Genomic DNA, 70,315 nt, shown 5'->3' on the forward strand with positions numbered 1-70,315 from the left:
CTCCCCCTCGTAAATTTGAACACACCCCCTAAGTTCAATTTCTGGGGAAAACACTAGTCTTTTGGCACTCTGTACCTCAAAGCAACACCCTGGAATCAGACCCCCATATTCATCTCTGTCATATAATTATGAGATATTTCATAAGAAGTATGCTATGTGAGCTACATATGAAAAGTCATGAACTGCTAACATCAATTGTTCAGTCCAACTATGTGTATAATTAGTGTGTGTGAAGTTACAGGATTTTGCTGTGCGGTTGTCACTAAAATCTGAGAGTTTCTAATGCTAATTCTGCAGTGACAATGATGAAGGAGGTAACCAGCACCTATGAGGGTGTGGAATAATTATCACGACCCAGTTCCCAGCAGGGAAAGCACCACACAATGGGGACTGCTCAACTCTATGTCTCCATTGCACAAGGCCACACCAGAGGAATCACTCAACCCTATGACTCATTAAGGCTCACCAGGCATGTCTGAGCTAGTATCTTCCAGCCACATGGATTGAGGATATGAAACAGGAGAGTGGTAGCCTGCTAGGGCCTTTCTCTGCTCCCATTTACACTGAAAGCAACAAACATGCTGGCAAGACAATGACTTCAGCTGAGGAGACCAAGCCCAGGCTTAAAAGGGCAGGCCTGTTGTGAGGGGGGGCACTCACCACCGTAACCCCCCTGCCATCTGTCCTCAGGAATTGGCTCCCTCGGCGGGTAGGGTGCCTTCTCTGGGGTGATGTCTCCCCTCTTTACTCCCAGCTGCGGCATCCTCTTCGCCACACTGCCCTCCGGCAGTGCCCAAGTCTGTCTCTGAGCCCCCCTTCCGGGGGTCAATGTTCCTTCATCGGGCCTTCTTTCAAGCCCTGCAGTCTGAGGATTTGCTGGCCAGAGCTCCCCTAGCCCTGCCTGGCCTCCCCCCAGCCCTGCCCTGCCCTGCCCTGCCCTAGCTCCAGGGAGCCGCAGCCTGGTGTGGTGGAAATATGCTGATTTCTGACATCTATTTTGTATTTTAAATAAATGTTACATATTATCTTGCCCCCGGAAAAAGGTTCTGTGTGCTTTTATAAGTATAACAGATGAAGGCTTATAAATTTATGCTAGTCAGCAGTGTTACCTGTAAGTTGTGAATTTGGGTGGTCATCCAGGAGAGATTCACATGTTGCCCAGCTGATTAGCAGAGCACCCACAGCCAGCAACAGCCAGCAGCGTGTGTTTCTATTGTTGGTGCACATCTGTATATGTCTTGGTGCACATAACAAAACTTATTCTGCATGTAGATGGAAAAAAAATTAGAAGGAATGTTGCTTCTCAGGTTTCTGACCACCACAAAATAATATTGTATGGAGTGCAGGGCTGGGAGTTTGTCCTCCTCTGTGTGATTCATGAGTTTCTGGGAGCATTTATGCTATTGAGCTGGGTCTGGAGTTTCCACATGCAGTTGTGCTGAGTGATCAAAATGCCTGGAAGGGTTTCCTGCTTGTCACTAGCAAAGCATTGTGAGAGACAGCCCAGGCTACAGAGTTAAGGGAGCACAATGCCCCAGTGTCCAGTTATTCCTTGGGGAGGTCTCATCACAAGTACTGTTAGCTAAAAATGTATATTTTACTATTGGACATCTGCGCAAATTCCAATGCTAGATCAATTGTTTTCATGCCTCAGACATTTTACTTACAGTACCGATCATAGCTTACACTTCAAAAAGAAGCTCTCTTTGAAAAAAAAAAATGGCTACACGTACTACTATATTTTGCAAAACCTCTGTAGCATAGGTTCCCAAACTGGGGGGGCGTGCACCCCTGGGGGAGGGCCTGAAGAAACTCCAGAGGGGGCCCAAGGCGACCCAGCCCCCCTGTCAATTTCTCTCCCCCCCCAAATTTTGCTGCTATTTTTGTTTTTCTGCCCCAGTCAGTTCCTTTTTTTTTTTTTTTTTTTTGCTCAACAAGTTTTGCTGATGGGTGGGCGGGCATGAGGGTTTCTCAAAAATCAAAAAGGGAGCGTGATGCCAAAAAGTTTGGGAACCACTGCTCTACAGTATATGTCTTACCATCAAGCATCAAAGACTACTTCAGCCTGTGTTCATTCTGATCAAACCTATAGGCTGTGTCTACATTGGCATCCCTTTCCGGAAAAGGGATGCTAATGAGACACTTCGGAATTGCAAATCCGCGGGGGATTTAAATATCCCCCGCGGCATTTGCATTTACATGGCTGCCGCTTTTTTCCGGCGCGGGGTTTTTGCCGGAGAAAAGCGCCAGTCTAGACGCGATTTTCCGGAAAATAAGCCCTTTTCCGGAAGATCCCTTATTCCTACTTTCAAGGGCTTATTTTCCGGAAAATCGCGTCTAGACTGGCGCTTTTCTCCGGCAAAAACCCCGCGCCGGAAAAAAGCGGCAGCCATGTAAATGCAAATGCCGTGGGGGATATTTAAATCCCCCGCGGATTTGCAATTCCGAAGTGTCTCATTAGCATCCCTTTTCCGGAAAGGGATGCCAATGTAGACATAGCCATATTGTCTTAGTATGTATAGCTGAGTCATTTAGATTGTGTATCTACTGGTTCAAAGTGTTAGTACTTGTGTAGTTTTGATAGAAACCATCAATAATTATTTAAACTAAGCTTTAAAGGCTCTGAACAGTGCTATGCAATACTTACAAATACAAATAGATAAGAGCACATTAATGCACTTGCACAATACTCCCATGTCTGTTGTCTATCTAGTTTGGCATTTGTGGTAGGCACACCACTATAGTATTTTAATAGTTATATATTATGTGGGGACTGCCCAAGATAATGACACTTAATGCATTATTTTGAGTGCTAGAGAAGTCAGCATTACCTGTTCAAAAGCTCCAACCACAGCAGCTAGCTGAATGACTCCCTAATTTCTTCAACTAGATATTTCACTAAATAGATATAACTCACTACAGCAAGTGCACTGCAAATATATTTTTAAAACCAAGTTTTCAACTTGTGCCAGAAACCCTTCTGGATACCTATCCTTATTATCTGTTCACATGCCTACCACACATGCACCCCCTTTCTCTGGTCTGGTGTTCTGTTTTTTTCACTTTCAAATCTGATCACTCTTTTGATGGCCTTCATTTGATACTTTGACATTTAAAGGGCAAAATGACTATGGAACTGAAAAATTCACAGGTGTTTCATGCAAAAAACATATATTTGGAACCTGTGCCTGTTGGACAGGAATATAATATAATGATTTCTAGCTGACAAGTAGCCTTGGACAGAGCAGGGGTTTTTTGGGGGGAAGGGGGAAGATTGGTTGATTGATTTTTTTTTACCTCCATCATACCCTACATCTTATTATTTCTTCTGGCAGAGCGCTTCTAATTCAGAAAGGCAAATTTATAGACACTTTTGTATCTTTGAGAGGAGTCTTTACAACAGTGTTTCTCAATATTTTTTTTGTATAAAGTACCCCTTTTAAAAAAAATGATAAGTACCCCCAGTACCTACAGTTTTCAGATACACACAATTTTTTTTTCTACCATTGCAACACATTTGTTTAAACAACTTAATTGTAGCCGGGCGGGCGATGAAATTTTTGGGTGTAAAAAGTACAAACATAATAAAGCGCTGTAAAACTTAAAACAAAAATTCAGTTTTCTCCAAATTTCAGTTGTGTTGATGTACCCCACCAGACTTCTCTTGAGTACCCATAAGAGCACTCATACCACTGGTTGAGAAACACTGCTTTATATTACACCCTAGCATTGTTACTATGCTGCAATGAGTTAAAAAAGATGACTAATTATTGCTCATCAGGCAGACTTGGAACTAGTCGGGTGTGCTTCCCTGGATGGAATAGGTAAAATGTAAGGTTAAAGCAGCAATAAGAACTTCTTTGTGTTTGTTTTGTTTATTGTTAATAAGAACTAAAAAGGACTGAAGTCTACATTAGTGTTAGACTTGCTTGTTAAATACATTTTCAGAGTGTCAGCCTATGAGATCCAAATTTAGATTGGAGCCCAATAATCATTCATAGGATGAGAGGAAAACAAATAATTTTTGTTTCTGTTTAGCAGATGACAGAAGGTATGTGAGATTGTCTCTCACTGATGTCCTGGCATGTGGAAACCCTGAAACTGTGTCTACACTGCAAAGAAAAGTCAGAAAAAGACACGCAAATTGCAAACCGTATCTTTTTCTGCTTTTCTTCTGAAAGAGGCTTTTCCGACATTTGGCTCATCTACAAGGGACCAAATGTCGGGGGGAAAGCCTCTTTCGGAACATCTCTTCTTCCTCATAAAATGAGATTTACAGGGATGCTGAAAAAATACGTTTGCTTTTCCGAATTTTTTTTTTTTTGGAAAAGCAGATGCATTCCTTGGATGTAGCAGAGTTTTTCAAAGCTCTGTAGTCTAGACATACTCTTAGTGGGGTTAAAGAGGGTGGCTCACATTTTGTGACTGACTATATTTGCATTGATCATAGTAAACAGGATATTTTCCAGGCTTGGAGCCGTACTGTATGGATTCTATCAATCTACAGCTAAAGCCCTGGCCATACGTGACAGATCTGTGCTGCTAGTTATAAAGAAGTCATTTTAAACATCATGATTGCTAGCACAATTCCAGTGTTATTTTTCTAACCAGCTTGGACAGGAAGGATCCAAATTCAAGTAAGAAGTTAAAAGGAGAGTTGGATGGCCAAACCCAGCATACTTGCATGGCACAGAGCCAAAATAACCCCACTTTTGAAATCCTGTGTTGAGAACATTACTCCAAACTGCCCTTGGCATAGACTAATCAGCAACCTCCCACCGTCTGGACCAGTTTATCTGCATAGTGCTTTGTTTCCCAAGTGCAAATACAGCATAAATAGCAAGGCATGGGAGTGTTTGATAACTCCCTTTCCTTTGAATGAAAAATCCCTGTAAACTGTGCACTTGTGCAGCCTTTGAGGGGAAATTCAAATGCCACCCCGCTGATTAGCAAAGCATCCAGAGCTGGGTTTGCTTCTACTGGCGGTGCACATTTACACATGCCTTGGTGCATGTAAAAATGTATTCTGCACATGGATGGAAAAGATTAGAGAAGACATAGGTGATAGTAAAGTTGCCTTTTCTGCCTGGGTACTCCTGGGACTGTGCCAAGGCAATGGGAGAAAGTTGAGATAGAAGGATCATACAATTTCTCAGAGCGTAGGTTTAGGGAGGAAGACAGCAGCAAAATGTGTTCACACAGATGGCCAGTGTTCCTTCAATTTTTTCCCAACCCTGAGCGGAATGAATTATTTTCTGTGAACCCATGTGGGAGTGATGTGTGACAGGGAGGTGACATGTGACACATCACCTTCATATTGCTGCACATAACACAATTCATGCGGTGGGCTAAGGGGTTCTGAGTGTGGGAGGGGACTCAGGACTGGGAAGAGGGTTGGGGTGCAAGGGTTCTGATTGGGGGTGCAAGCTCTGCACTGGGGCTGGATATGAGGAGGAGCTAAGGGGTGGGGGAATGGGATGCAGGAGGGGGTACAGGCACTGGGCTGGGGGTTGTGAGCTTTGGGATGGGACAAGGCTGGGGATGAGGTGGTTGGGGCACAGGAAGGTGTTCAGGGCTCGGGAGGCTCAGGCTTACAGTGGAAGATGGTCCCCTCTCTCCTGGCTGCAACAGCTTGGTGCTGGGGCTAGCATGGAGGGATGTGCCCCCACTAGCCCCAGAGCTTGGGGAGAGGTATCACTCCCCCGCTGCAGTCCTGAGCCCCTGTGTGGGACTTAAGGAGGAACGGCACAGCCATGCAGATTAGAGGGAATTTAGGATGGAAGTGATGCTGACTGTCCGTGCCCCTATTTGGGGGCAGGTGCTCTCGTACAAAGGATTCAGTTCCATCCGTGTGTACCCAAAATCATGTTATCATAGCACATATAGTCTTAACCAGTCCTCTCTAAGAAACCAGCTTGGGACTGGTTGCATCATGGAGGAGTGCTGCTTGGTTAATATTTCTTGACTTGTGGGGATTATTTTTATGCTGATGCAAGCAGCCTGCATTTTCTTCTCAGAAAACTCCTCCCTCATTCCACTCTCCTTGGGTAACACCAGCACAGCAACTGACTCCACCTCCCTGTTCCTTCCAGGTGTATTGTTTTTAATTGGTGAAACTTTACCCTGCTAAGAGTCACTTTCCTATCTGTCTTTGAGGCTCCTGACTGAGCTCTGAAGTATATCAAGGAAAAGGAAAACTCTTTGGGGAAGCTCTCTGAAATACAACAGGCAGCTTTAAGAAGGTATTTTTCTTTTGTTTAAATTAAAAGGTGATTCTTCTGCTGCCTAGCAAACTATCTCTCTCAAGGGCATGGTGGGTGTTGCAGCCCTTTCTTTCACTATCATTTCTGCTGTTGCTGTCTTATGAGGAAAAACTTAGTTGTGAGGTATGTCAGCATGTAGACTACTAAACAATTAACTGATAAGCCGGGGCTTACCCATTAATCCTATTGACTGCATGCACTCCCCCGACTTGCTGCCTCTAATACAGAGGCAGCAAGATGGGGGAAACGGGGAGCCAGTCCCCCTAGAATAGGATTGCCAGATGTCCAGTTTTGAACCGGACAGTCCAGTATTTGAGCTTTCTGTTCGGGAAACAAATCGAGAAAATATAAATGACTGGTATTTTCTAAATAAGATGTAATGTAGATTGTGATGTAATGTCAAGTGTGTCCGGTATTTTTGTTGAAACCATCTGGCAACCCTACCCTGGAAAGCTTTTAATCTGGCTCCCCACAAGCACCAGATCCTACAGAGCCCCCTGCCCCTCTGATAGCGAGGCAGCAGCATGGAGGGTGAGGAGGGTGGGCAGGAGCTGGCAGGCCCGGCCAAAGAGCTTGCAGGGCCCAAGGCAGCACGCTGCATGGCTCCCAGTCAGGGTGGTGAGTGAGTGGCTGAATGGGAGGGGCCGGGAGCTGGGCAGCATGGGGCCCTAAATGTGAAGGGGCCCAAGGCAATGGCCTTGCTCGCCTTGCCCAAAGGCCAGGCCTGGGAGCCAGTACAGGTGGGAAGCTGGCTTTCAAGCTAGCTGCCCAGGAATATTGGCCCCTGCAGAGCCATTTCCCTCCACCCGCCAGCTGCATGGGTGGGGGGAGAGCAGGAAAGGCTGTAGTAGAGCAACCTCTGTTTGCAACAGTGTGGGGGGTGGGGCAGGGAAGGCGGCTCTGTGGGATGCTGATGCAGCATCCGTCCATGGAGAGCTGCCCCTCCCAAAACAGGGGCTGTTGTCTTTCTGCACTGCTGCCTCTGTATCAGAGGCAGTAATGCAGGGTGGCAGGCAGGAACCAGTCTGGGAGGGGAGCTGGTTTAAAAACTGGTTCTCCATGCAGATCAGCTTCCACCTGTTGCCCCTGTTAGAATATGCAGCTGCCCAGGCTCCCCAGAAGTGGGGCTGGGAGTGCACTGGCAGCCGACCCTGCCCCCAGGACCTATTGAATAGTCATGTAACCATTAATTTTAATACGGTTACATAATTATTAATCTAACATCCTGAACTGAGGGGTAGATTTGTCATAAGAAGCAAATTTTGTAATCCCTGTTGTTGAGTCACTTCAACCACTGAGACTGTAATATTTTGCGAGTGATGACTTATCTTGATTGTCATAATCCCATTCCATTTTAAAGAGAAAAAAACCTTAATTCTTCCACCTACATACTAAGTGAAGGATAACCCTGTTGAACTGCTGTTTAGCACATGGAAGGGGACAGAAAATATTACTAAGGGAAATACTGATTTTGTTTCCTTTTGCAGGGCATGGAAGAGCAAGAGCTGCCTTATGTGTTGATAGACACTATAGGAGGGACACATGGAGTGTACGAGGACCATGTAGAGTTTCTAAAAAAACATTTTAATCTTATTACCATGAAGCAATTTCATGAACACAAAAGTCATCTGAGTGAAAAGATCAAAGCTATTTATATGTGGTGGAACAAACCAGTTGCTAACCAGGAGCTTCTCTCTAGTTTGCCTAACTTAAAGGTGATTGCAACTGGTGGGGCAGGAGTGGATCATTTGGACTTGAAACTGATCTCCAGCTTTGGAGTGAAAGTCGCCAACACTCCTTTTGCTGTTTCCAATGCCACAGCAGATATGGGGATGGCTTTAATGTTGGCATCTGCAAGGAGAATAGTGGAAGGTAACCATTTAATGTTTTTTAATAAAGGTCAGCATTTCAAAATAGACCATGTTAAGTGTATGTTGACACAAAGTTAAAATATAAATACACAAAATCAAGAAAAGGGGAAAAGTGACAATAAATGTCTCATGGGAACATTAGCTTGCCCACGTGGCATATATAATTTCCAAACTAAAATGTCAGTAGAATCGATATGCCTCCCCAGATACTTCTAGTTTTAGAGCTTCCTTCTTTTAACACCACCCCAAACTATTTCTTCCCTCTGCTTCTGCTTTTCCAGACCCAACAATAGGCTGAGGCCCACTGTAGTCTACCTATTTGAGGCTGATGCAAAATCCCCATAAAAACCTTTATTCCCACTCCCGTACCTCATCTCTCTGTTCACAATATGCATGGGAAACACAACAGCAGCCAGGTGTCCTGCAGCCTCCAGGGGTTGGAGGAGATCTGACCCCACTAAAAGCTGCCCACCTGGGGATGGTACAGTCACCTGTAGCACAGCAAGTCCATTATCCAGAGTCTTCACTGTGGCTGGCCCAGGTATAGCATTATTAGTAGGACCTGGATGGCTCAGACACTGGTTGAAGGGCTGACAATGTCTACTGCTTTCAGAGACACAAAAGACAAGAGTAGGTTTGTGATGGAAATAGAATGGAGGTTTTATAATATTCCCCACTCTCTCACAAGAGAAGGGAGCTAGAGAAGGTGAAAGGGGCATTTAATTCAACAAACAAGAAATCACATCAAGAGGTTTGATTGCCAGTGTCAACATTACCCATCACATGTTTGATTAAAAGATAAAGTAAATATCGGTGCTCCATTGCCTTGTGATCCAATAAAATCTAATGAGTATCTGAATGCCTGGCAGTATTCCATTCCTTATGTGCTATTTCCCTTTTTTTTTTAGGTTGTCAGATTGCAGTTTCCCCAAACACTGAATATTTTGCTGCTGACTGGCTGGGAGATGAAGTTACCGGGGCTACTCTTGGTATCATTGGAATGGGCAGGATTGGGTATAAGGTGGCCCAAAGGGCCAAAGCTTTTGAAATGAAAATTCTTTATCACAACAGGAGCCAAAGGTAAAAATATGTCTGATCCCAGATAGAAAATCAATTGTGTAGCTGATTGTTGGAAATAATCCAGGACACTCTGGATGCAGGTGAAAACAAGCAGAGGATTTATTATACACCAGCTGATGGAGTGACACGCAGGGGTTACCCTGGTGAACACTAGTTAATTAACACAATACAATAGGTTATATAGTCAGCAGGTGCATGGAGGAAAAATTATTTGATAGGTCTAGCAGCAAGACGAAATGAGCACATAAGCCAATAGAGCTACTAAAGATTCCATAATATCTCCGCCCATTGCAAAGTAACAACTCATTAATTAATATACAGGTGGTTATTGTTTAAATGCCAAAACATGTCGGCAAAACAGTAATAACAGTTTAGTTTGCATAGATGATGATGTTTCTATAGCAGGCGGGTATGGCCTTGAGTTGGTGCAGCGCTTGGTTCTCAGGCTTATTATCTAGGAGTGAAGCAAGACAGTTTAAGCAAATTTTATGAATGTTATCTTAAGCAAAATGTGTTACGTTACCAACTGGGACCCTGTCTGAGTGTTTTAGAATATGGTTGCTATGGTGTCCAGGGTCTTTTACTGCCTGCAGCTCTTATCCTGACTGTGGTGTTCCCAGGCTTGATCCCAGGATGGAGTCATGCTGTTTAGAGGCCTACTAGCACATTTAGGGCTGCCTCAGTTTACCCTACACTGATTATAGAGATGAATTGTAGCTGTCATTGTCTCAAACTAGTCATATTCAGTTGTTCATTTCATCTCAGTTTCAGGTTGAGGAATTAGGGAAATAATGGTGTGATACCTGCAGCATTATTCTTAATTGACTTTTTTATTATTGCTATTCTATTTTTAAATGATGAAATACTTAGAACTGTCCTGAAGTTTGTTTTAAAAATGTGCAAAAAATATTGGAAATTTGCCTACAATACCAGTGGTTGTATACATCAGTACTTGTCCTTTTGATAGTGTGAACTGCATCTAAATAGACTATGGAAATTAAAAAGTGTCAAATCAAAGAGTATTCCTGTAGCAATTTTATAGAGCAGTTGCCCCAAACAGATGTAGCTAATCTATCTCCTGATTTCATTGATTGAGAAATGCAGAAGGAGTCTTAAAAGACTGGGTTTCTTTAACAGAGTTTAGTTACAGAAAATCCCACAAGGAGGAAAAACAGTCTAATCAATACATTTAATATTTGATCTCCTTTATATTCGTTCTCTCTGCTCTTGTTCCCTGACTCCTCTGGCACTTCAGCCTGCGTTATTCTGCTTCATGGCACCAGCATTTCTCATTAAGGAGCCCTCCAATAGGTTCCCCTCCATTCTTCTTTTTGTGCCACTATTACATGTATTATATATATTTGAATCTCTTTCCATCCTGTTATTTAACCGGCAGCTGTCCCTATTTCCAGCTTGGATGAGAGAAGGAAAGTAAGCAGGTTCCTCCAAAACTGGCAGCAGTGCTATTGCCTAAATAGGAAGACACTTAACTTTCCAATCAGTAGCGGACGCAGTATTAATCATATCTGCACGGTGTTTCTGATGCTTCCTCCTGGAAAGCAGATGCCCTTCAAATACTGGCCTCCTGCATGGCCACATGCACTGAGTTGCGAACAAGTAACTAGCCAAACTGAATCTCATGGATGTGGCAGTAGGGAAGTGAGAGGGTGAAATCCATTTCTGTAATAGGGATTTGAACCTCCTCTAATACTTTCTACTTAAAAATTCAATTGATTTGTGCCCTTTTTCAGAAAAGAGGAAGAGGAGCAGGCTGTTGGTGCCATTTATTGTAAAAACATAGATGACTTGCTCCTGCAGTCAGATTTTGTGATGCTGTGTGTGAACCTGACGCCTCAGACAGAAAAACTGATTGGGAAGAAGGAGTTAGAAATGATGAAACCCACTGCTACCCTCATTAACATCAGCAGAGGTAGGATGCAGAATAACTGATTACAAACCGCAATGCAATTTACCTTTGGTGGAAGAGTCTCTAGAAAAAATCAACTCCTAATACTAGTGCCTACATTGGACTTTTCATGGGAACTTTGATTGCAGGGTGGTCAAGATTCTAAAAGTTTGTGCACCTGATTCAGCAAAACATTTACATGTATGCATAAGTTTAAAATGTGAGGAAGCCTATTAAACTTCAGAGGATGTTCCCATGCTTAAAATTAAGTACATGTTTAAAAGCTTTGCTGAATAAGTATTGGATTGACTCAAGTATCTAAAATTTTTGCAGATACTCAAATGCTCTCTTGAATCAGGGTCAATTGCAGGAGATTGTCTCCTATTAGTTTAGGGTGATAGGTCACAGTAGCAAATTAAACTCTCTTGTTGCCTTTATGCAAACAGGAAAAAGTAGTCCCTTCCCCTGCCCCTTCACAACAAGGGTAGGTAGTATAAAAACCCCACTGCAGATAGTCCATGTCGATTTCCCAGCATTCTGGTGCCTAATTAATCAAACAGGCAAAACTTAGGATATGGCTTCTATATGGAGGACATTTTAAAAATCCAGATCAGCAGTATTTTATAATAAAACCCTTAGTTATACATTTCTGGTTAAATGTAAGACTTCACACTCATGATTAAAGAGTTGGAAATCCATTTTCATCTTAAAATTATTGCAGAGGCATTTTTTCTTGAGTTAGTGGAGATGGCAATAAGAATATTTTTGTTCTGACCCAAGGTCTAGTAGTTGATCAGGATGCATTGGTGGAAGCACTTCAAAATGGAGTTATTAAAGCTGCTGCTTTGGATGTGACCTACCCTGAACCTCTGCCGAGGTAAAAAATGATTAAACGTTATATATAAAAGAGTTTGTGTATGTAGTTTAATAAGTGTACGCATGTGACTATATTAATAAGGATAGATGCATCACATTTTATGTCTCTCTCTATATATATATATTACCATAGTAATCAATGGTTCTATTTGAGTGTTAATATCTAAAGCAGGACTGAGGCCTTACTGCCCAATCATGCTGTTCTTAGACAAATAAAATTTACACCAACTTCTTTGGGAGTTTTGCTGATAAAAACTCTATGCAGCTGCTTGAATTCCATTCTGTATATGCTGGACTCACGCAATTATTTCAAATCCTCATTAGCGCTCTTGTTTGTTTTCCCTCAGATCTTTAATAAAAAGAATCAGTAAAATAGCTCTGAACCACATCTCCACTTTTTCTATTCTCCCCAGGAACCATCCTTTGTTAACACTAAAGAACATCATTATTACTCCTCACGTTGGAGGTTCTACTACAAAGTCTTGTCGCCTCGTGATGGAGAATATGGTTGAAAGCATCTTGGCTGCTCTTAATGGTCTTCCTATCCCTAATGAAGTAAATCCCCCAAAATGACTTGCATTTGGCAAAACGTAATGTTTGTGATAGCAAAAATAAACTGTACTTTGACACATATTTACTTTGTAATTATTTCATCTCTGTCACAGACACGAAGTAGAAGTAACAGGTTCAGTTTACATTTATTTTAACTTAATCACAACAGAAATTCTTCCTGAAAATTTATGGAGTATATCAGCCTGAGCCTAATGAGCAAAAATGTATGATTCAGGTATAGGTTGATCTACTTTTGGTGTACTTTATTTTGATTGCAGCCTTAAAGTTGTTCCGCAGCACTGTGCTCCAACAAAGAAAGGAAAACGTCAATAAAATTACATTGTATTCTACAGCCTTTCAGCTGATGAACTGCATTCCAAAGCAAAATGTAGACTATATATTTTAATAACGGGCCAGACTGATTGTTGCTTGTAAGTTATTAAACGGACAGAACTTACGATGTGCCACCCCAGGAACAAATTACAGATGCAGTTTCTCCTTTGACACAATAACGGTTTCCTTTCTTCATTGGTTATGCTCTGCTGTTTGATACTGTACTTGTAAGGAAGTGCAGGAGAGGCTTTACATATTTCCTCCCCATCCATCAGTAGAGCCCTGCAAATCTGGGAATATTCATTTTATATTTGCGGGTATCTATATTTGCAGATGTGGATGCAGATATACATAGCTCTTTTTTGTGTATGTGCATACAAACTCTGTATCTGTGCAAGGCTCTATCCATCATCACAACAGTTAAGGAGAAGCAAATCCACACTGCTTGCTGCCTCTGACCCCCAGAGTGCCTGCACCAAGTTATAAGAGGTAAATTACATCCATGTTTCCCTTTATTCCAATGCATGTGTGTGTAAGCAAAGTGAGAGGGATCCCTACACTTTCTAAATCTAATTAGCTAAAGTGAAGGAACGATGATCCCTCCACCAGGTGCAGAAATGCAGCCATGTACAGGATTCTGCTGTATGGTTGGCACTGAAATGTGTTGTAAATCTGAGAATTGCTAATGTTAGTTCTGAAAGGACAATCATAAAGGAAGTAACCAACAGCCATGCAGGTGTGGAACAATTATCACCAGTGAGTTTCCAGCAGGAAAGCACCACACAATGGCAACTGCTCAACTCTATTATCTCCATTACACGAGGCCACACCAGAGGAATCACTCAACTCCATGACTCATTAAGGCTCACCAGCCATGTCTGAGCTAGTGTCTTCCAGACACATGGCTGAGTATATGAAACAGGGGACAGTGGTGTCTCGCTGGCGCCTTTCTCCTTCCCTTCCCCTCCTTTCTCCTACACTGGAAGCAACAAAAATGCTGGAAAGACAAAGATTTCAGCTGAGGAGACCGAGCCCAGGCTTAAAAGGGCAGGCCTGTATATTAAGAACTGTAGCACCCAGTGAAGTGACAAAATGCTAAATCTAACATGGCCTAGTGTAACAGGTTTTCATATTTCCTGCAAGTCCCATTCGCCGGAAATGGTGAACAGCAACCAACAGGATCTGTGAGCAGTGGTGCTCCCAGAATCTCAGGTGAACAAAGCATCTGGCAGCCCACCATGGGTTAACCTTGGCAAACTGCATCCAGCCACTTATCGCCCACCCCTGGTGTGGTGTGAATGTATACATATGCTGATTTCTGATATCTATTTTGTATTTTAAATAAATGTTACATATTGTCTTGTTCCCTGAAAAAGGTTCTGTGTGCTTTTATAAGCATAACAGAGGGAGGATTATAAACTTATGCTGGTCAGCTGTGTTATCTGAAGGTGTGTATTAGGGTGGCCATCCATGAGAGAGTCAAATGCTGTCCAGCTGATTCACAGAGCCCTTGCTGGCAATAGCCAGCAGCATATGTTTCTATTGGTAGTGCACATCTGTACATGCCTCAGTGAACTTAACACAATTTATTACACACACAGATGGAAAAAAATTAGAGGGAACGTTGCTTCTCAGGCTTCTGACCATCACAAAATGGTATTGTTTGGAGTGCAGTGCTAGGAGTTTGTGTTCCTCTGTGTGATTCATAAGTGGCTCCAGGAGCATTCATGCTATTGAGCTGGGTGAGGGGTTGCCACATGGGTTTGTGCTGAGTGATCAAAATGCCTGGAAGGGTTTCCTGCTTGTCACTAGCAAAGCATTATCAGAGATAGCCCAGGCTACAGAGTTAAGGGAGCACAATGCCCCTGATCCAGGTTGGCCCTTGGGAGGTTTCATCACAAATACTGTTAACTAAAAATGTACATTATTACTATGAGTGCAAAATGCAATGCTAGATCAATGGTTTTCATTCCTCAGACATTTCACTTATAATACAGATCATGGTTTACACTTAAAAAAAAGAAGCTTTCTGAAAAAAAAAGGCTACACATTCTACTATATTTAGCAAAAACTCGATCTATAGTATACGTCTTACCATCAAGCAGCAGACTACTTCAGCCTGTGTTCATTCTGATCAAACCTATATTGTCTTAGCTGAATCATTTAGATTATGTATACATACTATCTACTTGTTCAAAGTGTTAGTACTTGTGTATTTTTGATAAAAACCAGCAATATTTAAACTAAACTTAAAGGCTCTGAACAGTGCTATGCAATACTTACAAATACAAATAGATAAGAGCATGTTAATGCACTTGTGCAATACTCTCATGTCTTGTCTGTCTAGCTAGGCATTTGCGTTAGGCACACCATTATTGTATTTGAATGGCATATATTATGTGGGGACTGCTCAAGATAATGACACTTAATGCATTGTTCTTCATCGAGAGGCGTCCCTGGGGGTGCTCCACATCAGGTGTTGAGCGCCCCAGCGCTTCTCAGTGAATTTTTCTCAGTAATGTATCAGGGGCTGCGTATGCGCGCGAGTCTCCCTTAGTACTATCGCGCGTGTGCGGCCTCCCTCCCTTCAGTTCCTTTCTACCGTCCCCCCCCTCCCGGCTTCAGATGGAACCCTCCTGCTCTCGCAAAGATTTCTCCTCATACATCACTTTCTTTAAATAGTTCTTTAGCATTACCTGTTCTCCACAAAAGCCAGAACTATGCAGCACTTTAAAGACTAACAAGATGGTTTATTAGGTGATGAGCTTTTGTGGGCCAGACCCACTTCCTCAGATCCACGAAAGCTCATCGCTTAATAAACCATCTTGTTAGTCTTTAAAGTGCTGCATAGTCCTGTCTTTTGTTTCAGCTAGACCAGACTAACATGGCTGCATCTCTATCACTGTTCTCCAGGGATGCTCATCTCGAAGAATGTCAGTTACAGGAAGGTGAGTAACCTCCTTTTCTGAGTGCTAGAGAAGTCAGCATTAGCTGTTCAAAAGCTCCAACCACAGCAGCTAGCTGAATGGCTCCCTAATTTCTTCAACTAGGTATTTCACTAAATAGATATAACTCACTACAGCAAGTGCACTGCAAACATTTTTTAAGTCAAGTTTTCAAGTTGTGCCAGAAATCCTTCTGGATACCTATCCTTATTATCTGTTCACGTGTCTATCGCACATTCACCCCCTTTCCTTGATCTGGTGTTCTGTTTTTTTCCACTTTCAAATCTGATCACTCTTTCGATGGCCTTCATTTGATACTTTGACATTTAAAGAGCAAAAAGACTATGTAGCTGAAAAGTGCACAGGTATTCCAGCAAAAAGCCGAGACTTGGAACCTGTCTCTGTTGGTCAGAATAGAATAAATTTGCATAGTTTTCAGAGAGGGGGTGCAAAGGGAAGGTTTGTTGATTTATTGTTTGATCATACTCTACTACATCTTATTATTTCTATTTGTCAAGCCCTTATTTCTAATTCAGAAAGACAAATTTATAGACACCCTTGTATCTTTGAGCAGCACCTTTACAATAGGCCCTAGCACTGTAGTTAAGCTACAATGAGTTAAAAGATCATTAATTATTGCTCATCAGACAGTCTTGAAAACAATCTGTTAGGATTAGGAACAGGTAAAATGTGAAGATAAAGCAGCAATAAGCACTTTTTTGTGTTTGACTTATTTTTTAATAAGGACTAAAGGGACTGAAGTCTAAATTATCTTTAGTCTTTCTTGTTAAATATATTTTCAAAGTTTCAGCTTATGAGATCTAAATTTAGTTTAAGGGATCCTGAAAAATCACTCACAGGATTGAATCATTTTTGTTTCTGTTTACAGCTCACAGAAGATATGTGAGACTGGATCATGCTGGTGTCCTCACATGTCGAAACCCTTAGTGGGGTTAAATAGTGTGCATCACATTTTGTTACTGACTATATTTCAATTGATCATAATCATGTGTAATTTCTCTGTGTAGCTCTTTGTTTTCCAAGTGCAAACACAACATCAATTGCAAGTCATGGGAGAGTTTGATAACTCCCTTTCCTTTGAATGGGAAATCCCTGTAAACTGCACCTTTTGGGAGGAAATTCAAATGCCACCTGCTGATTAGCAAGGCATCCAGAGCTGGGATTATTTCTACTGCTAGTGCACATTTACACTTGCCTCTGTGCACATAACATTTTATTCTGAACAGGGATGAAATGATTAGAAATGAGGGAGAACATAGGGTGAGAGTGACACTGATTCTATGTGCCCTGTTTGAGAGCAGGTGCTCTCGAGAATGCAAATATATAAAAATGCAAAGCATTCAGTTCCACCCATGTGTACCCAAAATGATGTTATGACACATAGGCTATGTCTAGACTGGCATGATTTTCCGCAAATGCTTTTAATGGAAAAGTTTTTCCATTAAAAGCATTTGCTGAAAAGAGCATCTAGATTGGCACGGACGCTTTTCTGCAAAAGCACTTTTGCGGAAAAGCGTCTGTGCCAATCTAGAAGCGGTTTTGCGCAAGAAAGCCCCGATCGCCATTTTCACCATTGGAGCTTTTTTGCGCAAAACAGTTTTCAGCTGTCTACACTGGCTCTTTTGTGCAAAAGCATTTCTGGAAAAGGGCTTTTGCCCAAATGGGTACGTCAAAGCATTTGCGCAAGAAGCACTGATTTTGGACAGTAGAACGTCAGTGCTTTTGTGCAAAATCAAGAGGCCAGTCTAGACACAGCCATATAGTTTTAACCAGTCCTCTCTAAGAGACCAGTATGGAACTGGCTGTGTCCTGGAGGACAATTGTTTTGTTATCATGTCTTGACTTATGGAAAATATTTACTCTGAAAATGTTCATGACTCTCTTAGCTAAGAAGTTCTTATCCTTCTAGTAATATAGTTGAGATATTGATTCTTCTTTTTGTGAAGCGACCATTGACTCAAGGTTTATGTCCTTTAACTTCCTGAGATAGACAGGCAGCAATGAGCCCTGTCAGGACCCTCAGAAGGAATGCACTCTCAAACTCTGTTAGCAAGCAGCTTGCATTTTCTCCTCCCTCATGCCACTCCCCTTGTGTAACACCAGCACAGCAACTGATTCCGCCTCCCGGTTCCTTCCAGATGCATTTTTTTAATTAGTGAAACTTTACCCTGCTAAGATTCACTTTCCTATCTATCTTTGAGGCTCCTGACTCTGAGCTCTGGAGTGGATCAAGGAAAAGGAAAACTCTCTGAAATACAGGAAGGCGGCTTTAAGAAGGTACTTTTCTTTTCTTTAAAAGGCGATCCTTCTGCAGCCTAGTAATCTCTCACTGGCTGATAGCCTAGTTGAACGGCATGGTGGGTGCTGCAGCCCTTTCTTTCACTGTCACTTCTGCTGTTGCTGTGCTATGATGAACAATTTATGCCGAGAGGCAGACTTCGTCACCAGAGCAGGGATGGGCAAGAGGCGGCTAGTGGGCCAGATCCGGCCTGCGGGCGCCCGGCTAACACGCTCATTAGAGAGAAGCTGCAGCCACTTTAAACAGCAGGCTGCTAATTGCTGTGCAGTCTGGGCAGTTTCCGGCCAATAGGAGCTGAGAAATTTTGCTGAAGGCAGGGGCAGCGAATGAAGCCTCCTCACCCCCCCCCCCACCTTTCCCCGCCCTCCCTGTGTTGAAGCAGAACCACGTGGAACAGCCCGCCCAGCACATAGGCAGGGATCCCGTCTCAGCTTCCGGGAGAGCGGCTGGCTGAGAGGCACCTAGGTAAGCATCTCCCAGCCAGAGCCTGCTCTGGAACCCCACCCCATCTATTCCCCCAACTGCTTGGCCCAAGCCACCGCCCAAACCCTCCGTAGCCCTTTCCCCTGGTCACAACTCCCTTCTAGACCCTGCATCCCCTTCTGCACCCTTCCCCCAGCTAGATTCCTGTCCTGCACCCATAACCCTGCCTGCACCCTGCACCCTAAGTACCTGCCCCAGGTCATAGCCCCCTCCAAACTCCCTCTCAGACCCCACACCTACTCTTGCACCCCAGTCCACTGTCCCAAGCACTCCACCCACCCTCCCAGATCTTGAATCCCCCCCCCCCTTGACCACTTACCAAAAAAATGGAGTGATCCCTCCTCCCCCACCCCCCGCCCGCCCGCCCGCCATTAAAAATTATTGACCAGCCCTGATTTAGTGAGTGGTGACTTGTCTTGATTGATTGTTATAATTCCACTGCATTTTAAAGGGGGGAAACCCCCAATTCCTCCTCTGCATACCAAGCCCTCATCATCCTGATTTTCCCTCCTAAGTCTCCTGCCTCACTAGTGCTGAAATTGGGTAATTTGCTAAGGGAGGGAGTAGTCCTAATGAGGAAAGTCCTTGTAGTGTCAAACTAGGGTATTGCAAGGAGAACATGTCTGGGGAATGCTAGAGGGGACTCCATCCTGTGACAGTCACACTTCCCCAGTAGAGTGGGTTTGCGTTCTGAGCTCTTGGTGGTAGCTTAAGATCTCTTGAAAATACCTGCCACTTGGTGCATTCCTGAGCAAAAATATTAAAGGCAGAGATAGTTCAGCAGTCCCTGCCCAACCCCAAGCTTTGCTTCCCAAGCCCAATGAGACTCTTCTTTAACCCCAGGGAACATTAAAAGGCCATCTCTGTCTCTGAACTGGTCAGTGTCCTGTCAGTGTTAGCACTCACCGCTGGCCCCAGTTTGCAACTGCTATGGATTCCATGCAGCATTGCTGCACTTGGCCCATAAAAAGCTTGAGATCAGTTTTGCATAAACACGTGTATTCTTGTAGACCAGTGGTCCCCAACCATTTGAGGTTGCCGGGCGCCAGGGGTGTGTGGCTGCTCGGGTGCCGGGATGGGGGAACACTTGTGTGCCCGGAGCCGGCGCTCTTCGCCCCCCCCCAAGCGCCGCGTGCCCGAGGCCGGCGCCTCCCCCCCCCAAGCGCCGTGCGCCCAGAGCACGGGCGGCCAATCCGCGGCGCTCCCGGGGCCGGCGCTCACCGTGCGCCATGTGCCCGGGGCTGGCTCCGGCATCATGCATGCGCCATGTGCCCGGGGCCAGGCCAGCCCCAAGCACTTGGCGGGCGCACACAAATGCCCCTGCGGGTGCCATGGTGCCCGTGGGCACCGTGTTGGGGACCATGGTTGTAGACTTTTTGAGGAGACAGTATTGTTTAATTTCTCCATAATCAGATCCAGACTGGTTAATTAAAGAAAAAGAAAAAGACCACCAAACTTCACTGTGGTTCTATGACTCATTGGCTTTGGAATACCCCCAGGAGAAATACTGGAGTGTTTTGTTAGAAATTATTAAATTAATTTGTTGAGTCAAAAAGGCTTAGGAAATTATAGTAAGAGAGATGCTGTGGAGGCAACTGCAAGAAATGGGTATATAACTCCTTCTGCCTGATCCAAAGCTCAGTTATGTCAGTGAAAGTTTTCCCACTAATTCCAATGGGCTTTGAATAAAGCCCCTGTAGAAATTACCATTTTTCAGCTGACTAAAACCTAGGAAAATAGCTGCTTACTAGTAGTTCTGGAATAAAGAAGAGGGTGGTTTAGGACTTTGGCCGGGTGACTCAGCTCCCACTTTCTGACTGCTGGAAACCATTCCCAGAGTCTGCCCACAGAGTTGGGTCACAATCTCATCCTTAAGCCTGAAACTGTTAAAGGGGTAGACAGTCACTTCAGGAGCCTGGTGGCTCTGGGGAGGGGTCATGGAACTCACATGAATTAGCGAGATCAGAGGGAATGTGTTCAAGCACAAGTGACTGACAGTAGACTGGGGCAATGCAGGAAGAATGAAGCAGAATAAGAGGATTTTTGGGACTGACATTCAGTTTCAGAAGATATGTGGAGTTTGCGGGGTTCCAAGTCTTTGTTCTCTGTGGAACAAGTCAATCAACACCTTTTCCTCCCTTGCACATGTATGCACGCACACACTCATGTTAAAATAAAATAAAATAAATGTAGTCTGTTGGTATTTACACCCAACCCCAAAGAATAAAAAGTGTGAACTAAGCAATGGTCTATACTTTAAATTGGTATTTTAATCTCTCCAGCCCTATCTGCTGGGTGATTGAGAAAATTGCCTGTGCTTTTAAAACTGATTTTCCAAGGTACGAAAACTACCCACCAGAAAATCTAGTAATTAAAGCTTGAAGTGTACATTTCAAGAAGGCATGGGATTTGGGTGAAGAGGATTGTTAGGTTTTTGGTGGTTTTGGTTTTGGTTTTTGCAGCAGTTATGAATGCAGTGATACTTTTGAAAAGCTCAGGAGCAGTTTTTCTTGTTTATGTGTTTAACCAGTTTTGGAAAAAAAAACCCTAATCTCAGTAAAATATACAGTCTACAAAATGTTAAATGAATATTTTATTTTTGTTGTTTGTTTTTGGCCTGGAACATAGTTCCTTTTTACTCCATAAATGGAAGTTTTAATTCTGTTCTCTCTTTCTTTAATAAGACAACAATTGGGCTTGAATTTCAAACTATGGGTTTGATATTTCCAGAGTCAACAGTGCATGCACTTCAAAATCCTGCAATGTTTTCCTGTTGAGCAATCAAAATTAGTGACCTAAGTTACAAAGTGAAGTAGAGACTGCATGCAGCACATTAGTCCATAAATAGCATTCTAGATTAGATGAAATCATGTCCTTAAATACTCTGATGAAAATTCACTGACTTAAGTAGGGTTGCATAAGTGGAAGTGAATACAGAGTTTGACCCTATGAACAGAGAGATGTCCTTTGGCCCACAAAGCCTTGAACTGTATACACATTGACCCTTGAACTGATACTGTTTTACTTAATTATTTCTGTTAAATTTTATCTTAACTTTCCATATGTAGGTATTTGTTAGGACACCTATGCCATGCTATAACAACAGGGCTGGCCCAACCATATAAGCAAACTAGGTGGTCATGTAGGGTGCCAGGCTTTAAGGGGCACCTAATTAGACAGAAGTGATTTTTTTCTCTATTTAAAAAATAGATTTATATATTATCTCTCATAAACAAAAGTATCAAATATTGTATTTGTAAAACAGTGAATGATTGCCATGTCAGAAGTTGTGGTGCATAGCTGTGTACGTGAATACAGTTAAACTGTGTCACAGCATAACTTCAAAAGAGTGCCACTTGGGTTTGCTGCCTAGGGCAGTGTCTGGGAATTCAGTTATTCTCAGTACTGTCGCCCAGTGTTGGCCAGTCATACAGTTGAGTTGGTGTTGCTTGCCACTTCGTGAAGCCTGGTCAGCAACCCCAAACAGCTGTTTTGCTGTGTTACAAGGTGTGATCCCAAAGACACTGTGCCCTCAAAGAATTTATATTGTGTTGGTAAGAGGTTTTTATAAGATTGTAAAATCAGAATCATAAGTACTTGTAAGATTAAGATTGTGTATTTATTGTAGACTACAGGCAGTCCCCGGGTTACATGGATCCGACTTACATCGGATCCCTACTTACAAACAGGGTGAGGCAACCCCGCACTAGCTGCTTCCCCCCAGCAGGCCAGGGAGACGTGAAGCTAGCGCCTTCCCCTCCCCCCCCCCCCAGCAGACCAGGGAGACACGGAGTGGCTTTTCTCAGCAGACACCTCAGCTTGAGAATAAAGGACTGAGGGAAGTGAGGTGTGGGAGAATAAAACTGAGCTCTGGAGAAATGTTTGGCTAGAGTTTCCCCTACAATATGTACCTGTTCCGACTTACATACAAATTCAACTTAAGAACAAACCTACAGTCCCTATCTTGTACGTAACCTGGGGACTGCCTGTATTACTATTAAAGAAATAGTAAAGCTCTGATTTTCGAACACCTGACTCCTAATGTTTACAAATACCACTTAACATATACATTCATTTCCATTCTAATTGCAATACAAATATTTATTTTTACACTTTTCATTTTGAATGACAAAGGTAAAATTTCATTCTAGACATCTAATTCTTCTCTATATTGAATATGAGGGGGTAAAGTCATAGTTCACTGAGGGTGCCAAAAACTTTTGGTATCGTCCTGGTATAACAGCAACCATTGCTTCCAAACTGGACTATCCTCTGACTAGTGTAGCAACAGTTTTTCACAATAAATAGACAGGAAACTTTGGACATGACTTTGCTGTCTCTTTCTACCGTAACTGGGAAAGTGAAGTAAAACCCAGCTGAACTGTTGTTTAAAACATGGAAGGGGGCAGGAACTACTAAGGGAAACACTGATTTTGTTTCCTTTTCTAGGGCATGGAAGAGCAAGAGCTGCCTTATGTGTTGATAGACACTATAGGAGGGACACATGGAGTGTACGAGGACCATGTAGACTTTCTGAGGAAACATTTTAATCTTATTACCATGAAGCAATTTCTTGAAAACAAAAGTCATCTGAGTGAAAAGATCAAAGCTATTTATATGTGGTGGTACAAACCAGTTGCTAACCAGGAGCTTCTCTCTAGTTTGCCTAACTTAAAGGTGATTGCAACTGGTGGGGCAGGAGTGGATCATTTGGACTTGAAACTGATCTCCAGCTTTGGAGTGAAAGTCGCCAACACTCCTTTTGCTGTTTCCAATGCCACAGCAGATCTGGGGATGGCTTTAATGTTGGCATCTGCAAGGAGAATAGTGGAAGGTAACCATTTAATGTTTCTAAGTAAAGGTCAGCATTTCAAATTAGACCATGTTAAAGTGTATGTTGATGCTAAGGTAAAAATATAAATACACAAAATCAAGAAAAGGGGAATGTGATGTTTGGGAGTGGTACTACTCTTTTCTATACATCCCAGAATTCTGTTACTGTCCAAAAAATGGGTAACCAAGACTTACTGGCAGGGAGCCAGGAGAACCAATGGGAAGCAAGTGTTGAGATTTGAACTGAAAGAGAATATGCCTGCTGCAGTTCTTTTGTGAGAGTTTAAACCAGGAGCTCAGGGGAAAAGTTAAATTGAACCAGGCACAAATATCCATGCCTAGGAAAGGACTGGACCTTGAAGCTACCATACAGGTATGTAAGTGATAGGGAATGTTTAATTAAACACTAAGTTATTTTCTGTATTTTGTAATTTGGTTAAATTCCTCTGCTGAGTCCATCTGCCCTTCTCCCCTCCCACACACACTGTGATTAACTCAGTCCCAGGAAAGTAATTCTTTGTGCTTTAATCTGTTTTTTCTCAGTTGCTTTATAACACCTAGCAACCAAGATTGTTTTACCATGTATATTTTTTGTTTTGTTAATAAAATTACCTTTTTAAAGAATATGATTTGATTCCTGTGTTCTGGAAGGTAATAGACATTCTGTATATGCATGCCTAAGACTGAGAAGTCAACTATCAAAGATTACAGTTTGTTTTGTTCAAGCTCCGTGGGACAAAGGATCTTGGGATACCCCATGGGAAGAAGTTCCCAAGTGAATCTTCCTGGGTTGAAAAATAGACGTGTGGGGGGTTTTTTTGTTTTTTTTTCACTTGGGTAATGGTCTTGGGTGGTATGCTGCCAGGGAATCTGTGACCTTGGGGAGTTTTAAGCAGAAGCCTATGGAAGGTATCTTTAAAGTCTCTTGCAGGCCCACATCTTCTGCACTCAAAGTGCCAGAGTGGGGAACAGCCTTGACAGGGAAAAGTGACAATAAATATCTCATGGTAACATTAGCTTGCCCATGTGGCACATCATTTCCAAACTAAAATGTCAGTACAATAGATATGCCTCCCCAGATACTTCTAGTTTTAGAGCTTCCCTTCTTTACCCTGGGTCATAAACAGCACCTCAAACTATTTCTTCCCTCTGCTCCTGTTTTTCCAGGCCCAACAAGAGAGAGCACTGTACTCTGCCTGTTTTAGGCTGATGCAAAACCTTCAATCCCATCTCCATACCTCATCTCTCTGCCTGCAGTATGTGTGGGAAACACAATGGCAGCCAGGTGTCCTGCAGCCTCCAGAGGCCTGGAGGAGATCTGACCCCCACTAAAAGCCGCCCACCTGGGGATGGTACTGCCACTTGTGGCACATCAACTCCATTATCTAGTCTTTACTGTAGTTGGCATAGCTATAGCATTATTAGTGGGACCTCTCTCCATTACTCCTAGGCTATGTGTACACTGCAGGCTTCTTGTGGAGAGTCTATACTGCACACGTGTTCTTGTGCAAGTAAATTTACAGTAAAGCATTGGAACAGAGGGCTTCTTGTGCGGGAGTTATTCCTCTTCCCACAAGGAATAAGCCCTCTTGCGCAAAGAGGCAGTGTGCATGGGCAACAGGGGTTTCTTGCGCAAGAAACCGCTATAGCTAAAATGGCCATCAAAGATTTCTTGTACAAGAGAGCATCCACACTGCTGTGGATGCTCTTGCGCAAAAGCACATGGCAGCATGGACGCACTCTTGTGCAAGAACTCTTGCGCAAAACAGTTCTTACGCAAGAAGCCTGCAGAGTAGACATAGCCCTAGTGACAAGCCATCCCAAGATGGTTGAAGGGCTGACAATGTTTACTGCTGCCAGAGCCACAGAAGTCGAGAGCAGGTTTGTGATGGAAATAAAACGGAAGTTAAGAGTCTCATCTTATTACCCATTCTCTCACAAGAGGAGCGGGGTAGGAAAGGTGAAGGGGAAATTTACTGCAATGAGCAAGAAATCACATCAAGAGGTTTGGTTGCCAGTGTCAATATTAACCATCACGTTTGATTAAAAGATGAAGTAAATATTGGTGCTCCATTGCCTTGTTGGCTTGTGATCCAATTAAAATTGATGAGTAGCTGAATGCCTGACAGTGTTCCATTCCTTATGTCAGGGCTACTCTACACGTGGCCTATGGGCCACATGCGGCCCGCGGCCCATTTGTTTGTGGCCCGTGGTGCAGTTTGGCTTTATGCAGGACTCAACACGCGGCCTGCGGGTGAGAGCCCAAACAAAAAAGTACCGTATATACTCGAGTATAAGCCGAGTTTTTCAGCACAGTTTTTGTGCTGAAAAATGCCCCCCTCGGCTTATACTCGAGTCAGCATCTCGAGAACTGAGGCGGGCAAAGCCTCAGAGGCGCGGGACCCCCCCGCGGCTGCGGCTTCAGTCCGGGAGCCTGTGGTCTGCTGGGGACGGTCCCCAGCAGACCACAGGCTCCCAGATTGAAGCCGCAGCAGCAGCGGTTCCCCGCGCCTCTGAGGCTTTGCCAGAGCAAAGCCTCAGAGGCGCGGGGAACCGCCGCTGCTGCCGCTTCAATCTGGGTGCCTGTGGTCTGCTGGGGACCGTCCCCAGCAGACCACAGGCTCCCGGACTGAAGCCGCAGCCGTGGGGGGTCCCGCGCCTCTGAGGCTTTGCTCTGGCAAAGCCTCAGAAGCGCGGGAACCCGCCCGGTGCCCCTGGTCTGCTGGAGACGGTCTCCAGCAGACCAGGGGCACCGGAGCAGCTTTCGCCCCGACTTCCGGGGCTAGACCCGGTATCTATCTTCATTTTTTACATTTACCAGTAGCTGCCTCATTTCCTACCCTAGGCTTATACTCGAGTCAATACTTTTTCCCAGTTTTTTGGGGTAAAATTAGGTGCCTCGGCTTATATTCGGGTCGACTTATACTCGAGTATATACGGTAATCAATACAATGGTATTTTGTTGATATGCGTTTTAGTAGTTACATTCCTGGACTGTCATTGTTCATTAAAAGTGCTGCTGTCATATGGGTGGAAATCAGGTGAGTATTGGATTTTATTTATATCTATAGAACTGACTTAAAGCGTGTTATGTAGTCTTGTCTTAATCTTTGTATTCATGCCCATCAGTGTGAAAGAAATAATCTATTTGAATATATATTTGCATGTATATGCAATCACACTTAAGTTGCAGCCCTTGGCATGTACTGTATCATTTTGGCCCCCAGAGCTTCCAAAGTTGAGTAGCCCTTCCTTACATGCTATTTTCCTTTTTTTTTTTTAAAAAGGTTGTCAGATTGCAGTTTCCCCAAACTCTGAATATTTTGCTGGTGACTGGCTGGGAGATGAAGTCACTGGGGCTACTCTTGGTATCATTGGAATGGGCAGGATTGGGTATAAGGTGGCCCAAAGGGCCAAAGCTTTTGAAATGAAAATTCTTTATCACAACAGGAACCAAAGGTAAAAATATCTGATTACACAATTAATTTTCTAACTGGGAACTAAATATGAAGATGACTTGTAGCTGTCATTGTCTCAAACTTGTTCACCGCATCTTAGTTTCAGATTGATGAATTAGATATATAATGGTGTGATACCTGCAGCATTATTCTTAAATGACTTATTATTATTGCTATTCTATTTTTAAATTATGAAATACTTAGAACTGCCCTGAGGTTTGTTTTAAAATGTGCAGAAAATATTGGAAATTTGCCTACAATACCAGTGGTTGTATACATCATACTTGTCCTCTTTATAGTGTGGACCGCATCATAAAAGATAGCCAAATCAAAGAGTATTCCTGAAGCAGTAGCCCCAAACAGATGTAGCTTAACTAGCTCCTTCACCTCCTCTTAGAAGCAGCTGAATATGAAAAGTGTTGCACCATGTGAACTGCCAGCTCTGTGCAGACCAAAACTAGTTCACAGACCACAGAATAATTTAACTCCTGGCATCATGTCTACTGCCATGTTACCGACACAGAAAGCAAGTGAAAATCATGCGGTGTTGGGAGGGAATCCATGTTGGAACCAGAAAGCGTGATCATATACATCATTATTTTTACACTTTAATATCCAGGCCCCATTATGGTAGGCCCTATACAAACATATAGTAAATATATCCTAGCTTTACCAAGAAGTTTGGACCATAGACCTCAGATAGATCAACTACTGATGCTCTGAGGCTAACATCCTTTGCTCTGGATCAAGTACAGATTCCACTATTTTAGTTACAGAAAATCCCACAAGGAGGAATAACAGTCTACTCAATATATTTAATATTTATTCTCATTTATATTCGTTCTCTCTGCTCTTGTTCCCTGACTCCTTTGGCACTTCAAACTGCGTTGTTCTGCTTCATGGCACCAGCATTTCTCATTAAGGAGCCCACCAATAGGTTCCCCTCCATTCTCCTTTTTGTGCCACTATTACATGTACAGGCAGTCCCCGGGTTACGTACAAGATAGGGACTGTAGGTTGGTTCTTAAGTTGAATCTCTATGTAAGTCGGAACTGGCGTCAGCCGCTGCTGAAACTGATCAGTTTCAACCGCAGCTGAATCTGGGCGCCAGTTCTGACTTATATACAGATTCAACTTAAGAAACCCAGGCGTCCCCAAGTCAGCTGCTGCTGAAACTGTTCAGTGGCTGATTCCAGGAAGCCTGGGGCAGAGCAACTCTGCCTCAGGCTTCCTGTAGTCAGCCGCTGGTCAGTTTCAGCAGCGGCTGACTTGGGGACGCCTGGGGCAGAGCAGCTGGGGTGCTGCTGGGTTGGTCCGGAGCGGCGCTGCGGGACCAACCCGGCAGCCCCCAGCTGCTCTACCCCAGGGGTAGGCAAGAAAAGCCTGGTCTGCTGGGGAGAGGGCACTAGCTGCACCTCCCCCCCCCCCCAACAGACCAGGGAGACGGGGGTGGCAGGACCGCCCAAGTCCTCCACGGCTTTGCTCCATCTCCCTGGTCTGCTGACCTGGGAGACGCGGAGCAAAGCCGCAGAGCACGCGGGCAGCGGGACAGTCCAGGCGCGCCGCGGCTGTCCCACTGCTGGCGTGCTCCGAGGCTTTGCTCCCCATCTCCCTGGTCTGCTGGTCGGGAGACGGGGAGCAAAGCCGCGGAGCACGCCCGCAAGGGGACAGCTCAAGCGTGCCCGAGCTGTCCCGCTGTGGGCGTGCTCCAAGGCTTTGCTCCCTGTCTCCCTGCAGACCAGGGAGACGGGGAGCAGCTTTTCTCGCCCTGGAGGACAGGGGCGGCAGACCGCGGCGCATCTGGGCGTCCCGCCGCTCCTGTCCTCCGGGGCGAGAAAAGCCCCGTTCGTAACTGCGGATCTGACAGATGTCATTATTCCCCTTTATTCGGCTCTGGTGAGGCCACATCTGGAGTATTGTGTCCAGTTCTGGGCCCCCCACTACAAAAAGGATGTGGACGCATTGGAGAGGGTCCAGCAGAGGGCAACCAAAATGAATAGGGAGCTAGACCATATGACACATGAGGAGAGGCTGAGGGACTTGGGTCTGTTTAGTCTGCAGAAGCGAAGAGTGAGGGGAGATTTGATAGCAGATATCTCTGGAGATATTTAAGAACAGGTTAGATAGACATCTGTCAGGGATGGTGTAGACGGAGCTTGATCCTGCCTTGAGGGCGGGGGGCTGGACTCGATGACCTCTCGAGGTCCCTTCCAGTCCTATTATTCTATGATTCTATGATTCCTGAAGGGAGGTTCCAAAGAGGATGGAGAGAGGCTGTTCTCAGTAGTGACAGATGGCAGAACAAGGAGTAATGGTCTCAAGCTGTGATGGGAGAGGTCCAGGTTGGATGTTAGGAAAAACTATTTCACTAGGAGGGTGGTGAAGCACTGGAATGTATTACCTAGGGAAGTAGTGGAGTCTCCATCCCAAGAAGTGTTTGACAAAGCCATGGCTGGGTTGATTTAGTTGGAATTGGTCCTGCCTAGAGCAGGGGGCTGGACTTGATGACCTTCTTCTGAGGTCTCTCAGTTCTATGATTCTATGATAAATAGGAAGACACTTGACTTTCCAATCGGCAGCGGATGCAGTATTAATCGTATCTGCACAGTGTTTCTGATGCTTCCTCCTGGAAAGCAGATGCCCTTCAAATACAGGCCTCCTGCATGGCCACATGCACTGAATTGTGAACAAGTAACTAACCAACCAAATCTCAGGATGTGGCAGCCAGGGAGTGAGAGGGTGAAATCCATTTCTGTAATAGGAATTTGAACCTCCTCTAATATTTTCTACTTACAAATGCAGTTGAATTTTGTTTTCTTTCAGAAAGGAGGAAGAGGAGAAGGCTGTTGGTGCCATTTATTGTAAAAAGATAGACGACTTGCTCCTGCAGTCAGATTTTGTGATGCTGTGTGTGAACCTGATGCCTCAGACAGAAAAACTGATTGGGAAGAAGGAGTTAGAAATGATGAAACCCACTGCTACCCTCATTAACATCAGCAGAGGTAGGGTGCAGAATAACTGATTACAAACCGCAATGCAATTTACCTTAGGTGGAAGAGTCTCTAGAAAAAATCAACTTCTGATACTAGTGCCTACATTGGAATTTTCATGGGAACTTTGATTGCAGGATGGTCAAGAATCTAAAAGTTTGTGCACCTGATTCAGCAAAACACTTACGTGTATGCATAAGTTTAAAATGTGAGGAAGCCTATTAAACTTTAGAGGCTGCTCCCATGCTTAAAATTAAGTACTGTACATGTTGTTTAAAAGCTTTTCTAAATAAGTATTGGATTGATTCAAGTATCTAAAATTTTGCAGATACTCAAATGCTCTCTTGAATCAGGGTCAATTGCAGGAGATTGTCTCCCATTAGTTTAGGGTGATAGGTTACAGTAGCAAATTAAACTCTCTTGTTGCCTTTATGCAAAAAGGAAAAAGTAGTCCCTTCCCCTGCCCCTTCACAACAAGGGTAGGCAGTATTAAAAACCCCACTGCAGATAGTCCATGTTGATTTCCCAGCATTCTGGTGCCAGACAGGCAAAACTTAGGATATGGCTTCTATATGGAGGACATTTTAAAAATCCAGATCAGCAGTATTTTATAATAAAACCCTTAGTTATACATTTCTGGTTAAATGTAAGACTTCACACTCATGATTAAAGAGTTGGAAATCCATTTTCATCTTAAAATTATTGCAGAGGCATTTTTTTCTTGAGTTAGTGGAGATGGCAATAAGAATATTTTTGTTCTGACCCAAGGTCTAGTAGTTGATCAGGATGCATTGGTGGAAGCACTTCAAAATGGAGTTATTAAGGCTGCTGCTTTGGATGTGACCTACCCTGAACCTCTGCCAAGGTAAAAAAAAAAAAAACAATTGAAAATTAAATTGCGTGATTACATATTTAAAATAACTGTATGCATGTGATTATATGAATAAGGATAATTGCATCATGTTTTATATCTGTATATATTTCCATAGTAATCTGAGACTGAGGCCTTAAGTGCTCAATCATGCAGTCCTTAGACAAATACAACTCACACTGACTTCTTTGGGAGTTTTGCTGATACAAACTGTATGCAATTACTTGAATTCCATTCTGAATATGCTGGAATCAAGCGATTATTTCAAATCATATTAACACTCTTGTTTGTTTTCCCCTCATATCTTTTATAATAAAAAGAATAAATAAAGTAACTCTGAACTACATCTCCATTTTTTTCTTCTCCCTAGGCACCATCCTTTGTTAACATTAAAAAACATTATTATATCATGTCACCTTGGAAGTGCTACTACCCATACTCGTCGCCGCATGATGAAGAATGCAGTTGAAAACATACTGGCTGCTCTTAATGGTCTCCCCGTCCCTAATGAAGTTATTCCCTAAATTGACTTGCATTTGGCAAAGCTTAATGCTCCTGATGATAAAAATAAATTGTAACTTGACGCATATTTACTCTAATTATTTCATTAGAGTCAAGACACAATGTATAAGTAACAGGTTAAGTTTACATTTATTTTTAATTAATCAACAAATTCTGCCTCAAAAATTAGTGTTTGAATGAGCAAAAATGAAGGAACAGGCTGATCTACTTTTGTTGTGCTTTATTTTGATTGCATCCTTAAAGTTGTTCTGCAGCACTGTGCTCCAACAGAGAAATGAAAAGATCAATAAAATGACACTATTCTAGAGCCTTTTTTCTGATTAACTACATTCCAAAGCAAAATGTAGACTATATAATAAACGGCCAGACTGAATGTTCCTCATAGGTTCTAATAAGGGACGGCACTTATGATGTGCCACCTGAGGAGTAGTTCAGTTTCTCCCTTGCTACAACAACAGTTTCCTTTCTGCAGTGGTTGAGCTCTGCTGTTTGATGCGTGGAAGGAAGTGTGGGAATGGGATTGCCAGGTTTCCGGTTTTGAACCAGACAGTCCAATATTTGAGCTTTCTGCTCAGGAAACAAATTGAGAAAATATAAATGTCTGGTATTTTCTAAATAAGATGTAAAGTAGATTGTGAGGTAATGTCAAGTGTGTCTGGTATTTTTGTTGAAACCTTCTGGCACCCCTATGCAGGAAAGGCTTTCCATATTTCACATACCTTCTCCCCATCAAGCTGTAGGGCACTGCAAATCCCTGGATATCCACAGCTCTCTTTTGTGGCTATGAATACAAATGCTATACCTGTGCAAGGCTCACTCCTTGACTGCTATGCTGATGGATAAACAGACCCACAGTGCCTACTTCCCTTGACTCAGAGTATCTGCACTAAGGAATAAGGGGCATTTTATGGCCATGTTCCCCTTTATGCCTATGCATGTGTATAAGAAAAGTGACAGATTGATCCTGCACTTTCTAAATCTAATTAGTTCAACAGGAATGCAGCCAGCTCTGGGGGAGGGGGGGAGATCTAGGTTCACACTGCCCCAGTGCTCAGCAGGCTAGGTCTCTCCAGGGCTATATTTCGTTTTGAGCTCAGGAGCCTGGGCTGAGAGCGCCAGGCCCAAGGCTCCTTTCTGAGGGGTGGAGGGCAGAGGCCAGGCCTGCTGGGGGGAACTTGGGACCCGGCTGGAGCTGAGAGCAACTGCGAGGGGAGCAGCGGCTCCTCCTCCCGCTTGGGCGGGCGCAGCTGCGTCTCCGCCAGCGGCTGGCCTAGCGCCTCCTTTACAGTGTTTCAGGCCGGGCAGGCCGTAGCTCCCCGCCCGGCTGCAGTGTCCCAGGCGCGGCGCGCTCGCTGCAGCATGTGGGGGGCAGGCGGGGGGCCCCTATGGCGCCAGCTGCGAGCGCTCGCACCCGGCGGGGCCCAGCGGCGCAACCCAGCGAGCGGCGGCGGGGCGGAGGCCGGCGCGGGCGCTTTGCTGGCGGGCGGATTTCGGGCTCTGCACGGGTCCGCCGGGCTCTGCGGCTCCAAGAACCTGCTCAAAAAATTCGCTTCCAAAACCAAGTAAGTGCCCGGGCTGCCCGCGGGATCCCCTTTCCCCCGGAGCTGCGCCTGCCTTTGCCTCAGCGCCCCCTTCCCGCGGCGTGCAGGGACACTTGGGAAGGGACCTCACGAGGCCGTCTCGTCTAGTGGTCCCACCTCAAAAGTCTCCTGTGAACCCTTCTCGGTTGATATTAAACCGTGTCCTGAATTCCCTCCCCCTGCTTTCTTGTTGTTTACACTTAAGCCGTTTTGCGGGGCGGCTTCTCCTGGTTTGCGCCCACTGCCCCAGGGAGGTGCCTTTCAAAACTTCAGGAGAGAAGCCAGTGCTGCGTCCTACCCCTATGTTTTTTTGCAGTCCGAGTGACTTAATCTACAGCGTGTGCTGACTGCTAAACTCCTAAACTAAAAGGATTTGCGGACACAAATTATACTAACGTGGGGTTAAGGTTGAGGGACGTGGTAATTTAGGGCACGTGCATTATAGATGTTTTGTCAGGGCTATTCCTACTGATACACTAACTACTTAGCTGTGTGGGTCACAGTGAAATCTGGAGCACCAAATTGCAGTGGTGGCCAGTGGTGTGAGCCTGTGGACCCGAGGGCTCAGGAGGAGCCGCTGGCTGGAGAGAAGTGGCATTTCCCCCTTTTGTGGTGCAAGGGGCAACTGCTGCATCTCTCCAGTCACCTGTTGCTTTGCCTGAATCCTCAGGCCTGTCGGCATATGCCTCTTCTTATTGCCTATACCTGCCACCTGCTCCTGAGACTGCAGGTGAGCATCCCTGCCCTGTAGTGATCCTGTGCCTTACAGTTTCTGCCTCAGTAACCCCTTCCTCTGCAGAGTGACCCCACTCCCATGGGGAGCAGTGCAGGTGCTGGTCTGCGTAGGGCACCAGCATTGCTATGGACAGCCCTGTGTTTTGTAATTATCCCAAAGCCATATGAATGGTAGTACACATGGGCTGCGTCTAGACTGGCATGAGTTCGCGCAAATACTTTTAACGGAAAAGTTTTTCTGTTAAAAGTATTTCCGCAAAAGAGCGTCTAGATTGGCACAGATGCTTTTGCAGAAAAAGTGCTTTTGCGCAAAAGCATCCATGCCCTGTATAGACGTGCTTTTGCACATTACAAAGTCAGTGCTCTTGCACAAATTCAAGCGGCCAGTGTAGACAGCTGGCAAGTTTTTGCGCAGTGTAGACACACCCGTGGAGGTAAGTCTAATCACCTTAAATCTAATGATCCTGCAATAACCACAGTAAGGCATTTTAATAGTTGCGGTCCCTGATTAAATTTATTTGTAAAGACACGTTAGGACTCAACATTTCTCAAATGTGGCCACGTGGCCAGAAAGGCCTTTTTTTTTTGGGTGGCCACAATCTCTTGAGCTATGATTTGGAAGGGAGGCAAAGACGAATCTGCTTCCCCAGAGCCACCAACATGGATTGGGCCTTACCACTCTGGAGCCCACTAGTATGAGTGACCCACTTTCTCCAGGAGCAGTGAGGTCCAGGCCTCTGGCTTTAACCCTGGTGTGGCAGGCTTCAACTGTGGGGCTCCAGGCTTCCACTGCTCAGAGATGGGAGTTGTCCCCAAGCCACAGGGCTTTGGACTCTGGTGCTGGTCCTGAGCTCACCAACACCATCATTCCTGGCCTCTCCCTCATCTGGCTCATCCCTCACTGCTGCCCTACTTACCTCTCCATCCAAGGCTTAATTCTCCCCACTCCTCCTCTCTCCTGGCTTGCCAGGGTTAAGTAATATTTGTATGTTTATTAATATAACTTTTCACTACCTCCCTGCTAACTAACATGTCTGTTGCTGAGAAAAGTAATATTAACAAACATGCAAATATCACTTTTCACAGATGCAGACTTAGTAGCTAATAAGTCTAAAAAGAAAACTCAACCAAAGCAAGAAACAACAAAAAGGACAAGACTATGCAAAGCGCTTTGTGTTTCTATTCTGTTGGGTTCAAAAAGGAAATAGAGACAACTGTAGTCATTTTTATTACTGAGTCTACAAAAAAAAACCTACATAGATAAATTACGATTTGGACCTGTACATTTATTTCCTTTTCCTAAAGTTAACCAGATATTTTAAGAAAAATGGTCAGAGTGGCCACCAGCAAGAGTTGATGATGGCTGCAGTCTGAGGTCACCAACAAAATTGTTTTGAGAACCCCTGTGTTAGGTTCTTTCAGTTTCTTCGGCCAGGTCTATAGTACAGGGAGAGGTCAGCGTAAGTTACACAATTCTGGCTACATAAATAACATAGCTGGAGTTGACATACTTTAAGCCAAACTTTGCTGCCGTTCCCACAGCTGGAAGTCACTTCCCTTACTCCTCATGACAAGGAGTACCATGGTCGACGTTCAATTTTAACAGCGTTCAGTTTAGTGGGTCATTTTATTTATGAAGCTATTTCTCCAGAGGAGAATGGCACTTAAGTATACATGTATGTCTAATTTTTTTTCTCTTTTGAAAAGAAAGAAGTTTTGGTATGACAGCCCTACATTGGGGTCTCATCTGGTAAGTGCAAATTTTGAGAGTTTAAAGAAGTGCCATCTTTGTGTCAAGTGGGGCAAATGTATGCTTTTATAAGCATATGCAACTTTTAAAATGCATTTATTTACTACCAAGAAACATCAGAATTTTAGAAATAAAGACTAGCAATCTCTTTATCTATGGAATAGATAGAGCAGTATTGTTCTGTTACAATGCTGTAAATGTGCCCAGTCTTCTACAAACCTAGGAAGACAAATATCTGTCCTAAGGAGTTTAGTTTTAGGTTCTAATCCTGGAAACACTTATGCACATCAGTATTTTTACACACATAATGCCATTAAATTGAAGCTCTGACAACAGAAACTGAGACCTAAATCAGGCATGTTATAAGAGAGTAGAAGAAAGATTGCTGCAGAAAATATTGGTTTGATTTAAGCTTCACACACATTTTGTTAGTTTCAAGTTTTTGGTGTTTATCATCTTGTTTGTTTTGTGGGGTGTAGGTTTTTTGTTTTGTAATGCTAGTCACAGAAGCTACAAGCATTTTTGTTGCACTTCTTCAGACCTGCTGAGGAATAAACCTGGACAAAGAGTAAGCTGGAGCGGTATTTCTTTTGGGGTTGGTTATTGGTACAAATTCTTAAGAATAAGGATGCACACACATGCTGGCAATTTGGAGGCAGGCTGCAAGTGCAATGTAGATTACTTTTGATTTCGTTGGTGGCTGGCGTGCTGGCCAGGCATCAGTTTCCCGGAAACTTGACCATGATGTTCCTTGGGAGATCCCTTTGAATCTGTAGGAGGCTTTACTTTCTCTGGGCCTGTCCCAGGTTTCTGCTGTGATATTACATTTTGTCCGAGAGAGGGATTTTCTGGCCTCTTCTCAGTTAATTTATCTGCTTGCAGGGTCTTTGTCTACCTTAAAAGGTCACGGATCCTAAACTGCCGTTCTGGCTGGGTATTTCTCACTCACACCTCGCACACATTCCACAGGTTACATCCATATTCATATAAGCAATATGGTTTCTAGGTAAGTAACCAGAAACCTACCATAAATTGAATTACGTGACATACTAAACGGACGGCCCTAATGTAAATATTATGGGCTAACAAGGGGAAAGCAGAGGAGTATGCCCAGTTAGACGCCAGAGGTGGGGGGAGGGTCATGTCCAACTGGTTACAATTTTCACAAAGTTTCTAGAATTTTCTTGTCTGAGGCTCACTGGAAAAGCTCACATTTTAGCCTTGCAGTTATTATTTAAAAAATGGTTGTATGTGACCTCCTGTTCTGTCTAAGGTGGCGCTATCCTGGCCATTCTTTCATGCCTGATCTCTATTAGGGATGTAAAAGGTTAACCGGTAAGCCTCACGCTTAAAGGGTGAGACTTACCGGTTCTGGATAATGGGTAGGGACTGGAGCAGCTGCTGCCTGCCCTGGGCAGGGGCGCTTCTTCAGCCCCGTGGGGCCCACTGCAGGCAGGTGCTGCTCCGGCTGATTGGCTGAAACAGTCCCTATCTGTGGCGGAGTCGGCCTGACCCGGCCACGTCGCTGCAGGTTATGTGCTGTGGCTTCCTGGAGAGGTTTTGCTGCAGCTTAGCCACTAAGATGTTTAGTGATTGCATAGTTACCTTTTTAAACAACTTTTTACATCCCTAATCTTTATACATATTCAATTCTAAGCGGCAGTCTTGCAGAGGTGTATGAACGGTGTTACTAAATCAATGGGGACTTTTCAAATTGCATTGAGTTAAGCATGTGAAGAGTTTACTAGAACTGTGGTGCTGGTTTTCAGCACATAGGCTTATAAACATAGCTCAGACATTCCCTTCATCTTCAGGTCTGGGGAAGAAAGTACTCTGTAGTTCAAAAGCTTTCACCAATAAAAGTAGCTCCAAGAAAAGATATTACTTCATGCACAGCCATTCTTTCCATAGGACGGTTCTGGGCAACTGCCATGGGTCTGGGTTTTGGGGGCTCCAGGCAGCCTGAAGGTTTATCGGGGAGCCTGGCAGCAAGGTTGGGCCCATCCCAGAAATCACAGGTGTTGGCAGGAAGAGGAGTGACTTGGCCCCAGCCCACTTTACTCCCCTGGCGCCCAGCCATGTTGTACTCCGGTGAGAGGGCTTGAGGGAGGGATGGACCCAACCTGCGCTTCCACCCCGCACTCAACCGGGGTGATGGAAAGCGGAGCAACATGGCAGGTAGCTAGCAGAGTAGAGCGGACTAGGGTCAGTCGCTTTGCTTTGCCCTGCTGCCGGTGAGGCTGGGCCTGACCCTGCTGCCAGTGCCAGGCCCTCTACTAATCTCCCAGGCGGTGTCACTTGGGGAAGACTTTGGGTGAAGGTTGGGATGGGAGCAGGGCAGAGCAGGGCCAGGAAGATGTGGGGCAGAGCAGGGGCACGGGCTTGGGAGAAGAGGTGGAGCAGGGAAGCAGCAGGATCAGACCTGGGGCAGAGGAGAGGGCTGACACAGGCCCTGTACCTCCCTAGGGATGGTCCTGACCTCCCCTACCCAGTCTCCCTTACAAACAAGCATAAGTTTTCCATCTAGACTCTTGGGCTGTGGTAAGGGATGTTAAATTTAGATTAATCAGCTAATCGAATAGTCTCCCCAGCGTTGTTGCTACACTTCAAAGCACTGCGGGGAGCACGGGGCCAGCAGGGGACTCAAGCTGACCCCGGACTCCATGCGGCGCAGCCGCTTTGAAACACTGCATGCAGCCCAGGGCCAGCTGAGGATTCCCCTCTGGCCCTGGGCTCCATGTAGAGCTGCCACTTTGAAGCACTTCCTCCTCTCCCCCTCATTGCTGCCTCTTTCTGATAGGGGCAGGGCGGGGGGGGAGGGTGCGGGAGGTGGAAATATCTAGTCGACTAGTCGTTCACATCCCTAGGCTGTGGATAACTATCCACAAGAAAGTTAACCATGATAATCCTTCTTTAGCAACCTTCTGATTGTAATTGTTTTAATTTCCTACTGATAGGCTCCAAATTAAAATCAGTGGCCTATAGAGGAGAATCATTAACAAGTTTTTCAGTCACTGGAAAGTTCATGTTCAAATTATTCTACGAAAAGCATGTTATGCACTTATTTTCCTGGATACTGCAAAATCTAACCTATTAGGTTTTATCTAAAGTGCAATTTGAAAAGCAAACTTTAAAAAATTCTGATTATATTCACTCCATTTTAGAACACAGATTTGCTGAACATGGCTACATTAAAGAAGCTGCAAAATAAATCTTGAATAGAATACTTTTTAAGATCACACGTATTTACTGATAAAATTGAAAAGTAGTAGAATTACAAAAAGTTTTGTACATTTATCTAGACTATTTCTTAGCTAATATTTTTGTTTTTAAAAGGTGTACAAATCATCCCGGTTGGCCACTATACTAAAGACTACTCAGCAGAAAACTAGGAAAGAAGACACAATACGCAAAAGGGTCTTAAACTCCCTCCTGTATAAAGCTGTGACGGACTTGATGAGCACCTGTGAAATCAGTCAAGAGGTTTATGACCTCAGGTTGGAACTCACCAAGGCAAGTACAAAAGCTATAGCTCATGCAAAGCCATTTTGATTAAGGTGTGCGACAAGGTAATACAATACAGTAATTCCTCATTTAACACAGTAGATACATTTCAGGAAATGATCGTGCTAAGTGAAAATGTGTTATGTGGGGTCAATTTTCCCATTGAAAATAATGGAAAAGGTGGGGATTGCGTTTCAAGCGCACGTGCGCTCGCAGCTCCAGCCTGCACTTGTTAGCAGCTAGGACCGGGACGTAAGGTTGGGGGAGAAAGAGGACTGGGTTATGGCTCGGAGGGGAGGTGTTTGGCTCTGGAGAAGGGAAGGGAAGGACAGGGGAGGAGGCTTGCGGCCGGCAGTTGGGTTTCCCCAGCTGGCCGGTCACCAGCAGTTGCCTGGGGCTTCCTCTGCCTCCTTACAAAGTTGGTTGGTTTGCTGCTTGCAGTGCAGTTCCTGGCCAAAGGGGGTCACCGGGGAACTGCACGGTGAGCGGCAAACCTCCACTTGTTTTGTAAGGAGGCAGGGGAAGCCTCGCACAGCTGCTGGCCACCGGCCAGACCTAGGGGAAATCGTGTTATTGCAGGGACGGGGTCATGTTGTTTGAAAAATGTTCCCTAAAAAAAAAATGGTGCTATCGCGGGAACGTGTTAAGTGGGCACATGTTAAGTGAGGAATTACTGTATTCAAAAACAACTTTTAGGCCCCAGTCCTGCATTCTGATCTAAGCGGATAAATTGCTGCACCATGTAGATGTCACTGTCTTCCATGATGCTCAGTGAGGGAACAGCAGTTTGCCTGGCAGGATTACAGCACATGGTCAGAGACTTAGGCTGTGTTTACATTAGGAATGCTTGCCAGTATGGCTATGCGCATATACTATGCCTGCAAACGGCTCCCTGTGGGACAGTTTATACTGGCAAAAATGCAGTTGGTTGGTATAACTGCTGTGACATATTCTTTATGGAAATATTCTTATGAATAGGAATATGACATAACTCAAATATACTTTATGCAAAAATCTCATGTAACATATTTTAATTTATAATTTGCTGAATGTGTATATTCTGTTTGTGTGCATATATCATTCCTGTATTTGAAGTTAGAAATATGAAGTATAAAGCTTTTTACTAATCTAGACGGGCTAAGTGAGGGCCATTAGTAGTACAGGCAGTCCCCGACTTACGCGGATCCGACTTATGTCGGATCCGCACTTACGAACGGAGCTTTCTCGCCCCGGAAGTCGGGGCGAGAAAGCCCGGTTCGTAAGCTGCTCCGGTGCCCCTGGTCTGCTGGAGACCGTCTCCAGCAGACCAGGGGCACCGGGCGGGTTCCCGCGCTTCTGAGGCTTTGCCAGAGCAAAGCCTCGGAAGCGCGGGAACCGCTGCTGCTGCCACTTGGGTGCCGGTGCCTGTGGTCTGCTGGGGACCGTCCCCAGCAGACCACAGGCACCGGGACCCAAGCGGCAGCAGCGGGCAGGTTCCCGCGCTTCTGAGGCTTTGCCAGAGCGGCTGCGGCTTCAGTCAGGGTGCCTGTGGTCTGCTGGGGACCGTCCCCAGCAGACCACAGGCACCCAGACTGGAGCGGCAGCAGCGGCGGTTCCCCGCGCCTCTGAGGCTTTGCTCTGGCAAAGCCTCAGAGGCGCGGGACCCCCCGCGGCTGCGGCTTCAGTCCGGGTGCCTGTGGTCTGCTGGGGGCCGTCCCCAGCAGACCACAGGCACCCAGACTGAAGCCGCAGCCGTGGCGGGGTCCCTCGCCTCTGAGGCTTTGCCAGAGCAAAGCCTCAGAGGCGCGGCACCCCGCTGCCGCTGCGGCTCTGCTCCCCGTGTCCCTGGTCTGCTGGGGGGGGGCGCAGCTAGTGTGCCCCCCCCCTGCAGACCAGGCTTTTGTTTTGGACTCTGGGGCAGAGCAGCTGGGGGCTGCCGATTGGTCCTGCAGCGCCCGTGGGCACTACTGGACCAACCCGGCAGCACCCCAGCTGCTCTGCCCCAAGTCCTGATTCAGCCGCTGCTGGTCAGTTTCAGTAGCGGCTGAATCAGGACGTCTGGGGCAGAGCAGATGGGGTGCTGCTGGGTTGGTCCAGTAGCACCCCAGCTGCTCTGCCCCAGGCGTCCCCAAGTCAGCTTCTGCTGAAACTGACCAGCGCTGACTACAGGAAGCCCGAGGCAGAGTTGCTCTGCCCCGGGCTTCCTGGAATCAGCTGCTGATCAGTTTCAGCAGCAGCTGACTTGGGGACGCCTGGGGTTCTTAAGTTGATTCTCTATGTAAGTCAGAACTGGCGGTCAGTTTCAGCAGTGTCTGAATCTGGACGCCAGTTCCGACTTACATACAGATTCAACTTAAGAACAAACCTACAGTCCCTATCTTGTACGTAACCCGGGGACTGCCTGTACTCAAAGAGCTTAATGGTCTGGTACTCGGGACAATGATCTATGGATAGTCTTGCTTTTCCTGTGGCCAGGTCATCTGATGGATGCTGTTGTGACGGGGCGCCTCCGCCCTGCATTGGAAGCAACCCCGAACCCCGAGGCATGGAGCCCGGGGGGGCGGGGTTCAGTGGGGACGGGAATGCGCTGGGAAGCCCTAGTCAGGGAGCAGCTGGGGGGAGCGCAGGTGTCAAAGCAGGAAACGCGGCCCGCCCGCAGATGACGTCGCCCGTGACGTCACGCTGGGGGCGCCGAAGGGTGGGGGTGGGGACGCTGGGGGAGGGCCGTCCCCGGATGCCACGGCGGGGAATTTAAAAGGGCGTGGGGAAGCGGAAGAGGGGGAGGAAGGAAGGAGAGGCAGAGAGACCAGCAGACAGGAAGGAGTAGAGACCAGAGCACGGAGCGGTTTGCGGGGAGACATGGGACGGGATGGCAGTGGTGAGTCCTGGCCCCGACCCAACAGGCCAGAACTAAACACAGGACGGGGAAAGAAGTGGCCCAGGGCAGGGCCGTGGAACCCATGAGTGGAGGGGTTTAGAGGCTACGGCCCCCTCCACTGAGCAGGGACTATGGTCCCCGCCTTAGGGCCCTGGGCTGGGGCTCGGAGAGAGGGAGGGCCCGAATCCCCTTTCCCCGTCCCTGGGGCGAACCAAGCAAACGCGCCGAGGGTGAGGCCACCAGGCGTTTTGACCGTCAGACCAGTTTGGAAACATATATTGGTGAACATTGACATAAGAGGGTAGAGACCGATTAGAATGGAGCCGTGGCCAGCGGTGTGTGGAAGCAGTTATGACTTTGGGTGTGGGGGACATAACCCCAAGGGGAGAACTTGTAACAGCTGTATTTTTTTTCACTGGAAGTATGAAAAAGTTTAAACTGGAATACAAGGAATTCTCACCTTGGGCAAAAACTCTATAGGTGGGGAACCAGATAGCAGGTACTACTGTCAGACATCAGGGCACCCCTGTTTTAACATCTAAGATGTCTACTGCAACCACCTGGAACTGAATATTAAGAAGGATCAGGCCCAAGTAGGGAGGCATCCCACTTTGTGAGAGATTATTATTCAAACTACTGTTAAGATAAGGAATTACATGTAACAAGTTTCTTAGGGTATGTCTACACTAGCCCCCTAGTTCGAACTAGAGAGGCTAATGTAGGCATTCGAAGTTGCAAATCAAGCCCGCGATTTAAATATCCCGCGCTTGATTTGTATCTTCCCGGCTGGTCGCCATTTTTTGAAATTTACAAGTCCGGACAAACTGCCCGCGTCTACACGTGGCAGGGACCCGGTATTTCGAATTAAAGCCCTAAATCGAACTACCTGTTATTCCTCCTTATATCTTCTTTGTTGGGGGATTCCTGTGTTCCTAAGTGGTTTTCTGAATCTCTGTGGGGGCTAATGCGTCTTTTAACACTTTTCAAAATTTGAGAGAGGGGTTCTCATAAAACGGTTTTTCTCCTGATAGAATTATATATATATATAAGGAATTACTGATATTGACATATTATAGCATGTCTTATGCTTATTCTGTCTTCCTCTGGGAGTGGGGCAAGATGGTGTGTGCAGAAGTGAGCTCTGAAAAATCTTAACATTTGCTTTGGATTCATATTTGGAGGATCCTCTGTTTATTACCACTCTTCATTGCAACTCTTATAGTCCTGTATTGGCCATCAGATTTCCAATTAGGAAAAGAGGATACATCCTCATCAGTACTGTTCCATAATTCACGACCGGGGTTAATCTCTCCCTTTTCCTGAGAGATTTACACAAAGACCAAAACACTCAACCCTGGCCTAGAAATACATTTTTTATATTGTCTAACCAGTAAAATATCATCATATCCTGGAAAATTCAGGTTTGTGTGTGTTGTGTACTTTTTTAAGAGAACTACATTTAAGTTTGGTGTGAAAATGCGTCCTAGTACCTGAAGATGAATTGGGATTTGAATCTTGAACTGACTTTTTTCAAGTCCTGTAAAGATGTGTGCACATTGCAGAAATGATATTGTCCTCTGTGGTCTTGAGGAAGTATATTGTAATTCCTTCTAGCCTGATTGCAAGGGTTTTCCCTTTGCTGGAAGATGCTTGCCCTGTTGTTTTGTAATGAAGGAAGAGACCATGGTGTTCTTATTGCAGACTGTGGGCTGTCCCACAGATAGCAATTGTAGGGGAGAGACTTCAGTATTGATATAATTTGACTAATATGTTTGCAAGCTTTTTTATATTAAATCAATTAAAAACTTGTGTTATTTAATATTAATATATAGCTACAAGTGTGTTGCAGTCCGGAAGCTTAGTATGTTTGGCACATAAGTACACTTGAACCTCTAATCTGGCAACTCTGGAAAACGGGGTACACTGAATTAAAGATTTTGCTGAGCCATGGGTGTGCTGTGGGGTCTGAGTGTGAGGGAGTTGGGGTAAGGCACTTACTGGGCACCCTGTTCTCAGGGGCACATGTGGCTCTGCATCCCCACTGCTATGGAAGCAGCAGGGAGAACCTGCAGGCCTCTTCCCTCCCTGCTGCTCCACGAATGCTGGAGCGCACAAGGGCTCTTCCCATACCTGTGGTAAGGGGGGGCATACACACATGGCCTCCTACCTCCCCACTGCTTGCTCGGGCCATGGGACCTCTTCCCTCCCTGCTGCTCCCGGGATGCTGGAGCACACATACTCTTCCCTATCCTGTGGTGAAGGGGGTGCATGCACTCTGCTCCTCCTCCTCCCCTCCCTGTGGTGGGAGTGGGGCCTCAGCGGAGGCAGCAGGGTGTAGCTAGGGTTGGGGACTGGCCTGCCTCCCCCTAGAATAGGGGTGGGCAATAATTTTTTGCCAGGGGCCACTTCAAAAATTTTTGAAGTGGCCCCGAGGTGCACTGGAATAGGTGGGGCCTTAAAAGGAAGGGGCGGGGCTAAGATGCTCCCTACCCCCAGGTCATGATTGGTCTAGAAGTGGGGGAGCACGGGAAGTCCCTTCCCATCGCCAGGGGAATGGGTGCTTAGTGGGAAGGGGGGGCAAAGGGGCTCCTCCACCTCCAGACCAATCAGAGCCTGGGGGCGGGGGAGCACTCAAAGCCTCCTGCCGCCCTGCTGGGAACATGCGGTGCTTTGAAGCGCCGCATGCTCCTGGCAGGGCGGAGGAAACTTCATGCATTTCCCTGCCCCCAGCCCTAATTGGCTTGGGGGCGGAGGAGCAGTAGAGCCTCCGCAGGCTGGATCAACCTGCTTGGTGGGCCAAATCTGGCCCATGAAGGCCCTTTTGCCCACCCGTGCCCTAGAAACTTCTCAAGTCTTCTCAAATGTTCTCTGTGGCAGACAACATGACAGACACCTCTCCTTTTATAATAATATAGATTACTTTGTGTCCAAAAATTTAAAGTTACCTCTTTCCACCCACAGAGCATTTCTCAGTGAGAGAAATATAATAGCCTACAATGGATTGTAAAGTAAAAGTCCTTGGACCCCACATTATCAAGGTACTGGAGTCTAGTTTCAGAAAGAGCTCTGCTGGAGAGGAGCACACTAATGCAGGAAGTTGACTGGCAATCCAGTAGAGAAGATCAACAAGGAGTGTTCTTAAAAAGAAACCATACAAAAAAAAGTATTCCATGTTCCTGTATTTCACAATTTCAGAAGATAACTGCGTGTTTAAAGAACTCTCTCTCGTGTTGTTTTTCCATGATCTTGTCTCTTCTGAACAATAATCTCTACACCTTGTAGGTGAAACTGAACTAGCATTTTCAGGAGAAATGCCTCTAAATACTGAATTTGGTTTTTAAAGCAAGGAAAACAACTTTTAATATATTTTGGATAGAATCTTTATACCATGTTGCTTAGGGGCTTTGTTGCCATGTAACACAGCTGAAATGTTGTTATGCTGCAGGGTAGAGCTGCCTATATTTTTATAATTTCATATGATCATTTCTAGCTTATGTTTTCTTCCTTTTTAAAAATAAGCAGAACTGTGTAAAGAAGTTCGAGAGTCCAGCAAAATTCTGTTCTTCCTACCAAATGTTTTAAGTGTACATTAAATTTAAAATCTTACATAGGGTTCAACCCTGCGAACTCTGTACTCGCTCATGAGAGTAGTCCTATTTAAATTGATGTCAGTGGGACTACTCACATAAGTAAAATTATTCATGTGCATAAATGTATGCTGGATTAGGCTTGATTTGCTGGTTGGGGACTGTCCAATTTGCTGCTTAAGAAACAAAGTGATCAAGGGTGTATGTTCTGGAGAAGCGAGTCTCTCCTTAAGGGAGAAAGGCTACAGGGGAGGACACATGGTACAGTATGTGGTACAGGCATGCATAAGGAGAATAAGGAATGGCCTAGCCGGTCCCTTGGAAAACAGTTCTGCTGCTGGAGAGACTAGCAATGTTACCTTATCCTATATCATGTTTTACTCTGATAATTTTAGTCTTTGGGAAAATACTTATTCTTACCAAATTGATTTTTTTTCTTTTAGCCAATGTCTGTAGATAGCTACTTAGTAGAAAAATTGGTTTCTAAGATAAGCTGTACTGCTTAGCCTTTGAATTCCATCTCTTAATGAATAGCTTTATGCTTCTCTCTTTCCTCAACCATTTTTTTTTTGTGAGACCCGTATGTTGTTCAAGCTGCATCTGCAGAATTTTGCTGAACCCGCTATCTCAGAGTAATGTTCTCTAAGACGCCTGCTAGCTTGGATGAAGGGGAAATTTATAGCAGACAGAAACTTTTAAATATATGAATGAAATTCTGAAAAAGTACATTGCTTTAAGTTTTTCTTCTGTCTGTTATCCTTCAGTAGTAGAAGTGACAACCATCTGAATTTAACCCAGATGGTTAAAGACTGTTACTGCATTGATTATCTAAATTCATATAGTATTAACTAACAGTTGGGATTCAGTTTGACATATTTTGTACCAGTGCAGGTTCTTCTGAATGATAATGGAGAAAGAATCTCATTTCTTCCAAAACACTGCTATGAAACAGCAGGCTGAAAAGAACCAAAGTTTGGCTTACTTTCCTTCTTCCTTTTCCCAGCGAGTGCCTGCTTTCTAACAACTATATCTAGAAATAATAAATATCCTTTCTAGACTTGTTTGTATTATGATAGCACTTGCCTTTTACTAAGTGCTGTCCAGATATTACAAAAACCCTTTCTCTACCTAAGTTTGTATACCATAACTAGGTCGCTTTATAATTGCTTTTTCCTCGAGTCTGAATGCTTTACTACATGAAGCTTGTTTTTATAAAAATCTGTGCACTTTGCAGGTAGCCCTGGCCCCAGACTTCTCAGCATGTCGTGTGTATTGGAACCCTGCTGAAAGTGCACTGGAAGATGAGCGTATTGAAAACATTTTACAGAAAAGTGCCCCAATTATAAGGTACTGCCCTCAGGCCAGGCCGGACCCCTGCCCCTAGCTTCCCCACAAAGGCTCCATTTAGGGATGGTGGGAGGGACTGAAGTCCCCTCTCCTGAGATTCATACCAGGATGCTGCTTGCTCTTCCGCATCCCATCACTATCGAAGCGAGAGGAAAGCACACAGTATGCATGCATTCCTCTCGCTGCTAGATGGTGAGGGGAGGGGGCAGAGCAGTGAGGCACTCAAGCTGTGCTCTTTCCTCTTGATCCCTGATTGTGAGGGGAAGAGGAAGAAAAGCAAGCAGCGTCTTGGTGTGAATCTTGAAGGAGGGGGCTTCAAATGCCCTGCCTTTACTTAAATGGCACCCACACACACACCTGCCACCTCTGCCCTGAGGCCCCCCCCGATGCCTGCACACCCCCTGCCCTAAGCCCCTCCATGCCCAACTCTGACCCTTGCACCTTTCCACATGTACCTCAACCCTCTGCTCTGAGCCCCTCCTCACCTGCCCAACTCTGACTCCTGCAGCCCCCAAACCCTCAGCACCTTGTGCTAACCCCTCCCTCCACATCCCCAATCCCCTGCCCTGACTCCTGCACCCCACACATCCCTCCTTTTCCTAAGCCCCATACAAACCTCAGCCCCCTGCCCTGAACCTCCCACACTCCATTTCACACTTAAATTTATTTCAGGTACTGTCCTATCACAACCCTCTTGCCACCCGCCTACTGGTGAAGTGGGGGGGGGGGTTGTGATATGACAGCACCTATAAGAAATGTAAATTATTTTCACTCCTGCTAATCGTTAGCTTGTAAAAGGTAGTAGCAGCCTGGAACAGCACAAGACAGAAAATCCAGGATCTGCAACTACCTGCTTACCCGTCTGTTGAAGCAAAAAACGCTCCTCTCTGTTTAGGCAGCTAACAAACAGCTTTATTAATTAATAAAGCACAGCATGAGCCAACCGTGGTCCCAGCAGAGTCGGGCCCAGTAAGGCTGCTAATACAGTCAATCCTAGTATCTTTATCCCCTTAACCAAACAGTCTGATGTCAGGGCATCCAATTACAGAAATCATTAATTAAACTTGGAAAAACAAAGCCTTATCAACAAGATGGCGGACAGGTACGAGGGAGTACATCTCCTGTCCCAACCAGCCCAATTAACACACACCAATAGCCTATCCTGTAGGCCTCTTCTCACGGGGTGACAGAAAGTTCACTCTGGTCTACGTGCTTGAGAGAAAAGCTGAAATGGTTTCTGTCATACAAGATGGCTTCTAGCTAAATATGAAAATGGTTTCTACAGCTTCTACACGTCTTTTCTTCACTGAGTTTTTTTCTGTATATTCCTGAAAACTTTTTAGCTGTAAGGAAAGGAATTCATTTTCTCAAGTTTAAAAAAGGTTAAACTGTGTAAGCTTTTTGGTGTACAGAAAATCCTGTATATGTGGGAGCAGTAGAAAATACTCCAGCTGCCCTATAATGTCACATCTTTATGGACACACATGCATTCACTTCACTGAGTTGTTCAGTAACATCGTGGTAGTCTTTGCTTCATTAGCTTTCCTATAGTCTGCATCTTCATCCAACAAAATCGATCTAATTTGCAGCTTGACTTGAGAAATTCTGTTTTTTATGTAACAGAATGCTCCTCTGAAATACTAGAATTTATCATCTGAACTGATACCCCGTAAGCTTTGCAAACAATACTCATGCTTCACAGTGTTTTTCTTTGCATTTTTATTTAACAAATATTGCGTCTTCCCTAAAGATGCTGTAATTGTTGTTCGTATCTGAAGATATTTTATTTTTTCCAGGCATCATTTGATTACCCATCAGGTCCTGAGAAATGTTCCTCCAATAGTGTTTGTTAAAGACAAAGAAGCTGCAGCTATAAAAGAGGTAAAGTACAATCACTGACTTGGCATGCAAGCATCACATGTTGCAGTGTGTTCCAGAAGAGACATGTAAAAAACACAGAAGAGTTAATAGGTGTAATGTTAAAGTAGGCACATTGTTGCTCATTTATGTCTGTAAAACCATTTAAATCGAAGAACAATTCCCTGTGTCTGACAACAAGCTTTTTCAATGTTTTGATAAGGGTCTTGAATTATTTTGATACTTTGGGGGCAATAGAAAGTAAAGTTAACTTTTTCATTAGTTTTGCTGACTTAATCTGCAACAACTTCTGAAGAGAAGAACAGTGTCTAAAGCTGTTGCCGAAAGATAGATAAACTAACCTAGGAGTGAGACATCAAATAATCTCAAATGAAAGACAGGAAACTACTGTTTCTGTAACTTTATGCCAAAAAAGGAAGCAGAGCAATGTTAATGGTGGCCAGCTGGTTAACTGCATTGCAGCTGGTTCAATTGTTTAATATTTTTTTAAATCCCTGGAATCCAATAGAAACACGGATATTGTATATTGAGGATAATGTCTAACTATAGGTTGCACCTCCCTGGTCCGGCACCCTGGGGACCTAACTGATCCCGGACAAGGGAGTTTGCTGGACCAGAAGAGGTAAAGGAGTGCCAGCCTTCCCACTGCGCTCCCGGTGGCCCTGCCAGTTTTGCTGCCCCGCTTGGCTCAGGCAACCCTGCCATCTTAGCTGCCTGCCACCCCTGCAGGCTCCGGCAGCCCCGCTGGTTCTGCTGTCCTGCCAGCCATTGGCAATCTCTGCTAGTGAAGCTCTCTGGTCCAGCAACATCTGTGGTCCTACTGGACCACAGGTGTTGCAGGTCAGAGATTCCCGAACCACAGAAGTTCAGCCTGTTGAAGCAGCAGGCTTGCAGACCAGGAGAAGTACTTCTAGAGGAGTAATATCCTCTTAGGAATTCATTATGATTGAGTGTGAGTGGACGTACTATTAGGATTGTGAGAGTCCCATGACTTAGAGAGCACAGTGATACTCTAGAATCTTGTGAAGAATGACTAACATTCAAGAATAACAACATTAAAGATTGAGCTAATTCATGGGTCCTTTGACTTATATTGGCAGACCGTTAGACATAACACTGATATTTATCAGGTTAAATAATTATCATGATTATCCACATCACAGGAACATCCACTGCTCAACTAGAAATCTGGAAGAGGCAGAGTTTCATTTTTTGCCAGTGCAATAGGAATATGAAGTGAATGGCTGATTTTCCTCTGGGCGGGGAGGGTGGGTCTACATTGTAACTGCGATTTTTTTTTTTTTTGTAGCAGCCCACATAGACAGACTTGTGCTAGCTTAATTGGCGCTAACATGCAATAAATAATAGTGTGGACATGGCTGCATGGGTTCCAAACCCCTAATCATTTTTATTGCCATTTTCTGAACCTTTTCCAATGCCAAAATATCTTTTTTGAGATGAGGCGACCAAATCTGTATGCAGTATTCAGGATGGGAGCATAGCATGTTTTTTTCAGAGGCAATAAGATATGTTCTGTCTTCTTCTCTATCCCTTTTTTAATGATTCCTAACATTCTGTTTTTTTTTTTCACCGCCACTGCACACTGAGTGGATGTTTTCAGAGAACTATCCACTATGACTCAAAGATCTCTCTCTTGAGTAGTTGTAGCCAAATTACAGGCAGTCCCCGGGTTACGTACAAGATAGGGACTGTAGGTTTGTTCTTAAGTTGAATTTGTATGTAAGTCGGAACTGGTACATATTGTAGGGGAAACTCTAGCCAAACATTTCTCCAGAGCTCAGTTTTATTCTCCCACACCTCACTTCCATTAGTCCTTTATTCTCAAGATGAGGTGTCTGCTGAGAAAAGCCGCTCCGCATCTCCCTGGTCTGCTGGGGGGGGGGGCGCTAGCTTCGCGTCTCCCTGGTCTGCTGGGGGGGAGCAGCTAGTGCGGGGTTGCCTCACCCCGTTTGTAAGTAGTGATCCGATGTAAGTTGGATCCATGTAACCCGGGGACTGCCTGTAGTCCCCATCATATTGTTTATATATAGTTGGGATTATGTTTTCCAATGTTCATTACTTTACATTTATCAACATTAAATTTCATTTGCCATTTTGTTGCCCAATCCGAAAGTGTTGTATTAGGATAAGCCACCACTGTGACAGTGACTTTCTAGACCGCCACCACTAAGTGTAGTAATACGGCAAAGTGTAGATACAGTATTGTTCAGTTTAGGGTTATTTAGTTGTCTGTCCTAGCCTTCAGATATAATTCCTTTATCTCTCCAGAAGTAACACCAGGCTTTCTCAGCAACCTAACAGTGATCACCAGAACACCCAGAATGACCTTTAAATCTCTGCTACAGGACCTAGTTTTCAAGCCCATTTTTATATACTTCAAATAAACTAAAAAAACATATCAAACCACCAGTGAAGAAAACTATAAATCATAAAAGAGGGGGAGAGAGAGACTGTTGTTTTTACCTTCTAATAAAAAGAAAATACAAAAAGAGTAAAAGACTGATTAGAGAGGAAAAATTACAGAAAAGGAATATTACAAAATTTGGTAAGTTTTACAACTAAAGGTAACCTATAATGCGCTAAGGATTTACAGTACTGGAAAGACTGATCTCTTTTAAAAAAAAAAAAAAACCAACCCCCTCACACAACTACTACTATTCTTATATGTAAGATTGGGACAGACAATTTCCAAATGGGGGAAGAGAGTGGCAGAATATTTGAAATACATGTACGTTGGTAAAGGGAAGGACATGCAAAAACGAAATGAAGCCAAATCTAAAATGAGTTCTTAATTAACCAAAAGTGAAATTCTCTCTTGGGGCCACATCCAGTATATGCCAAACCCTTGAAAGTTATAGTAGACCATGAATTAATTATTTCATTTGATGTAAAGGTCCCAGTAAGATTTCTACCTTCTGGCAATTCCATAGACTATCTCTATGAAAACATCTACTCCATTCTAAGCCTAATGTAGAATTATTCCCTACAGGACATTTCATAGAATTTATTGAAAGATCTTGTCAATTAAGTGGATGACTTTTATTGAAACTAGCATTACCCATCCCATTGTGGCAGTAGACATACACATGGCCCCCTCCCTCCCTGCTGTTCCTCAAGCCGGGGAGGCTTGGGCTGAGGGGCTGCCTCCCTCCCCGCTGCTCCTAGGGGAGCGTAGTGGGGTTGGGTCATGTATCCTCTTCTGCTGCTTCAGGGATGCTGGGGCGCGCACACACGTTCTTTCCCTCCCTGTGGTGAGGGGGGCATGCACTGTGCTTAGCTCACTGCTCCTCCTCCTCCGTTCCTCTCCCCTCCCCTGATGAAGGTGGGGCCTCAGCAAAGGGGGTGGGGCTGGGGACCTGCCTCCACCTAGAAACTTCTCAAATGTTCTCTCTGACAGATGGCATGACAGGCTCCTCTCCTTTTATAATAATATAGACTACAGATCAATTTGAAATACTTTCCAGAAACAGAGGGGGACGCAACCACACTGATATGTAAAAGAGACAGACCTGTTCACTGTGTCTCATACTGGCTTATTTTTTTTTGAACGTGATCAGAAGGGTATTAATAGTGGATTTTTTTTTCCCCAACTGTTTACAGATTGATAGGTTATTGGCAGTTGCGGATTTTGGACCTGAGGGAGAAAAAGAGACTTTGGCTGGAAACAATTTTAGGTGGGTTTTTTTTATTTTGTTTATTAATTGAAGTTGTGCAGCAAGTATTTTCAGTTAGGGATATCTGATTTTAAATAAATATTTGCATTTCTCAAATAATGGGTTGGGATCCTGTTTTAGTGGGGTTGGCAAGACTGGAGTTAAATTTGTTGGGGTTTGGGGCTGAAGCCAGAGTGGTGGGGCTCAAGTTACAGGCCCCCACCCATGGTTGCCACCCTTTGGCTTTGCAGGGCTTGGCTATGCTCAGGCTTTGCTCCTGCAACTGGGCTAGTGTAGTAATTTTTGTTGTCAGAAGAGCATTATGATGCAATGAAATTTGAGATCCACTGGACTCCATTATCACAATGGTCCTTTCTGGCTTTGGAATCTGAGAGTCTAAAAAGGATTTTCCGATCTCCTGATTTCATGAGGTGATCTGCTGTTAAAGAAGCTCAGTATAGGTCATTGTGCCTTAAAGTTTCTTAGTACAGTTTACCATGTGCCTGTTAAAAAATCCTGTTTTCCCTGCAGTGAATCAGCATCTTCAGTGACTGAATCATCTGCTGACACATCAGCTTTGTCCATCTCCTCTAATCTTTTTGGGATCAACCATGAAGTGCTCAATAAGCAAATAATGGAGTACAAGACTATGAAAAGGGTGAAGGACACAGAAGGCATTGGGTGGGCAGAGCAACAGCGGATGCAGCTGGTTGAGATACAAAAGCAAAAGAAAACGAAAAAGAAGAAAATAAGTGATCCCTTTGATAATGATATCACTCCACAGAAATATTTACTGGACAAATACAGTGAAGATTCTTTGGATGGTGACATTGGATTATCTCAAGATAGTGAGCTGGAGAATGAATTACAGGAAGTGGTAGATGAACCAGAGGTAGATGATGGCAGAAATCCATCTACTACAGAACTGAAATGAAATTAAAAAGCCTTTTTTAAAATAAAGTGTTGGTAATGAATTTTACTGGACTAGCCACTAAATACAACTCCTGTGCTGCTTATTCTCCACCTCCTTTCCGTCTTCAAACTAAAATGTTCTCCAAAACATGGGGAAATTAATGAAATAGTACTAAGTTTCACCAGAAAACAAATTTTAAAATCCTAATTATTAGAAATGTGGGAAGATCCCTTCTGAACTCAAATAATTATGGTATTAGAAATATGAAATACTCTTTATCAGCATTATACTGAGGTGAAACTTCTTGTAATACGTTATGTACACCCAACAAGCTTATTTGCTTTGCCTTGATATAAGTGTAAGGAACTATCAAGATGAAAATAGTTCAAAGAACTTGATTATATTTTAAAAGAAATATGCTAAATTACATTTCAAGTTACGTGCAAATTTGCATATATGCACAAAAAGGTACCTTCCCTACATCTCAAAGATTTAATAGATTTTGTGCTGTGATTTCATATTACTAAGGTTTATTTTTACAAACCTTGTATAAGTATTGAAGTATTGCACACAAAACTACTAAAATAGACAAATCACCTTAGTATCATGACTTCCATGCAGTCAGGCAACATTCATGCTCCAAAAGATGCACCTTTTTCGTTGGGAGTAGAATGAGCAATCATAGCCTACGCGCTTATTTTCTTGTATACGTTTATTTATAGTATGCATTTGGTTCGTGTTTCTAACTGTGAGCAGGAGTGGAGAATTAAAAGCTCACAATTTACAGAACTTTAAAAAGCTGATATTTGCATGCTAACAAGCAATTTCTCTTGTAACTCTCCTTTCTCCTATGGCCTTGTTTTCACTGAGAAAGAGAGCGTGTTTTTAAAATGTACTAGCTTTAATCTACATTACAAAATTATGTTGTATAACTGCATTGCTCAGGGTTTGGAAAATCTATATGCCTGAGTGACAGTTATACCGCCCTAACTCCCAGTGTTGACAAGCACTATGTTGAAGGGTGGGTGGCTGGTTACACTTTCACATTCCATGTACAATATACCTAGGCTATGTCTACATTGGCAAGATTTTGCTTTTGCGCAAAATCTTGCCACCTGTCTACACTGGCCGCGAGTACTTGCACAAGAACACTGACGTTCTAATGTATAAAATCAGTGCTTCTTGCGCAAATACTCTGACACTCCCGCTCAGGGATAAGCCCTCTTGCGTAACAGTTCTTGCACAAGAGACCAGTGTAGACAGGCAACATCAATTTCTTGCACAAGAAAGCCCGATGTTTTAAATGGGCATCGGAGCTTTCTTGCACAAGAGAGTGTCTACACTGGCACAGATGCTCTTGCGCAAAAGCACATCTTTTGCGCAAAGACACATACCAGTGTAGACTCTCTGTTACTCAAATACTCTTTAACGCAAGAGGTTTTGCGTTAGAGTATTTGCACAAAATCTTGCCAATCTAGACGTAGCCTTACTGTTTCTCAGGGATGTAGAGAAACTCTCCCATCAGCATACATGGCATCTTCATTAGGGAATGTGAAAGTGTAACCATGCACACAGTTAACCAATAAGCTTGGGCTTATCGATTAACCTTCACAGTTAGAAGCCAGCTCCAGACGCGAACCGGCTCCCGGGGAGTTGACTGCCGCTCTGTGTCAAATGTTCCTGATGCCATGGTGGTCCCACTCTACTCTTAAGTGGCTCACTGCTGCTGGCAAATATGTCTCTTGAGCACAGTGAGGCAGCGGCTTTCTGCGCTCTGGCCATGCCTGAAAGCACCACTCCTGCAGGTACCATTGGCCAGTTTCCAGCCATTAGTGCTGGAGGCAGGGACAGTGTGTGGAGATCCCCTGCTTGCCACTCCAGAAGAGGCACATAGAGATAGAAGCAGCTGGCTGCCACTAGCCTGGGACACTGAACTGTGACAAACAGGTAGGCGGCCTGAGCACCCTGCTGCACCGTGGAACTTGTAGTGTCCCAGAAGGTCATGGCAGACCCAAGGGAAATGTTTGACTGACCAGATCTGGCCCATAGACCATATTTTGCCCACCCCTGCCTGGATGGCCTTCAGATGCTACAATACATTCTGGATCCCTAGTACAGTCCTTTTACCTCTCTCAGCTTCCCCTCAGGACATTTTTGCCTGTGAATGTCAGGTAAGCCTGGCTATTTTTAACTATTTCAAAGGCCCTGCTGATCTCTTCCAAAGCTACCTCTTGCCTATTTTTTCCACCCATACCTAACAACCCTCCAAGTTTACCCAGGCTCCTTCCCAGCAATTTACTTCCTGCTCCTCCACTACCCTGACTCCTCCAAGCAGGCCCGCCAACAGGGAGGGGGGCAACTGCCCCAGGGCTTGTCCATTCAAAGGAGCCCAGGGCTCCTGGTCACTGCTGCCACAAGCCCTTTAAATTGCTACTGGAGCACTTTACAGCATACTCTAGCCAGCTCTGCGGGTTGGGGGCCGGCATAAAGGGCTGGCTGCCCCTGCACCTACCCCTTCCAGGAACACAGAGGAGACAGACAGACACATACAGACACCCCACCTTCGTCTAGGCACCCGCAGAGACTGGACACCCCAGCCTGGCGTCTTTGCCTTGCTTCTAAGAGATCTGAGAAATACGTTTTTGGACTGTAGTTTAAATGAATTATTATTCAGAGTTCTGTGTCAATAGGCCTAGTAAGAAATCTATTTGACAAAAACATTTCCTGAATCTTTTTTTGTTAACTTTGGTATGTAGACACACCCTAACAGTACAGACATTTCAGAATAACCGCTGTTATTCCAACATAATTATGCGAGCAACTGCACAGCTATAACATTATTTTAAAATAATTCTGAAATAACAGGAAGCTTATTCCGACTTCTGTAAACCTCATTCTAAGAAGAATAACACCATTTTGGAATAGGGGCTGTGTAGACACGCCACTACTGCTATTTCAAAATAGCCCCTTATTAGGGCCATTCTAAGTTATTCCTCCTGGGGCGCTAAATGGAGATTGCACGTCTACATTAGGGAAGCCTGCCTCGCACTAATTTTGAGGTTTCCCTGCAGTGTAGATGTGCTATTTCGAAATAAGCTATTTCAGAAAAACTATTCCGAAATAGCTTATTCTGAAATAACCGTGCAGTGTAGACACAGCATTATAGACCTACTTTGACAGGTATTTTGAAATAAATTACCAAAAATAATTGAAACTGTTGTGATTATTTTGACAAATAAAATATGCAGAATTTTCTAGAGTCTGAAAATATTGTACACAGAATTTTTATTTTTTTGTGCAGAATTCTCCCAGGAGTAGCATATATTCTTTGCTAGCCATCCAACAATGGCTGGCCATCCAACCTTTTGAACAGGTATATTTAATAACATTCAGATTATCTACCTAAGTCTTTCAGCCGTATCTACATAAGATCTATGCTTTTTTTAATGTGTTGTGAGGTTTCAAAAACATCACTAGATGTTTGTCCTTATATTTCTCATGATTAGTCTTAGACAATTGAGGATATTTATGCAACTATAAAATGATTTCCTCTCTTTATATTCATGAGTTTGAGTTAATGGGTTTTATGAGTTTCTCTTTTACATACAAGGAATTTTTCTACAGAATTAGAAGAACCTAGATAGGACAATATGTATAGCTTAAAGATATAGCAGAAAAGCACATACAAAGTTTGTGAACTGAAAAAATTAACAAAATAAAAATAAATGCTAACATTTTCAAGTGGCCCTCTAAACTTATACCCACAAGCATTGAGTAAGTCCATGTATAAATCGCATATACAAGAACAAAGATATTTTGTATGTATAAGTAGAGTAATTCAGCATCTAACTACTCACACTGTCCTGGCAAGCATTTGTTTTCATGTGCAAATGTGAGTTTTATCAATGGAAAAATGTTCAGGAGCAATTTCAGAGGCTTGTTTCAAAACTTTATCCAAAATACTTTAAATACCATTTTTCCTTCTCTTCCCCCTCCCAACCTGCCTGAAAGTGAAATCTTTACATTCACAAGTATATCACTGAAAGTGTTATGCAAGACAAATCCATGATATTGTAGTTCCCCAGCAAAAATTAAGTAAAAATTCCACAAAGGTGCATCTTATATTTACATAACTTTCATCCTTGACAATCCCAAAGCACTCAACTGGGGAGCAGCCCCTTCTGGGACTGGGGTGGAGAGCATAACAGTGAACAGCAGAACTATCAGGGTAGTCTAGCCCAGTGTTTCTCAACCTTTTTAAATAAAGTACCCCTTTTAAAAAAAATAAGTACCCCCCAGTAAAGTGCTGTAATACTTAAAACAAAAATTCAGTTTTTTCCAAATTTCAGTGGTGTTGACGTAACCCCCCCGCATCCCCTGACTTCTCTTGAGTACTACTAGGGGTACTCATACCACTGGTTGAGAAGCACTGGTCTAGCCAGTGGTGCTATTTCAGGATAAGTCTGGTATCCTGAAATAGCATTTTCCATGTCTTAACAGCATGCCTGTTATTATGAAATGCAAACAAAATAGTGGGCTTGCTATTCCAACGTGCCAGTAAACCTCGTTTCACGAGGATTAAGGGCCTTGTCGAAATAGAATCTCAAAATAAGCTACACAGCTTAAATCGTGTAGCTTATTTTGAGTTAGCGCTGCTGTGTAGACACACCCTAACTTGAAATAAGCTACGCAAACTGAACTACAATTTAGTAGTTTATTTCAAAATAGCTTATTTTGAAATTGGGAGTGTCTCCACGGCACTTATTTTGAAATAGAGCACTCTTCCTCTGACTTCCCTTACTCCTCCTACAATGAGTGTTACAGGAGTTGGAGTAAGAAGTCCTCCAGCTTAACAGTATTTCGACATTATTTTGAAATAACGGCCTGCTGCGTAGATTCGGACTAAGTTATTTTGAAATAATGCTAGTTATTTTGAAATAATGTTTCTGTGTAGACATAAAAATTTAGGGTAGATAAACAAAAAAGAACAAGATCCATATCCAAGTGAAAAGGAAGGCGCTATTTATCTAGTTTATTCAGAAGAATAATTATATGCAATCTGCTATACTTTTATTTGTGTAAAGTGTGCTACTGCATAAGTAGAAGTAGAAGTAAAGTGCGCTACTGCATTTTTAGCAACAAAAATGGATTAAGGCCAGTTTTAGATCTAATACAAAAACTGGCATGTCAACAGCACAAGAGACAGATTCAGCAGTGACTCAGAGCGGGAACAGCAAGCAGTCCTGTGGCACTAGAGACTAACCAAATATACAGCACCTTGAGCTTTCTTGGGTAAAACCCACTGCATGAGAAGAGCGCCACTTACTCAGCAGCCAAACCCACTCCACCCCATAAGAAAGCCCGCTGGACTGTCCTTGTCCCCTCCATGTCCTGATCCCAGCCCCTGCACGTGGTAACCGATGAGATCAGCGCCCGAGCCTTACGCAGTATCACTTTCGCTTCTAGCGTGGGCTGATTGGCGCGCCCCATCCCCGGCGCCCCCAGCGGCTGAGGGCAGAGCCTCCCCTCCCGGCCAGACCGGCTGCTTGCAGCGGCGGCGCTAGAGGCGGGAGCAGGTTTCCCGGCGGGGACTTGGCCGGCAGCCCAGACCCTGCCCCAGGGCGCCACCTCCTGGCTGCAGGAGGCCGCCACAAATAGCACGTGCGCAGCAGGCGCCGCTAGGACACAAGCGGCGGCTGGAGTCTGGACCAGCCGCGTTCGCAGCAGCAGCAGCAGCAGCTCCGCGTGTTCCTCCGCAGGCTGGTGGGCGGCGGCGGCGGCGGCGGCAGGGGAACCCGCTGGGGGTGGGGCGGGAGGGCGCTGCAGGGTGCGTGCGTCTTGCTCTGTCCTTCCTCGGGTCTCTGGTTGCACGTGCGCTCGGCTGCCCAGTGAGTGGTTGCTTTGGGGGGAGGGAAGGCTTAAGCGCCTGTGCGCTGAGTCTGGGGTGCAGCCTCGGGGCGGGTAGCCTGTGCGCTCAGCTGTGAAGCGAGGGTGGGAGCTGGAGACTGGCTCTGAGTACCTGGGAGGGAGGGGTGGCCGCTTTAGAGGAGGCTTTGAATTATATTGAGCCCAAATTTCCAGGTGCAGTCCAGCGTTTGACTGCGCAGATTGGCCCCCTTTCCCTGGTGGGAAGGGGTTCACACAGTCGCGGGGATTTACCCTGTTTTCCTAAGCCCACGCTGCTTGGAGAGGGCCAGTGAGGAGAGTGAGCCTTGCAATCCTTTCCCTAAGTTAGCAGTGTCCTGCTAATAGGATCTGCTTACAAGGGAATTAAAAAAACGGTGAGACTATCCACATCTAATGTGTTCAGGTGAACACCTGCTACTGGTGCTCTTCAGGCTCTCTCCATTTCTAAAGAGGCTGTGAACTGAACTCTTGTTCCAGTGACCCAGGCAACCCTTGTGGTAATTGGGGTTGTACAGCTGTAACTGTAATTTTTAAAACCCAGGGGAGAGTTTCTGCTTGGCTCTCAGTCTTAGGTGTGGTCTATTTTAGAACATTAGGTTGGTTTAACAACACTGCTCAGGAATGTTTTTTCATACCCCTGACTAAAGGGCCCATATGGTGATAGGTCTTCCATTCACCTAGTTGCCAGCTGGCTTGTGGAGGTGGATTACCTAATACAGCAGGAGAGCCCACTTATCTTTTTAAGTGTAGACAAGCCCTTCTCAGTTGGTGGATCTGCAGGGCCAGTTGAAGGGCAGCTAAAACTTAAGTCACTACTATCAGTAGAGGTTTTTTCAGGAAGAAAATGTCTGGAAAGAATAAGTATGCTTTTTCACAATAGAACTGAACTTTTAAGAGCTTAAATCTGGGGTGCGGTGGGGGCTACTAACCCACAGAAATCAGTTGGGGGCTGCACACAAGTGAGAAGCAAAAAAAAAAAAAAAAAACCTACATTGATATAATCCTAACGGAATTGGGGAGAGACCCTTCTCACATTCCTCTCTCACACCAGAGCCTAGAGAGGAGCCCAGCCTAGTAGATTTTGTGTGCTCCAGCCCCGTGGTTGGGCAGCTGGAGCACTTTCAGGCTCCCTAATGTGTGTGTGTGGGGGGGGGGGGGAGGAGCAGAGGGTTGAGCATCAGGGGTGGGATCCAAGCAAACTAGGGCCTGCATCTGGCCACCAGGCCTGAGGTTCCCCAATCCTAGCTTAAATGTATGGAGTCTTTATAGGAATCAAGTCCTTCATGTGTCAAAACCGAACCTCACTTTCTGTTATGGATCACTTAAAGTTTGTAGTTTTGTGTGGGTGGGGATGTTTTTTTGGGGTAGTGCATATTAATGTAATGAGGTATCCATGATGGCAACAAGAGAAAATTAGGGATTGTGTATATTGGTTTAAACGCACAAAAATATCCCACTTGAACGGAGATCCATTAGTCAGTTGTGTACTTTTCATATGTCTGTGCATAATACATGCAAAACTCTACATGCAGAATGTCCACATGAAAATATACCTATTTGTGCCCCTTCATAGGTACCTGCAGGAGTCTGTTACATAAATCCAGCAATATTGCTGTTGTGGCTGGAACAAAAAATGTCTAGCTATGGAAATCAAGAATTTTGACACATCCATTTGTGTCCTTGTCTAGATTAAGATTTACAGTATAGTATCAGCACTCTCAAATCTAGAGACTGATTGTGTGAACTAAACTAAGCTGCACCATTGGTTTTAATACCCCACGTAAGGTTATTTTATTAATCACGACCCTTTGAAAGTCTTAAAAAACCACAAATAGTCTAGCAGCACCTAAAAGACTAACAAAACATGTAGATGGTATTATGAGTTTTCGTGGGTACAACCCACTTCAGATGAATGGAGCATTAAAAGTCCAGATCCAACAATAAATAAAGCAAGGAGGGGAAGGGGGAAAGTCTGTTCAGTGTGCTTTGTTTTAGGTGGTAGGGTGTAGGTTTTTTGTGGGTTTTTTTGTGTAAACATTTAGCTCTGAGCTATGAACTTGAAATTGAGTTTTTAAAGAATGAGAGGGTCTGAGATGTATTTGTGGGTGTATGAGGGATGTCTCTCAATGCTTAAGTTAATAAACTTGTGAATATGTTTCCAAGATCACAACAAAAGAATGGAAAACATTAAAGCCTCAATTCTGCAATGAGCTCCATGCAACCAGATCACCCCCTGAAGCATTGTTATTTTATCAGCTACAATTGGTTAATAACGTAGTAAAAGCATACTGATTGGTTAATTAAAGGAGTGTTTGCTAAGTTTTCCGAAAAAACTTTAATTGTGTCCACACTGCAATCTCTTCCTTCTGAAAGAAAATCAAAAAAACAGAGGAGTTTTTCCCACTCTGGTAATCCACATTCTATGAGGAAGAAGTCTTTTCCCAAAAAAGCTCTTTCAGAAAAAGGCGTGTGTGAATGGGGAAGAGGGAGCTCTTTCAAAAGAAGAGGAAAAAGCACAGGTGGCCACTCCTTCCATAGTAATCATAGCTGAAATGCAAGATAGTGATCATACTGAATGGTCACTATCTTTCGAAAGCAGATTACTTTTTTGATGCGCTTTTGCAGTGTGGACACTCTCTTTTGGAAGTTTTTCTGGAAGATCTCTTCTGGAAAAGCTTCTTCCAAAAGAAGCCTGCAGTCTAGAGATAGCCTTTTAGACTTAACTTCTAAATATTTGCCTTCTTGACAAACTTAGAGAAAGAGCAAGAATGGCGGAGACACCTATGTGGGAGCAAGTTGGAACAAGTTTTGTGCAGCTCTATTACCAGCGTTTTGATACCAGCAGGGTAGAGCTAAGTGCTCTCTATGTAAGTATCGGTTTTATCGTGATGCTTCAAATTTTTAACTTTCTCACTGATCATTTTGAATGATGACTTTAAAGACCTGATGTATTCTGCGCTTCCGCTGTAAAGACAGTAGTTTTTATGAAGAAATGTTTCTAGATAGACTGAAAACAATTACATATCCTCCACCAGACTGAAAACAATTGGGCTGTGTCCAGACTCAGGGGTTTTTTCAAAAAAAGTAGCCTTTTTTCGAAAAAACTTCACCAGCGTCTAGACTGCAGCCGCGTTCTTTCGAAATTAAATCGAAAGAACGCGGCTTTTCTTTCGACGGTGGTAAACCTCATTTCACGAGGAAGAACGTCTACTTTCGAAAGTGCTCTTTCGAAAGAAGGCGTTCTTGAATGTAAATAGGGCTTCTTCGAAAGAGAGCATCCAGACTCACTGGGTGCTTTCTTTCGAAAAAGCGGCTTGCTTTTTCGAAAGTTCCGCATGCAGTCTAGACGCTGTCTTTCGAAAGAGCCTCTTTCGAAAGAGGCTTGCAGTCTAGACATAGCCTTACATATCCTCCACCAGTCCTAATTCTTTAAACTGCTTTACCTTATAAATTATTATTCCTGTTCAATAGTCTCCTCTTTTGACAATAATTGTCAAATTTTTAAAAAATTTTCTGAGTTGCAAAAATCTCATGGGTGGGAGGTGGTGGTAGAAAACTTGAACTATGAGATACTTCTTCACCATGATAGATGTCATCAAAAGCTAACAGGAGAAATGGTGTGTAATGCTTTCTTTATCTTCTCAAGTACTTGATTCCTCCATTCTTTCACCTGATCTTATAGGCCCACTAAAGACCTCTATGGGGAAACAGGACTAGTGATGGTCCCTGAGATCTCCCTGACACATCTTAGGAAGGCAGCAGCAATCTGGTATCAAAAAAGCTTGAGAAACACTGCTTTAGGATATATCTTCAGACCCTTCAGTCTTACCTAATTTCTGTAATATTGATATGAATAATTTTGTTCTCTTTTTCAGACAGATGCTTCTTGCTTATCATGGGAAGGACAGCAATTTCAAGGAAAAACAGCTATCATGGAAAAGTTGATGGTACTGTATATACTAAAAGTTATTTAAAAATAATAAAATTTGCTGAACTGCTTTCCTATCTCTTGATTTTAAAACAGTTAAATACCACATCGTTCTCATAATTTAAAGTGGAAGGAGAACACCAGTGACCTGTGTTGCATAACTTTTTGGAGTTTAAAAAATAATCTGATTGCTGCAACGAAAGTGCTGTTAAAATTGCATCATGAGTTTCCATGTTTGTTCAATAACATCTGCTTAATTTACAAGTCAGATACATTTTAAGAGTGCTGCCACCTCAAAGTCAAGTTGAGTTCTTTCCTCTTCAGCACACATGAGAGCTTCTGCAGGCTGAGTTCAGCCCTCCCTTATACCTATTAAACCTTGTAACTATAACTCAGAGCTGAATTTGGTCCTGTAGTTGAAACTTAATGAACAGCTCTGTTGATGAGTGGAGCAGTATAAAATCCAACTCCCTTAGCTTTGTCTGCTCTGCTAATAGGAATTAAACACAGTTAAACTGATCAGTAACTTTTTAGTTTTAGAGTATGTGGTACAAAAGTGTTAAACTGCAGCATATTTAAACACCCACTTAAGACTATATTAATATCTAATGCTATTTTTGCTAGCTTTTTAACCCTCCCCCCTCCCCCAAAAAAGAGATCTGCTGTTGACCTTATGAAAATAGTTTATCTTAAGGTTGGGGAAAGATAGCATTTAGAAAATGCTATCCTTCCAAGATCTTTGAGCAGGGTTTTTGTACAGTGCAGGGAGGAATTTCTATTCTCTCACTTCAGACATAATACTTTCTTGTAAAACACAGTATTATAGCTCACTGTACTAAATGTTAACTTCCCCCATTAGATTTGCTTTGATTTTTCACCGTTAAGATCTGACATTCACGTGGCCAAACACTCATACAGTACAGCTAGAATACAAAAATGCTAAGTTGCATGGATCACGGACCATGCAGAGTACCAAGTACACTGCTGGAGTAGAACTATTAAGTGAAATACTTGCACAAATATGCTTAGCTTATGTGAGATTTTTTTTTATCCCTCCTAAACAGAGTCTTCCATTCCAAAAAATTCAACACAGCATAACATCTCAAGATCATCAGCCAACGCCTGATAACTGTATACTTAGTATGGTGGTTGGTCAGCTGAAGGTGAGGCTGACAAACTGTAATGCTTTGATTGGTGTGTAAGGAGAAGCTTGTTGGTCTTAGAAATATTCCATTTAGAAATACAGTGTTCTGTTATTGTAATTACATCAGTTTTTTAATTAGAATTCCTGTTTGAGCCTGAAGTAATACCACTGATCCTGTATCTTAATAGATTTTGTATCTTGAATAGATTTAAATATCTACCGCCTATCTTTTCAATTGATACGTGTAATGCTATAGACTTAAGTAGTTTTTGAGGGGATTTGGCTTGGACACATGGGCTATATTTCCTACTTTTAACTATTTTTTTTTTATTTGTTTAGGTGGACAATGACCCAGTGATGGGGTTCCACCAGCTGTTTATTCTCAAGAACATCAGTGACAATTGGGTTTGCACCAATGACATATTCAGACTAGCCCTGTATAACTTTGCTTGAATTTTTTTTGTCTGTTTCTATTGCCACACTCAAATCTGACACAAAAATAAATTGTTCTAAATTTGTTCTGTAGTGGTTTATGCAGTCTGATTGAAAGACCATGCACTTCATAGCTGATGCTTCTCTTCCCTTGTCCTAACTATATCTTGGTGTAATATTAACTTATAAATTGTAGATAGAAATGTGAATTGTTTTTACATTATGAATATGATAGTCCTGAAGCTACACTTTACTATATATAAACTATGGCTTTCTAAAGTGTTGGGAGCATCAGCCTCTATAAAATGGGGAAGGGAATGGTAATGGGATACACTACACAAATGAATTGATCAGGAAGGTAGGCACAAAGTCTTAACCAACATTTTAATATGTCTGCTTAAACACTAGGGCGTAGGTCCAGATCTGGTACTTCGGTCCCAGGTTTTAAGCACCATTGTGATTCTCTCTCATGCACGCAAGCCACTCAGGAGCTACCCAACCACATAGTCATCAGCATTCACTCAGCATTTAAATGTGCTGTAAATGCTCTCTAACTGCCTCTGGGCATGCACAGTGCTGCCTCACTTACTTATCCAGGCAGCCAAGTTCCATTAACCAGGAAAGATAGATGAAGGAGCACATGTAAGAGGGGAATGGTCCTGCCATTGGGAAAACTTTCCTGGCTTCTATACTACCCTGGTGAAATGGGTTAGCGAAGGATCTGACTGAGTCCCTGTTCCCTCTGCCTTTACCCAGAGGCCTTCCTGACTTTGAGGGCCCCCTTCCATTCTCCTGCATAGCAGTCCTAACTCCCATCAAGGCTGAGCCCAGGATTCCTGAGAGGGGGTCTTGACCCTCAACCATACTGTGGTCAGTTAGCTCTACCTAATGTGTCCCCACTCCAGGGTGCCTTCTCCACAGGGATGCTTCTCTAACCCACTGAAGTGTTACATACAGTTTATAAAAAAAAAAAAAAAAAAAAAATAGTGGGAAAGGTTAGTGGAAAACACACATCTTTGCTTTGTGGCATGAGGACACAAAGCCGGAAAAAAAGCGGCGGACATGTTTATTTAAATCCGCGGGGGATATTTAAATCCCCCGCGGATTTCCCTATTCTGACTTACCTGCTTTGCATGACTTTTCTGGAATTTGGGGCCAGTGTAGACGTAGCCTCCATGTCTTAGGATCATACATCTTTGAATTAATTCTGATTGGAAGTGTAACAATGGATTACTGAAAAATAAATATAAATAACCTGCTAATTGCAGCTATACATTTTGGGCATGTATACTGCAGTTACTTCTAGCAATCCGAAATGCCAAATCACAGCAGAATATAAGCTACCAGTCCTTCATTTAGGAAGGTTTTGAGGTCAAAAGCCAAACTCAGGAGAGCAGTGCTGCAATCATTGTGCAACATGCAGCTGAAACTTCTCATTTTCACCACTCTGAGGGGATACAGCCTGCCAGGCACCTACAGTGGGATCCACACTGACATGTACTCAAAAAAGAAAGATCTGTTACTTATCCTAGAATAACTGTGGTTCTTTGAGATGTTATCATCTGTGTTCCATGACCAGCATTATATCTCTGTTAAGTTTTGTCACTGACAAGAAACAGACAAGGTGGGTGAGGTAAATATCCTGGGATTGAGATGGTTACCCCTTCAGTGACTATAAGACAGTTTCCAATAGAGAAGAAAAGTACAGGCAGTGCCCGGGTTAAGTCAATCCGACTTATGTCGGATCCCTAGTTACGAACGGGGGGGCGCAGCTAGTGCGGGGTGCCTCCCCCACTGTCGCCGCCTCCGGCGGCGCAGGGGGCGCTTCCCCCCACCAGACCAGGGAGACACGGAGCTAGTGCCCCTCCCCAGCAGACCAGGCTTTTCTCGCCGCGGAGGACACGGGCGGCAGGACCGCAGCGCATCTCGGCGGTCCCGCTGCCCACGTCCTCCGCGGCGAGTCCCCAGCAGCTTGTCAAGTGGACTGCTTAAAGGTTCGGGGGCAGCCCAACATGCAGAATGTCCCAGAGGCATGGTTCAATGCTTTTTATGGAGAGTTTTGAAATTGTGGAGTTTTGTTCTGAATAGGAACAAAATGTTTGAGAGCCCCTGTTGTTTAACCTTACTAAATAAATAAATACAATCAAAAGCAAATAATCAAAAGGTTGACTAACAAATCTGAAACCTCCTCCAGTAAAATTGCTTTTTAGCAGAAAGTTGGTTCATCCACTTTTTCAAGTAATTCCTATACGAGAGAGCACATACTTAGAAAAAATATAAATGAATAAAATAACCGCGTTTTCCTTGTGCTTTTACCTCAGTACCTAATATGCTGTCAAAATCACAGAATCCATCCATAAGTATCTCTGTATGAAAACATGCAAGAGAAATGGACTTTCATTTTTGCATTAAAGTAATGTACATAGTTAATATGATCCTATATAAATTACTTTGCATCATCTCTTTACATTTGATGGATCCCTTTAAAAAAAACAGGAAAGAAAGGAAAAAGAAAACTACTGGCAATTTGACACCTCTTTATACTTGGAGTTTGAAGGCGACAGTGGGGGAGGCACCCCGCACTAGCTGCTTCCCCCCAACAGACCAGAGAGACGCGAAGCTAGCGCCCGCCCCCCCTCCCCAGCAGACCAGAGAGGCGCGGAGCGGCTTTTCTCAGCAGACACCTCAGCTTGAGAATAAAGGACTGAGGGAAGTGAGGTGTGGGAGAATAAAACTGAGCTCTGGAGAAATGTTTGGCTAGAGTTTCCCCTACAATATGTACCAGTTCCGACTTACATACAAATTCAACTTAAGACCAAACCTACAGTCCCTATCTTGTACGTAACCCGGGGACTGCCTGTAATCTTTTACCTCTTTTATCCAATGAGTAGTTCTGTGGGCCTTAGAGGCTAACAAAAACATAGAGTATCATGAGCTTTTGTGGGCAAAACCCACTTCTTCAGCTCATCTGAAATGTTTTGACCTTGAAAACTCATGATACTATTTTTATATTTTTGTTGGTCTCTAAGAGTACATCTACAAAGCAGTGTTATTTCAAAATAACAAAATGCATGTCTACACAGCAAGCCATTATTTCAAAATACTGTCGAGATGGAGGACTTTCTGGTGTGTTGTAAGCAAGACACGAGAAGTCATTCTTCCACTCTACTCTGCGCTAGTTAGGCCTCAACTGGAGTATTGTGTTCAGTTTTGTGGTCTTAGCTGTTCACATCAGTTTACATTTGTGATTGCACATTTCTACTATTAATTAATAGTTTTGTCCCTTCCACTTGAAGGTCTTATGTTATTCGTTTAAAGACTGTTGAGTTGCAAGATAAAAATAAATGTTACTGTTTTTGAGTCTATGACCACCTTGCCTAAATTAAAATATTCCTACAGATTATGTATGGTGGCAGCCATATACCCACTGTCATAAAGAGAGATATGCTCTGATTTATGAATTCTCCAAGAGTCAGAAACAATGATATTGACCATTTCGGGGGTAGCTCAGAGACCTCAGAACTAGATTTTACTGCTCGGTGGTTACCTCCTGAGTTTTGCCTACAAATTATAGGGATCATTTCTGACTTTTCAAGAAAATTTTGTATCTTTCTCCCTAACCTTTCTAATCCTCCTTCAGCAATCTTTATCATGCAATTCTGCTTCAGCAGGATGTTGAATCATTCATTGTGGCACAAGTAATGGAACCCATTCTAGCTGATCTGAAAAGAATTGGCTTCTATTCCAACTGCTTCTTGGTTCCTTAGAGGTCAGGCAGATTGTTCTCAGAAAACTTGGTTTTTTTTAAGAAATTATATTTCAGAAAGTATCTAGGGTCAACAACTTCTTTCCTTTACCAGGAGAGAGTCCAGGACCGTGTTTTGAAGAACAGACTATAATTTAGCAATCCATCATTTCCATAGCTAATCCATTAGTCTCACCAAAGATCTCTATTTCACGATAAGAAAGAGCTACTATTCATTTCAGATATTCTTCGTGGACTAGCTATTGTTCTGAGAATATTTACAAATCTCAGTGCTCACTATTTTGCCACCAAAAAACTTCATATCTCTCCTTAGCTGGTAACTGGCTCTGAGGCCTGGTCTACATTATAGCAGAAGGTTGAAGTAAGATACACAACTGCAGCTATGTAAATTGCATAGCTGGAGTAGATGTATCTTACATCATGTTTCCGGCTGTTCACACAGCGGGAGGCCGACAGGAGCAAACGCTTCCCTTACTTCTCACAAAAGGTTGAGTACCAGAGCTGCCCTCAGCATTCAATTTATGAGTCTATACTAGACCCTCTAAATTGAATGCCAGAAGATCGACCTCTGGAGCATCTATCTGCCGGTAAATATAAACGTGGCCTTAGAGTCTAAAAATGATAACATTCTGTAATAAGTTATTTATTACACTGACAGAACCAAACCTTTCAGACTAATGCCCTTTTTATTTTTAGTAATAGAGATGTAGCCATGTTAGTCTAGTCTTACTGAAACAAAAGAAACCATCTTGTTAGTCTTTAAAGTGCTGCATAGTCCTGTCTTTTTATTTTTAGACATATATGGACATTCTAAAGGTCAGGCTATCGCTTCACAAACTCTTTTTTAAAATGCACCACGCAGATGGCTAGGTTCTGAAAATCTATTAATTCCTTCTGGTTACCCTTAATTCTAGTGTTATTTGAAATGATAAATCATTTGTACAATATAAACCTAATTTGCATGACCCAATGCTCTCTTCTTTTATATAGGGCCCATTTAAAGACAATATTAGCCTCCAATCTGTCTTTCTTAGGAAAAATATGGTCTTGATAAATGTTATTGCCCATAACAATGAAGTTGATTTGAGTATATCTGAGAAATACAATTAATAGTGATTAATATTGGTTTTCTTATGGAAATTTTACATTATGCTGAAGTAATAAGAGATTAATAAAGAAAAAGCTATTTGATTTTTTTATTATATAACCTATTATAAGAAGTAACATGAATGAATGAAAAGATTGTCACAGGATGATGGTCTCTTAGTAAAGCATAAATGCAGAAATAATGTCAGGATATTTCCAAGCTAAGAACAATACAGGGATAATATAACAGGTGAGTTAATTTGGCCTAATGACTTTATTTCTAATATAGCAAATGAATTCTTTAGATTTACTAATCTTAACTGATCAATACTGGCATTGCAGATTGACAGATATTCATTGTACCATTATTTATCTGCTTTATTCTGATTGACTTTAACAAAAAAGACTTATTGTGCACTTCAGTCATTTACAGTCTCTATTTTAATGAGTTAAATATATAATGAAGACAAGGAAAGAAAGTCTAAACTAACACTCAGGCATAATAATGTTTCACAGAAGAGTGTTAAAAGAGAAAAATATATATGATGAAATGGATATACCAGCCATATTCAATTTATGTTAAACAAGAAATAAAAGCCATCTAGAAAAGAGCTTCTCTATTGCAAAATGATATTTTGATTTTACCAGGTGAATTATCTTCTACGCAGACATTTAGTTTGTGGCAAGGCTATGTGCAGTAGCTATCCATTAACTGTCTGGGTGCCTCCTGCTGATACACATTACCAGTTCTTTAGTGAGCTTTGATCTACCATGCTTTGTAAACTACATGTTTGTAAACAACCTCTAAGCTGTCTAAATCTGTCATCAATGTGACCCTGAAAGGTATTGTTTATTGCCTCTCTATACCAACACAAAGTTGGTAATGTACATTAAACCAGTGGTTGTCAAGTAGGGGGTACATAT

General features: G+C 43.8%; 4 protein-coding genes across 7 annotated transcripts; all 4 read left to right on the top strand.

Moving 5' to 3' along the window:
- Positions 1-6,086: 6,086 nt before the first annotated feature.
- On the top strand, positions 6,087-12,629 carry LOC102453196 (uncharacterized). The gene is made up of 6 exons (XM_006134013.4): positions 6,087-6,242; positions 7,751-8,135; positions 9,043-9,214; positions 10,966-11,144; positions 11,901-11,997; positions 12,410-12,629. Exons 2-6 carry the CDS (start codon positions 7,754-7,756, stop codon positions 12,567-12,569), a joined length of 990 nt encoding a protein of 329 aa, XP_006134075.3. The 5' UTR covers positions 6,087-6,242; positions 7,751-7,753; the 3' UTR covers positions 12,570-12,629.
- Positions 12,630-17,975: 5,346 nt separating this feature from the next.
- On the top strand, positions 17,976-31,610 carry LOC149525313 (uncharacterized). 2 transcript variants are annotated; one of them, XM_089776354.1, is made up of 6 exons: positions 17,976-18,124; positions 23,079-23,463; positions 26,750-26,921; positions 29,744-29,922; positions 30,679-30,775; positions 31,152-31,610. In XM_089776354.1, exons 2-6 carry the CDS (start codon positions 23,082-23,084, stop codon positions 31,303-31,305), a joined length of 984 nt encoding a protein of 327 aa, XP_089632480.1. In that variant the 5' UTR covers positions 17,976-18,124; positions 23,079-23,081; the 3' UTR covers positions 31,306-31,610. The 2 variants fall into 2 exon arrangements, with proteins under 2 accessions (XP_089632480.1, XP_089632479.1); XM_089776353.1 differs by lacking the exon at positions 17,976-18,124 and adding an exon at positions 18,461-18,611.
- A 784-nt stretch (positions 31,611-32,394) lies between these two features.
- Positions 32,395-53,189, top strand: RBFA (ribosome binding factor A). 2 transcript variants are annotated; one of them, XM_075921118.2, is made up of 7 exons: positions 32,395-32,865; positions 35,330-35,368; positions 38,705-38,885; positions 46,555-46,663; positions 48,460-48,544; positions 52,163-52,236; positions 52,747-53,189. In XM_075921118.2, exons 1-7 carry the CDS (start codon positions 32,689-32,691, stop codon positions 53,147-53,149), a joined length of 1,068 nt encoding a protein of 355 aa, XP_075777233.2. In that variant the 5' UTR covers positions 32,395-32,688; the 3' UTR covers positions 53,150-53,189. The 2 variants fall into 2 exon arrangements, with proteins under 2 accessions (XP_075777233.2, XP_075777232.1); XM_075921117.2 differs by having other exon boundaries at positions 32,402-32,865; positions 35,326-35,368.
- Positions 53,190-58,730: 5,541 nt separating this feature from the next.
- On the top strand, positions 58,731-64,625 carry LOC102452094 (nuclear transport factor 2-like). Of its 2 annotated transcripts, none has more exons than XM_006134008.4 (5): positions 58,731-58,891; positions 61,791-61,902; positions 62,911-62,982; positions 64,028-64,126; positions 64,447-64,625. In XM_006134008.4, exons 2-5 carry the CDS (start codon positions 61,804-61,806, stop codon positions 64,558-64,560), a joined length of 384 nt encoding a protein of 127 aa, XP_006134070.1. In that variant the 5' UTR covers positions 58,731-58,891; positions 61,791-61,803; the 3' UTR covers positions 64,561-64,625. The 2 variants fall into 2 exon arrangements, with proteins under 2 accessions (XP_006134070.1, XP_006134071.1); XM_006134009.4 differs by having other exon boundaries at positions 58,875-59,016.
- The last annotated feature ends 5,690 nt before the right edge of the window (positions 64,626-70,315 follow it).

This window comes from Pelodiscus sinensis, chromosome 2, assembly GCF_052426305.1.
Source record: "Pelodiscus sinensis isolate ZL-2025 chromosome 2, ASM5242630v1, whole genome shotgun sequence".
Taxonomy (NCBI): domain Eukaryota; kingdom Metazoa; phylum Chordata; order Testudines; family Trionychidae; genus Pelodiscus; species Pelodiscus sinensis.

Coding starts and splice junctions, on each gene's coding strand:
- LOC102453196 (XM_006134013.4), top strand. CDS start 7,754: ATGGAAGAGCAAGAGCTGCCTTATGTGTTGATAGACACTATAGGAGGG. Junction 8,136..9,042: donor TGCAAGGAGAATAGTGGAAG/GTAACCATTTAA, acceptor TTTTTTTTTTAG/GTTGTCAGATTGCAGTTTCC. Junction 11,998..12,409: donor TACCCTGAACCTCTGCCGAG/GTAAAAAATGAT, acceptor TATTCTCCCCAG/GAACCATCCTTTGTTAACAC.
- LOC149525313 (XM_089776354.1), top strand. CDS start 23,082: ATGGAAGAGCAAGAGCTGCCTTATGTGTTGATAGACACTATAGGAGGG. Junction 26,922..29,743: donor TATCACAACAGGAACCAAAG/GTAAAAATATCT, acceptor GTTTTCTTTCAG/AAAGGAGGAAGAGGAGAAGG. Junction 29,923..30,678: donor CCTCATTAACATCAGCAGAG/GTAGGGTGCAGA, acceptor TTCTGACCCAAG/GTCTAGTAGTTGATCAGGAT.
- RBFA (XM_075921117.2), top strand. CDS start 32,663: ATGTGGGGGGCAGGCGGGGGGCCCCTATGGCGCCAGCTGCGAGCGCTC. Junction 32,866..35,325: donor AAATTCGCTTCCAAAACCAA/GTAAGTGCCCGG, acceptor TCTTTTGAAAAG/AAAGAAGTTTTGGTATGACA. Junction 46,664..48,459: donor AAAAGTGCCCCAATTATAAG/GTACTGCCCTCA, acceptor TATTTTTTCCAG/GCATCATTTGATTACCCATC.
- LOC102452094 (XM_006134008.4), top strand. CDS start 61,804: ATGGCGGAGACACCTATGTGGGAGCAAGTTGGAACAAGTTTTGTGCAG. Junction 62,983..64,027: donor CTATCATGGAAAAGTTGATG/GTACTGTATATA, acceptor CCTCCTAAACAG/AGTCTTCCATTCCAAAAAAT. Junction 64,127..64,446: donor TGGTGGTTGGTCAGCTGAAG/GTGAGGCTGACA, acceptor TTATTTGTTTAG/GTGGACAATGACCCAGTGAT.